Below are 72,089 nucleotides of genomic sequence, written 5' to 3' on the forward strand. Positions count from 1 at the left end.
ATGAAATCTTCCCAGCTGCAAAAGTTCATACAGATCTATTTTTTTCTGAACGCAATAATTTTGCAGAGGTCTATTCAACATATCATTAAAATGAGAGCACCTTATCTAATAACTAGTATCATGTATGCTGTATCAGCTGTACTGACGTTCATTGCTTGCTATCTATGCAAATAGAAATAGACTTCTAGAGATTCTACAAATGAGTGAGAGTTGCAATGAAGTGGAATGGGAAAATGAAACATGACTGTTGCTTTCAAATCTTAAAATCTTCTTTTAAAATGAATTTAAAAAAAGGCTTTAAAGCTACTTGTAAGGTATTCACTCTCACCTAGATTACGAGTTTTGCATTGCGGCTTTTAACGCTGAAAAAATTGCAATTTCAGTGTAAAAGCATTAAAGAGGCATTCTAGCCAAAATTGCAATCCACATGGAGGAATTAAAGTTTTTAAAAGGAGCATTTTTGTAATATACATGTGTTAGCAAAAATGCTTCTAAGAAGATCTGCAGCCGGTTCAAAGGTGTATTTAAGTATGCAACGTGCACCAGCATTTTAAACACTGCGCTTGCTCAGAGAGCCAAAGTGCTTGTATCATCTGGTAATGACTCAATTTGTTAATTATTGACATGATACAAGCCCCACTTGTGCTCTGAGCTGCTGCAATATTTAAAATACTGGTGTACTGAGAATGTCTAGCTATGCTTTACATGCATGTGCAGAGAAAAATGTTCACACTAAAACAGTGATAACTTTTAATAGAAGCATTTTTGCCAACACATGTATATTGCAAATATGTTTTTATTCAAAGATGTAATTCATCTATGTGCATTTAAATTTTGATCGGAATATCCCTTTAACGCTGCTATTGGTAGTCATGTCGCATAGCTGTACCGTAAGCATTTTAGCCTGTAACGCAATGTCAATTCTGCACTCATAGGATGAAAGCTACTGACATCCTATTGGCTGATTTGAACAGCCAATAGGATTTCAGTCGGTCTCATCCTATTGGCTGATTTGAATTTGAAGAATCAAATCAACCAATAGGAATGCAAGGTACGCCATTTTGAAACAGCTACCTTGCATTCAACTTCAGTGTACGGTGGCGACCGTATGAAGAGGACGCTCCACGCAGGATGTCTTCGGCTTCCAGGATGGCTCCGCTCCATGCCGCGGGATGAAGATAGAAGACGCCCCCCGGGATGGTTGAAGACCTCGCCACCTGGATAGAGATGAATGTCCAGACTTCAGAATCTGTGAGTAGATCTTCTGGGATTAGTGTTAGTTTTTTTGTTTTGTTTTTTGCTGTTTTTTTTTTTTTTTTAGATTAGGGATTTGGGCTTTGAAAAAGAGCTAAATTGGGCATACAAATGCCCCTTTAGGGGCAATGAGTAGCTTATTTTTTTTTTTAGAGTTAAGTTTTTTATTTTGGGGTGTTGTTTGGGTGGTGGGTTTTACTGTTGGGGGACTTTGTATTTTTTTTACTGACTGTAAAAGAGCTGATTACTTTAGAGCAATGCCCTACAAAAGGCTAGGGGGTGTTTTTATTTGGGGGGGGGGTATTTTTATAGGGCTATTAGATTAGGTGTAATTGTTTTTATTTTTGATCATTTCGTTTATTTTTTTGTAATCAATTTTTTTCATGATTTTATGTACATAGGTACTCACCATTCCTGAAGTCCGGCAGTGAATGTCTTTTTCCAGGCGGCTCCATCTTCATCCAGAGCGGGTTGCTGCGCTTGCGCTGAAGCCTGCGCCGTATATGTAATCTCGCCCTTGGTGTTTGTTTCCAAATCCTGGATTTCTGTAGTGAGCTTTCATTCACTGAAAATACAATATATATGTTCTAAGTCCTTATTTACAACATTAGAGGGAGTGTTTGCCAAATCAGTGAGTTTTAAATAACACAAGAGCCAGAGAGTATGGTGACTGGCAAACAAGAAACAACAGGAACATGTATTGCGTTTCTGGACAGCACTATTTATATGCTCTATTCATATTCCTCCCTGTACGCCCTGCAGCATGTGTAACTTATAAGCATCCAGGAAAACATGGCTGAGGTGGCAACCCTAGGTGGAATACTGTTGTCCCAGTATGAGGAGGTAAGCAAAAATACAGTGTCACATGAGAGATTATTGAACAAAATTAAGGTACTGGGAAAAGCTGAAAATCTTAGCTCATGAATAAAAACTGGATGAAAGACAGGGAGCAATGTGTTATAGTAAACAGATCATACTCAGATAGTGGGGTGCCCTTAAGGATTGGCACTAGGTTCTGTTCTTTTTAATATTTTTATCAATGACTTGGAGGAAAGATTAAATAGCAGCATGTCATTTTTGCAGATGATAGAAATTTGTGCAGGGTGATTAGGTCAGTGCAGGATGTAATTGCTTTGCAAGGGGATTTTTTTTTTTTTTAGAGGAATAGGATGGTAAATGATACATTACCAATAGTAAATGTAAAGTTCTACATTATGCAAGTAAAAATAAGCAGGCTACCTATTATTTAAATGGGGCTAGACTTAGCAAAACAGATGAGGAAAAGGATTTAGCTGTATGTATAGATAACAAGCTAAAAATGAGTGTGCAATGCAAGGCGCTGCTTCTAAGACTAATAAGATACTTGCATGTATTAAAAGAATCACAGATGCAAGGGAAGAAGACATAATTCTGTTAATATATAAATCATTGTCAAGAACTCACCTTGAGTATGAAGTGAAGTTTTGGGGACCATTGCTAAAAAGGGACATTGCAGAATTATAAAACGTTCAGGGTAGGGCCACAAAACTAATCGGGGAATTGAGGATTTAAACTTAGAAAAGAGGTTTGCTAAATTGGATCTGTTTACTTTTTTTAAAAAAAAGTGATTGAGTGGTGATATAATTACTTTATATAAATATATTCAAGGCCCATATACAAAAATGGTGGAAGCGATGTTTATTCCAAGACAGTTGTTTGTGAAAATAAGTCATAACTTAAGGATAGAGGAAAGGAGATTTAATCTCCAGGATCATAAATGTTTTTTCATTGTAAGAGCAATTAAATTGTAGAACATCTTGTCTAAGGAGGTGGTGACTGACAATATCCTAGATAAATTTAAAAATGGCTTAGATACATTTCTGGCTAACAATTGAATTCAAGGATATGGTTGTTTGTGTTAAATGGGTCAGCGTTCTAATGGTATTAATGTAAGTTCAATTGTCAGCTTCTTTATTATAAATCAGGTAGTATCTGTATAGGTTAAACTCATCTACTATGTTACTATATTACTATGAATAACAAGCAGGAATCAATAGCTGAGAGGAACATCTTACCACAAACCTTTATTGGGATACTGAAAGTTAAACATGGTAACCAATGAGGAGTTAGGGGTAAGAGAGCAATGGAGACTCAGTAGCTGAACTCTCTCTCAATTTAATCAGTACTTGCAAAGCAAAAGAACAAAAAGGTTCTAATAGTAGCTGTCAGTAAATGAATCTAAATACCTGTAATAATTCCACAAAAATAAAGATGTTACTTTTCTGCTCATTGATTAGCAACTAGGTTGCTAGCAATTAAAAATAGGTGTGTTTCCAATTTCTAGCAGTCTAGAGGCAGACTTAACTCTATACTGCTTGAATGTTGGGAAAATATATTATAGTTCTATGCAAACACATTAACATTGTCTTGTTGCTAATGTTGTCCACACATGAACATATTAGAACAGTAAGAATGAATATGACTCTCAAGATTGCTAGCAAGAGAAAAAATACATTGCGCATAAAAAATGAAAAATTATAAGATTGTCTGAATTTTGAATTATAAACCTTACCAAGCGTTGGCAAAGGATATGAGTGCAAGTGTTCATGACAGGTAAGATTAATAAGGCAAGTTTGGATGGTACCTTGACAAAGCAGCTGATAGATCTGTGGCAGGTAGCGTGTATCTGGCATACACGGAAGTGTCAGGCAGCAGCTGAGGTAACGTCACCGCCGATCAGCTGGAAGTGAGAGCGGAGCAGCGTCTACGTGAAGATACTGGATATGCTTAAACAAGATTCTGCTTAGATTCAGAGAGGCTTGACAGAGCAGTATTACCTTCAATACCAAGCAATGAAGGTTATGTGGGTGTGCCTTATAAGGGGGAAGGTGAGTGAAAAGGAGGCTAGGAGGAACGACTGTTAAAGGAACAGAGTATGTTACAGAGGGCCCCCTCAAAATGAACCACACCGGGGTTCAAGGATGAGGACAAAGTGGATTCCTCCGATGAAAGAGGGAAACCAGTCGAGGAGCTGACAAATTAACAGAGGGTTCCCAAGAGTCTTCTTCCGAAGGGTAGCCCTTCCAGTGCACCAGGTACTGTAAACGACCTGAAACTTTCCTAGAGTCCAGGATACTTTCCACTTCAAACTCATTATCAGGAGAGACAGGGAGTTGAATGGGAAGTGAGTTTGAACGTTCCCTCAGTTCTTTATATGGTTTCAACAAGTTGACATGAAAGGTGGGATGAATCTTATAAGAGTCCGGTAGATCCAGGGTAACAGCATTGGAATTAATAACAGCCTTGATCGTAAAAGGTCAAATATAGAACTTGTTTAACTTCCTAGAGGGCGTTGAGAGGCGAAGGTTTCTAGTGGATAACCAGACTAGGTCACCAATCATATAATTAGGAGCTGGTCTCCTTCTGAGGTCGTAATAAGTTTTTTGTCTGTCTTGGGCATGTTTAATATTCCCTGCTAATATGGAAAAAGTTTCTGCAATACTGTTGATTGTATCGTTCACCACTGGACAAAGACTTTCTTGTTGAGGATTGACGTGAAAAACCTGGTGGTATCCATAATTTGCGAAGAATGGAGTGGTTTTAATTGAAGAATGATAAGCATTATTATGTGCAAATTCTGCGAAGGGTAGTAGAGATGCCCAGTTGTCTTGATTTTGAGTTGTGAAACATCTGAGGTATTCTTCTAGCCACTGGTTAGTCCTCTCAGATTGCCCATTCGTTTGAGGATGGTAAGCCGTGCTCAAACGCCTTTCAATGCCTAGGGAGGCACAAAGATCTCTCCATAACCGGGAAGTAAATTGGCTACCTCTGTCAGTGGTTATGGAAAGAGGGAGTCCATGTAATTTTATTACATTGTTGATCAAAAGTCTCCATGGAGGTGGGCAATTTGTACAAATCTCACATGTCTTTACATAATTTCTAATTTCAGAAATCATGTTTGGCCACCAGTAGGATCTTTTAGTGAGTTCTATGGTCCTTTGATCTCCAGGGTGTCCTGTTAATTGTGAGTCATGCATACTTTTAAGAATTTCCAACCTGAGGGAAGGTGGTATATAGAGTTTTTCGAATTTGTAGAAGAGTCCATCAGTTCCTTTGGTTAGCAATGTCTTTGGAACTGATGAATCCTTTAGTTGTTCCGTCTTGACACAAGAGTCATCGTTAAAGGCCAAGCCTAGGTTTTCTTGGAAACAGTTTTCTGGGATTATAGTTCCGTATTGGTTTGGAATATTTGGTTTTTCTGGGAGTCTGGAAAGGATATCAGCTTTGATATTCTTAGAGGCTGGCCTGTAGATTATGTTATAGTGGAATCTCGAGAAAAATAGACTCCATCTAACTTGTCTGGCAGTTAAAGTGTGGTGGGTCTTCAAGTACTGGAGGTTCCTGTGGTCGGTATAAATCTGTATTGGAACTTCAGTACTTTCTAGAAGGTGTCTCCAGTGTTCTAGAGCAGATTTCATTGCCAATAACTCTTTTTCTCCTATATGATAGCTAAGTTCGGAGACAGTTAGAACACGAGAGTAGTAAGCAATAGGATGTAATGGTTCTTGTGGTGTTGGTCGCTGGGAGAGGATTGCACCTATTGCATAATGAGAGGCATCCACCTCCAATACAAATGGAAGTTCTGGGTTTGGATAAATGAGTATAGGAGCTGTTGTAAAACATTTCTTAAGAAATTGGAAGACTAGATTAGTCTCATTAGTCCAGAGAAATGGTTTTTTGCTTTTTGTTAATTCTGTGAGGGGTTTATCAATATTAGCGAAATTCTTTATAAATTTTCGATAAAAATTTGAAAAACCAAGGAATTTCTGTACATCTCTTTTTGTTTTAGGTATGGGCCAATTCAATATGTATAAGACTTTGTCAGTTTTCATGGGCACGCCATTAGGAGTTATGTGATATCCCAAAAATGTGATATCTTGAGTGTGGAAAATAAATTTTTCCAGTTTGACATATAAGTGGTGAGCCTGTAGCCTGGAGAGGATGGCTCTGACTTGTTTTATGTGTTCTTGAATATTAGATGAATAAATAAGAATATCATCCAAATAAATAACCATTGAAGTGTCTAGTAAATCTCTGAATATGTCGTTTATGAACCTTTGAAAGGTTGCGGGGGCATTACATAGCCCAAGCGGCATGACCGTATATTCAAACAATCCATAGCGGGTTCTGAACGCGGTGAGCCATTCATCACCAGGTCTTATGCGTATGAGATTGTATGCTCCCCTCAAGTCCAGTTTAGTAAAGATGGTAGCGCCTTTTAACCTTTCAATAAGCTCTGGGATGAGGGGGAGGGGATACCTATTTTTTATGGTTCTCTTGTTTAACTCCCTGTAATCCACGATGGGGCGTAGGGTTTGATCCTTGTTTCTTACAAAAAATATCCCTGCTCCTGCAGGTGAGGTGGAGGGTCTTATAAACCCTTTTTGAAGGTTCTCATTAATGTATTTTTTAAGATCTACTAGTTCAGCTTCAGATAGTGGGAATATGTGGCCGGAATATCAGACCAGGGTATTAAATCTATCGGACAATCGTAAGGTCTGTGCGGAGGTAGGCTTTCTGCCTCCTTTTTACTAAAAACCTGCTCAAAATCTAAGTATTCTGGGGGTATCTTAGATTCTGTTACTGCTAAGAGTGGAGTATGTGGAAAACAGGTGGTTTTACTATAGGTAGATGTAAAGTTTACCTTGTTTTCTACCCAACAAATAGTTGGTTGATGTACCCTTAACCATTGCAAACCCAAGACAATAGAGAAAATGGGTGAAGGAAGCACATCAAATTTGATGTATTCATGATGTTGATTGTGTGTTGTCATTAACAGTGGTACTGTTTGGTGTGTGATGGGACCGGAGACCAATTGTTGTCCATCAATAAGACGCACCATGACAGGTTTAATTTATTAATCAGTGGAATTTTATTTAATTTTACAAGTGCTAAATCAATATAAGAGGAGTATGCCCCAGAATTGATCACAGCTTCACAGCGGTGGCGGTCCCACTGCAGAGAAATGGGAATTAAACAGTTGGTTACTTGTGAGTTAGATAGTGATATGGTAACCTCAATGTTTTTTATCTTATCCCTCTTTGTTCTTTTAAGTAGTGGACAAGCGGAAACCTCATGTTCATTGAAGGCACAGTACATGCAAAGGTGATTTGCTTTACGTCTGTTTTTTTCTTCGGAGGTCAATGGTCCCCTGATAGTTGCTATATCCATGGGTTCATCTGTGACTTTTACGTGCTGTGATGTTGTTTTCATATCTGAGTATCTGGTATTTGTGTCATGGGAATACTTCTCATGTTTTCTTTCTCTTATTCTATGATGAATTTTGATACTAAGCTGCATTAGAGCATCTAGTTCATCTGGCAGGTCAAGTCTGGCAAATTCATCTTTAATGGCTTCTGATAAGCCTAGCCTAAATTGGCTCCTAAGTGAGACTTGATTCCAACCTGAATCCATTTGCCAGATCTTGAACTCAGATATGTAATCCTCAACAGGTTTTTGTTTTGTTTTAAATTTCTGAGTTTATTTTCTGCTGTGTGTTGTCTGTGGGGGTCTTCATAAAGAGATGACAGGGCAGTCATGAAGTTATCTAATGAATTTAATATAGGATTGTTTTGTTCATATAGTGAATCTGCCCATGCTCTGGGTTCTCCCCTCAAATAGGATATTATAGTTAAAACTTTAATTTTATCTGTGGGGAAGGTTTTTGGTTTTAGGGTGATAAATAAAGTACAAGCATTAATAAACTGCCTAAAATGTTTCCTATCACCGCTAAACTTATCTGGGGGGCATACAGGTGGTTCTGGGTGTGAGTCACTGTGAGGTGGATTGGAACTAATCCCTTCTTTAATTATGTTCCTTAAAGTTTGGTTTTCCACCTGTAGTTCTCTTAAGCCCAGATTCAGCTGATCCACCTTTTGTCCAAGTGTGGCAACATAATTAGAGAGTTCCACAGGATCCATTATACCCCTTAAATTTTTTCAGGCTTGTTATTCTGTAATAATTCCACAAAAATAAAGATGTTACTTTTCTGCTCATTGATTAGCAACTAGGTTGCTAGCAATTAAAAATAGGTGTGTTTCCAATTTCTAGCAGTCTAGAGGCAGACTTAACTCTATACTGCTTGAATGTTGGGAAAATATATTATAGTTCTATGCAAACACATTAACATTGTCTTGTTGCTAATGTTGTCCACACATGAACATATTAGAACAGTAAGAATGAATATGACTCTCAAGATTGCTAGCAAGAGAAAAAATACATTGCGCATAAAAAATGAAAAATTATAAGATTGTCTGAATTTTGAATTATAAACCTTACCAAGCGTTGGCAAAGGATATGAGTGCAAGTGTTCATGACAGGTAAGATTAATAAGGCAAGTTTGGATGGTACCTTGACAAAGCAGCTGATAGATCTGTGGCAGGTAGCGTGTATCTGGCGTACACGGAAGTGTCAGGCAGCAGCTGAGGTGATGTCACCGCCAATCAGCTGGAAGTGAGAGCGGAGCAGCGTCTACGTGAAGATACTGGATATGCTTAAACAAGATTCTGCTTAGATTCAGAGAGGCTTGACAGAGCAGTATTACCTTCAATACCAAGCAATGAAGGTTATGTGGGTGTGCCTTATAAGGGGGAAGGTGAGTGAAAAGGAGTCTAGGAGGAACGGCTGTTAAAGGAACAGAGTATGTTACAATACCAAAGGGAAATATACAATCGTATGCAAAAGTTTAGTCACACATGACAATTTCCATACTTTTCATTTATAAATAATTGGGTGTTTGGATCAGCAATTTCATTTTGATCTATCAAATAACTAAAGGACACAGTAATATTTCAGTAGTGAAATAAGGTTTATTCTATTAACAGAAAATGCGCAATATGCATCCAAACAAAATTAGACAGGTGCATAAATTTGGGCACCCCAACAGAAATATTGCATCAATATTTAGTAGAGCCTCCTTTAGCAGAAATAACAGCCTCTAGACACTTCCTATAGCCTGTAATGAGTGTCTGGATTCTGGATGAAGGTATTTTGGACCATTCCTCCTTACAAAACATCTCCAGTTCAGTTAGGTTTGATGGTTTCCGAGCATGGACAGCCCGCTTCAAATCACCCCACAGATTTTCAATGATATTCAGGTCTCATTACAATGGATGCCTCTGCTCTACAAGCAAGTTTTGGGGTATAGCCGTATTCCACGTCGTTCCTTGCAGTCAGGTATTGGTGGCTTTAAAGCAGTTAGGAACTTGTAAAGAGGTACTTACTGCATTTTTCTAACAATTTGCTGCCTTAGTTTAGAATGCCAGAGTTGGCTACTCTGTTCTTTCTTTTTCAAAGGTCTCTGTGAAGAACTGTGTCTTCTCATACCTTGTAACTGTCTACATGTCAGACAGTGAAGCAGGTAAGTGCTTTTTCTTCCAGTTGGGGAGACCATGCACTTAACAAATTAAGACACTGCTTTTTTAATTGGGAGATAGATAATCCTGTTGTGTGGGTTACACTGGGGCATGAAGCAGACACTGTAGCATGTGTGAGACTAACATTTAAACTCTTTTAAAAAGAAAGGGTAAAATGTTTTTATTAGACTTTATTTTCTGACACATATTTACTTGATAAAACAATACAAGTTTAAACTGAAAGTAAGGCTGCATTTCCTATTTCAGCAGCTTATTCATTTCCCCTTTGCTTTAAAATAAAACAATGCAACATTTTAAACTGCCCGGTTTGAAAAAATTGATATTTCTGGTACTCAGTGTACCAGGAAGCTATTTTAGTGCCTCTCTGTGTCACAGCAGTAATTTGAGCTCGGCAGTTGCAGTCACATGACCGGCTTTACTTCATAACGTTTCTGAGGTAAAAGTTGTTTTTCTCTCTTTCTGGGTGATCCGGTCTTATTTGGTAGCGGTAAGGCACCTCAGTAATTAAGATGGGGGGTTGCCTGAGGGGTATTTTAGAAGTTTATTTATTGTTTTTTCTTAACTTTTATCACGTAATTTTAGCTGGGGATCGATCCTAATTTGGGATATAATTTAAAGTGTATTTTTTCCTTGGATTAATTAATTGAATATTAAAATCTTTGAAACTTATCTGTACAAATTTATTTACTGTTCACAACATGTCTGATATGGAGCAAGAACCTGCTCTCATGAATTCAATGTCCAATGGCGTCACATGCAGTGCCCTGCGGTTCCTCTATAACTCCTAGTGAAGTTTATTTAAAAGCAGAAATTGCTGCCCAGGTATCTTCAGCTGTATATGAGGCATTAGCTGTCATTCCCAGATTACAGGGAAAACGCAAGAGGAAATCTAGAAATTCAGAAAATTAGGTGCCTGTCCTCAGTTCTGCTTCCCAAGTTGCCCTTTCTCATAAGTCTGATGAGGAAGATACATCGGGACTCTCTGAGGGTGAAATCTCAGATTCAGACAGTATAATTCCTTCTTCTGAGACTGAGGTGATATCCTTCAGATTTAGGGGCCTATTTATGAAAGGCCTGTCAGAGATGATCCAACATTGTGGATCATGTCCGACAGACCTCACTGAATTCAGAGAGCAATATGCTCTCCACATTCAGCATTGCACCAGCAGCTCTTGTGAACTGCTGGTGCAATGCTGCCCCCTGCAGATTTGCGGCAAATCGGCCGCTAGCAGGGGGTGTCAATCAACCCGATCGTATTCGATTGGGTTGAATTGCGGTGATCTCTGTCCACCTCCTCAGCGCAGGTGGACAGGTTATGGAGCAGCGGTCTTTAGGCTTACCAGAAGCACGGGGCATCAAGCTCCATACAGAGCTTGATAGATAGGCCCCATGAGCTTGAACACCTTTGTGTATTGTTAAAAGAGGTTTTAGCTACTTTAGATGACTCTGATACCCCTATCGTTGTCACTCCTTAGAAATCTAGTAAACTTAATAGTTTCTTTGATGAACCTTCCACTTCTGAGGTTTTTCCTGTGCCGGACTGTGCTAGGGAGATTATATCACAGGAATGGGAGAATCCAGGGGTGTCTTTTTCCCCGTCTCACATTTTTAAGAAAATGTTTCCTGTCAAGGACTCCATAAAAGACCCTTGATATACTTCACCCAAAGTTGAAGGGGCCATTTCCACTCTGGCTAAGTGTAAGGATCTGATCAGAGGAACAATTAGGATCACAACTGCAGTACAATTAGTTAGAAATGTCTCCCTTAGTTTGCTTGTTGCATCTATGATGACAATAGACTGCTATGGAGGAAGCAGAATAAATGTGTCAATGGTGTCTTTAATCCAAATATATAGTGAAAATGCTGATCCGCTTAATAAGGAATTCTGATACAAAGATAAGAATTATGATATTGCAACAGACTATCTGATCAAGTTTGAAACAGACAAAATGTTTCATATAGTTGACACTGAAGTGGTAAAAAGGGGTGGAGCCAAAGTCTGTAATATTACTAAGCAGAAAAGTTTGAAAAGTGAAGTTTACAATGTCCGGTAATTCCTTAGATGAAAAATAAATGCTTGTAATTACTGTACCTCCTCTTAGAATAATCCGGAGAGAGTTCTAAGGTAAGTAATGCTGAAATCTGGCACTGTTAAATAGTAGCACTCAGCTCTGTGAGGCTGACATGGAGACGCTGAACTACAGACGCTGCAGCTGATAAGTCTGTAACAAATGGAATGAAGGTTAAACTGCAAACCAAACTTAAATCCTTAATAAAGGTAAATCCACAGGATAGAATCTGCAGGCTTGTAGAAAATGAAGTAGTAATTTGAGCATGAAACTTCCTTCCAGGTATTTGGTAATCAGGAAAGCTCGATAGCTTAGATGATTCTTGCTTGCTGAGACAACTAAACAAAATTCTAAGCACCTGAGAGAGGATGTGCTGAAAATTTAAAGGGTAAGTAGAATGTACCAAGATGAATAGAAGGGAAAACCTGGCAAGAATCCTGACATGACCCCCCCCCCCTTCAAGCAAGCTGTCCCACATCTTGAGATCCTGGACAATCCGGATGTCTCAGATTAAACAGAGAGACCAACCTGGGGGCCCGAAGATTAAAAGATTAAAAGATGGTTTCCAAGTATCTTCCTCAGGAGTATATCCCTTCCATCTGACTAAATACTTTAATCGACCTTTACTAATTCTGGAATCCAGTATCAAATGTACTTTATATTCCTCATCCTGCAACAGCTCTGGTGTATTGGATCAGAAGACCTCATAGATTGTGAAGGTTTCAAAAGTGAAACATGGAATGTTGAATGTATCTTTAATGAAAAAAGTAAATTAAGAGTTAATGCATTAGAGTTGACAACCTTTGTTATGGGGAAAGGACCAATAAAGAGACCTCCCAATTTTTTGCAAAGAATTTGTAGCTTCAAGATTTTTGTCGATAACCAAACGAGATCTCCAACATTGTAGGCTGGTGGAATCCATCTATGTAGATCATAGTACTTTTTCTGTGTTGATTGAGCATCTTGGATGTTTTGGCGCAGAGTCTTGAAGATATCAGACAGTGAATTAGATAGTTCATCGACCATAGGTGATGGGGAATTCTTGAAGGTCGAGAAGAAAGTTGCTGGGTGATATCCATATTTGGCATAGAAAGGAGTAATTTTTGTTGAAGAATTAATTGGATTATTGAAAGCAAATTCTGCCATGGGAACCCTAACCCTCTGCTGGTTTGTGGATGAAAAGAGGTGCTGAAATGGTGATCAGTAGATTCTCACAAAGTTTCCTCCTGAAGTGTGAGGTGAACTGGGTGCCTCAATCTCTGGTTAGTATGGAAGGAATACCATGCAGTTTTATTATGTTATTTAGGAACAGATGGGCAGTCTCGGAAGAAGTTGGGAGTTTATGGTAGGGTATGAAGTGCGCCATTTTAGTTAATATATCAATTATAACCAAATAGTATTTTGATTTTCTGATAATGGTAATTCAACAATAAAGTCCATACAGACATGACTCCAAGGTTTGTCTGGAACCGGTAGTGGCATAAGCAAATCATAGTGTGGTCTTTTCTCTGACTTTGTAGTAGCACATACATTACAGGTCTTCACATATTCCTTCACAGATATTTTCATTGCAGGCCACCAAAATTGTTTTGCTAGGATAGCCCAAGTTCAATGTTCACCTGGATGTCCTGAAAGAGGTGTGTCATGGTAGTACTTTAGTATCATTGGTCTTAAATCCAAAAGTACATATAACTTATTTTCGTGATAATACAACCCATCTTCTTTCTTCTGTAAGTACTCTATTGGAATCTCATCAACAGATGCAAGTGAGTCTTTAAGTTCTTGAGAAAAACCGGAAGTGAAACCGATAAAACATTCAGTAGGTATGATGTTAGAGGAAATTGTACAAGATTCAGGTTTCTTATATTTCCTAGAAAGAGCATCCACTTTGCCAATTGCCATTCTTAGAGGACGGTCTATGCATAATCTGAAAGTTAAATCTTTTGAAGTACAAGCTCCATCTTACTTGTCTGAATTAAAGTGTTTTATTATTTTGTAGGTACTGTAAATTTTTATGATCGGTGTAGATTATAATGGGTAATTGTGTGCCTTCCAAGAGATGTCTCCAATGTTCAAGGGAGTGTTTAGTAACTAAAAGTTTCTTTTCTCCTATGGAATAATTTCTTTTCACTGGGTTCATTGTTTTTGAAAAATAAGCAACAGGATGAATTGGTTCTGTTAACGAAATCCATTATGAAAGTATGGCACTAAGAGCATAGTCTGAGGAATCCACCTCCAATATATATTGTAGTTTGGGGTCAGGATACCGGAATATGGGATCTGTTGTGAAACATTGTTTTAATTTCTTAAATGCTAAATTAGCTTCTGGTGTCCAAAGGTAAGGTGTGGTAGAACTGGCCAGGTGAGTAAGAGGTCTTGCAATACTTGAAAATGTTTTGATAAACTTTATATAATAATTGGAGAACCCAAGGAAGCGTTGAAGATCTTTCCTATTTTTGGGTACTGGCCAGTTGGTGGCTGCATTTACCTTGTCATTGTCCATGCTAATACCTTTTGGATTAATATGATAACCCAAAAAAGATATCTCTATGGTATGAAAAACAAATTTTTCTGGTTTTGCAAATAGGTTGTGGACTCTGAGCCTGGATAATACCCAACGAACATGTTTTATTTGGTCTTGCAAATTGTTAAAAAAATTGAGAATGTCATCCAGATATACCACCATACAGAAGTCAAGTAGATCTCTGAACAAATTGTTGATAAAATGTTGAAACGTTGCAGGGGCATTGCATAGCCCAAATGGCATAACCAAATATTCGTACAGTCCATACCTAGTCCTGAACGCAGTGAGCCATTCATCGCCCTCTCTGATACGCACCAAATTATATGCTCCATGTAAATCCAGTTTGGTGTAAATTGTTGCTGAATGCAAACGCTCTATAAGTTCTGGTATGAGAGGTAAGGGATACCTGTTCTTAATGGTCCTTTTGTTTAACTCTCTGTAGTCAATTATAGGACTCAAGGATGAGTCCTTATTCTTAACAAAGAAGAGTACAGCACCTGTTGACGAGGTAGATGGTCTGATAAAACCTTTGCGTATGTTGTCATCCAAATAGGTTTTTAGATGGTCTAATTCAGGTTGACTGAGAGGGTATAAATGTCCATAGGGAATCATGGCTCCTGGCTGTAAGTGAATTCGGCAATCGTATATGCGATCAGGTGGAATAGTTTCTGCCTCTTTTTTACTAAACATATCTACAAAATCTGCATATTCACCTGGCAATTTAGTATTAGTTTCAGGTAGGTGTAGTAATGCATGTTGAGGGAAACAAGTCTGACGACAGTAAGAGGAAGTAAATTAAATATGTAGTGTGGTCCAATCAATAGTAGGTTAGTGTAACTGTAGCCAATTCATTCCTAGAACAATAGGGAAAAGGGGAGATGGTAAAACATCATATACAATGTATTCAATATGCCCCTCAGGTGTTTTGCCTAACAAAGGAATCGTTTCATGAGCAATAGGTCCAGTACTAATAGTGGAACCGTCAAAATATCTAATAGACAGTGGTTTATGCTTCAAAATCAAAGGTATTTTATTTTTTTCAACCAAACTGCTATCACTGGAATTTCCATATGCTCCAGAATCCAATATGACCTCAGTGGTCAAGTTGTTGTGATCCCACTGTAAAGATAAAAACAAAAGACAGTAAGAAGTTGTCATGTCTGAAGTTTTGGAGGAGCATATAGATAAGGACTTACTTTACTTGTTCCTTTGGAGGATGGGACACTCCTTTACGATGTGTGAGGGACTGGCACAGTACATGCATAATTGCTTGTTTCTTCTGCGGTTCCTCTCTTCAGCAGTCAAAGGACCCCTTATAACGCCAATTTCCATGGGTTCCTCAGGGGATCTGGGTGAAGCAGGTGATTGGGTAGTAGTTATGTCACTCTTATAGATTGGTTCGGTATGATATCATTCAGATCTTCTCTCTCTCAGTCTCCTATCGATCTGAATGCTGAGTTTCATTAATGACTCCAAAGAGTTTGGCATTTCTGTTATTGCAAGTTCATCTTTAATTGATTCTGCGAGACCCAATCTAAATTGATTCCTAAGAGCAATAGGATTCCACTGGGAATCTGTGGCACACTGCTTGTCGGTTATGTATTCCTCGGCATGTCTTTTGCCTTATTATAGGCTGCCATAGTAGCTTCTGCTATCATTTACAGATTGGTTTCCTGATAAAGCCCATCCATGCTGCTAAATAAATCATCAAGTGATGCTAGGATTGGGTCATCATTCTCATAAAAAGTGTCTGCCCAGGCTCTTGGCTTTCCTCTAAGAAAAGATTTTATGGTCATTACCTTCACCCTTTGTGTACAATATGTTTTGGGTTTTAAGTTAAACAGTAAATGACAGGCATTTTAAATTGCCTATACTTTTTCCTGTCTCCTGAAAAGGGGTCTGGTAATGATACTTGAGGTTCTGGGGTAGACTCAATTTGGTTGCCCTTTGTTGTAATTGAATCTCTAATAATTTTACGCAGAGACTGATTCTCTATTTCTAAATATCTTAGGCCTTGGCTCATCTGATCAACCTTTTGAGCAAGGTTGTATACAAACTGAGGGAGTTCTGCTGGATCCATTTTTGAGGCTTAGAATTATGTAAGGATCTGATCACAGGAACAATTAGGATCACAACTGCTGCACAATTAGTTAGAAATGTCTCACTTAGTTTGCTTGTTGCACCTATGATGACAATAGACTGCTATGGAGGAAGCAGAATAAATGTGTCAATGGTATGAGAACAAGAGAATAACAATGGCACTAAAAATGGCAATCCCCACTTGTTAATTGGTAATCTGGCGGCACAATAAAGGACCAGTCAACACATTAGAATTGCATAATCAACAAATGCGAGATAACAAGACAATGCAATAGTAACTTAGTCTGAACTTCAAATGAGTAGCAGATTTTTTTATAACAAATTTCAAAGTTATGTATATTTCCACTCCCATTGTACCATGTGATAGCAATCAGCCAATCACAAATGCATATACTTATAGTCTGTGAATTCTTGCACATGCTCAGTAGGATCTGGTGACTCAAAAATTGTAAATATAAAAGACTGCACATTTTTTTTTTAATGGAAGTAAATTGGAAAGTTGTTTAAAATTACATGCTGTATCTGAATCATGAAAATGTAATTTAACCTGAGTGTCCCTTTAACTATCTAATTTGTGTTAGTGCTCTATTATACCATTTATTTCATATGTGGGTTGGTGCTCTGCATTAAATTGACTTTAGACTAGAAGTTGTGGATAAAGATTATCTACAGAGAGAATGCATATAGCACTCTTGTGCCCAGACTCAGAGATATGCGGTGTTCCGTGTGTTAAAACATAACTTAATTCCATTTTTAAAATTAAATTTACAACAAAACATCCATACATTCTAAAATTTCTAAACTCTGTTAATCAAAGGGTTTTGGTTTCAGAAGGTGGTATTGGTCCAATAATAATGGCCTTATTCACAATTAATATTCCCACATCTTCTACTGTTATTGTTGAGATTTGTACTGGTATTAATCAAGCTTATAATGTATATGTATATAACTGGTAGATCGCCTCCACTAGTTATCTTCTTCGTTACTATATGTTCGTATCCAGTCTGCCACTTCTGATCCTAATAATCTATGCCCTTGTAATAAGGTGCATTTATTACAAAGTAAAATTGTATCTTTATCAAGAGTGGTAGGCTTAATCTAGTATCATCTATATGTGTATGCTTAAAATATGTCGTTGGAGGACAAGGGGGATGGGTAGTTTGTGTTACACAATATGTATTGAATAAACACTAAATCACTCTCAATCGTTCTATAGAGTTGCTTTGATCAGTGATGATCGTTGTATATATTGTGTAATGCTTTAACTCGTGTGATTTTCCATAATAATTTACATGGATTAATGTCCCAAAAATGATAATTGTACTGAGTATCAATACTCTTGGCAATTGTACTTGCAAACTAACCGTTGGTTATATATTACTCTTACTGCAAGTTATAATACCGAGCGAGTTAACAAACTTTATATGTTGTTAGTACTCAATTTTTGTGTTTACCGCAAGTGTGCTTACAAACTTATTACCTATTCTCCACGCTGTTGGTTATGGTACTGAGCGGGTTAATACGTTTTCAACACTGCTTAGTGTTGAGTCTTAGTGCTGTTGTCACTTGTACTTACAAGCTAACCATTGGTTAAATATTTCTTACTCTTAGTTGTAATACTGGGTGTATTATCAAGCTTTCAATAGTACTTGATACTTAAGTATAAGTACTGTTGACACATATGTATATAAACTGTCAGCTTGTTGTGTATTTCTCGCTGTTGGTTGTAATGCTCAGCGAGTGAATGAGTTATCAGGGAAAATGTTATTGTTATTATTTTTTAGCTTATGAATATCAGATCTTTATATGCGATAGAGTCTGACTCCCCCAATTTGTAATAATTTGGGATATTTGGCCACTATGTCTGCAATAAGGATATCCTGTATAGCGGATAGTCTGAATCTTAACGCCCCTGTGTGAACCACTGCTATATCTAATTTAAATGGAATAGAAGCTAAAATATTAATTCTAGTGGCTATAATATGTGTTGGTACAAGATTATATAGATATCACTATTATTCAAATATTATAGTTCTGTAATAGCTGCAGCTAACTATCGGGGCTGTTATCCGGCAAGTGTTTCTCTATATATTCCACATATGGCTTGACATCACTGCATTTAGATCTGTCACTACTATTATGTTATAAAGTGATATTCCCTTTGCTCTTAATATGTAGACTCTGTCTCCATTAAACCTAAGTAGCGTGATCACTATGATAAAGCCCTGATAAAGCCCTCACTGGCGAAACGCGTCAGCAGTTAGGACGCTTTTTAGAAAAACTCTGTTGGGTAAATATAAGCTTATAATTAAAGATTTACTTAATATTGATGTAGATGTGTGAATGCATTTGATAACGAGACTCTAAGGTGGGAATAATTCAAGTATGAGTGCAAACATTTGCGAGATGCTACAAACTTACCTGAGCACTATAATAGAACATATGTCATTTGATTAATGATACCATTAAAGTAACGAGTGAAATATCATTGTGAACACACTACTTAGGTTTAATGGAGACAGAGTCTACACATTAAGAGCAAAGGTTATATCACTTTAGATTCAGACTATCCGCTATACAGGATATCCTTATTGCAGACATAGCGGCCAAATATCCCAAAATATTACAAATTGGGGGAGTCAGAATCTATCGCATATAAAGATCTGATATTCATAAGCTAAAGAATAATAACAATAAAATTTTTCCTGATAACTCGTTCACTCACTGAGCATTACAACCAACGGCGAGAAATACACAACAAGCTGACAGTTTATATACATATGTGTCAACAGTACTTATACTTAAGTATCAAGTACTATTGAAAGCTTGATAATACACCCAGTATTACAACTAAGAGTAAGAAATATTTAAAAAATGGTTAGCTTGTAAGTACAAGTGACAACAGCACTAAGACTCAACATTAAGTAGCGTTGAAAACTTATTAACCCGCTCAGTACCATAACCAACAGCGTGGAGAATAGGTAATAAGTTGCTAATTTGTAAGCACACTTGCGGTAAACACAAAAATTGAGTACTAACAACATATAAAGTTTGTTAACTCGCTCATATTATAACTTGCAGTAAGAGTAATATATAACCAACGGCTAATTTGCAAGTACAATTGCCAAGAGTATTGATACTCAGTACAATTATCATTTTTGGGACATTAATCCATGTAAATTATTATGGAAAATCACATGAGTTAAAGCATAACACAATATATACAATGATCATCAATGATCAAAGCAACTCTATAGAACGATTGAGAGTGATTTAGTGTTTATTCAATACATATTGTGTAACACAAACTACCCATCCCCCTTGTCCTCCATAGACATATTTTAAGCATACACATATAGATGATACTAGATTAAGCCTACCACTATTGATAAAGATACAATTTTACTTTGTAATAAATGCACCTTATTACAAGGGCATAGACTATTAGGATCAGAAGTGGCAGACTGGATACAAACATATAGTAACGAAGAAGATAACTAGTGGAGGCGATCTACCAGTTATTATATACATATACATTATAAGCTTGATTAATACCAGTACAAATCTCAACATTAACAGTAGAAGATGTGGGAATATTAATTGTGAATAAGGCCATTATTATTGGACCAATACCACCTTCTGAAACCAAAACCCTTTGACTAACAGAGTTTAGAAATTTTAGAATGTATGGATGTTTTGCTGTAAATTTAATTTAAAAAAACTGAATTTAAAGTTATGTTTTAACACACAGAACACCGCATATCTCTGAGTCTGGGCACAAGAGTGCTATATGCATTCTCTCTGTGGATAATCTTTATCCAGAACTTCTAGTCTAAAATGTTTCAATGGTGTCTTTAATCCAAATATATAGGAGTGAAAATGCTGATCCGCTTAATAAGCAATTCTGATACAAAGATAAGAATTATGATATTGCAACAGACTATCTGATCAAGTTTGAAACAGACAGAATGTTTCAGATAGTTGACACTGAATCGGTAAAAAGGGGCGGAGCCAATGTCCATAATATTACTAAGCCGAAAAGTTTGATAAGTGAAGTTTACAATGCCCGGTAATTTCTAAGATGAAAAATAAATGCTTGTAATTACTGTACCTCCTCTTAGAAAAATCCAGAGAGCGTTCTAAGGTAAGTAAGGCCGAAATCCCACACAGGAAAATAGTAGCACTCAGCTCTGTTAGGCTGACATGGAGACGCTGAAATACAGATGCTGCAGCACTGGATTCAAACAGTTGAAAAGTCTGTAACAAATGGAATGAAGGTTAAACTGCAAACCGAACTTAAATCCTTAATAAAGGTAAATCCACAGGATAGTATCTACAGGCTTGTGGAAAATGAAGTAGTAATTTGAGCATGAAACTTCCTTCCAGGTATTTGGTAATAAGGAAAGCTCGATAGCTTGATAGCTTAGATGATGTTTGCTTGCTGAGACAACTAAACAAAATTCTAAACACCTGAGAGAGGGTGTGCTGAAAATTTAAAGGGGAAGTAGAATGTACCAAGAAGAATAGAAGGGAGAACCTGGCAAGAATCCTGACACTAAGAGAACCACTATTCCTATTGAGGATAGCTGCTCTTTTAAGGATCTGATGGACAAGAAACTAGAGGCTTTTTTGAAAAAGATTTATGTTCACCAAGGTCTCCAATGGCAACCTGCAGTGTGTATTTCCACGGTGACTAGTGCAGCATCTTATTGGTTCAAAGCCTTGCCTGATTCTGTTCAAGTAGAGACTTCCTTGGATGAAATTCAAGATAAGATTTCAGCTCTTAAGTTGTCCAATTCCTTTATTGTGGATGCCATTTTACAGGTTGTTAGACTAGGAGCTAAAACTTGGATGGTTGAAATCCTGGTCTGCAAATGTTTCCTCTAAAGTCAAGCTTCTGGTGAAGGGTGAAAACCTTGTTTGGACTTGGTTTGGCAGAAGTTATCTCTAATATTATGGGTGGAAAAGGGTCTTTTCTACCTCAAGATAAGAAGAATAGGCCTATAGGACATCAGAGTAATTTTCGTTCTTTTCGTAACTTCAGAGGAAAGGCTTTCCCTTCTTCTTCCAAGCAGGAACAATCCAAGTCTTCTTGGAAACCCAATCAGTCTTGGAACAAGAGGAAACAATCAAAGAAACCTGCAGCTGATTCCAAATCAGCATGAAGGGTTTGCCCCCGATCCGGGATTGAATCAGGTGGGGGGCAGACTTTCTCAGTTCTCTCAAGACTGGATACAAGATGTCCAAGATCCCTGGACTGTGGGCATAGTATCCCAAGGTTACAAATTGGAATTCAAGACTTTTCCTCCCAGAGGCAGATTCCATCTCTCAAGATTATCTGCAGACCAGATAAAGAGAGAGGCGTTCTTGAAATGTATACAACATTTTTTCTCCCTGGGAGTAATAATTCCAGTTCCGGTGCAGGAACAGGGTCTCGGGTTCTACTTTAACCTATTTGTGGTTCCCAAAAAAGAGGGAACTTTCCATCCCATTCTAGACTTGAAGTGTCTAAACAAGTTTCTCAAAGTTCCATCCTTCAAGATGGTGACTATATGCTCCATTCTTAATTTAGTACAAGAGGGTCAGTTCATGACAACCATAGACCTAAAGGATGCGTTTCTTCATGTTCCTATTCACAGTGACCATCACAGATTCCTAAGATTTGTCTTTATGGACAAACATTTCCAGTTCGTGGAAACATTTCTGGGGGCGCTTTTGGCAGTGATCCGTTCTTGTGGAATTGCTGTGGCACCCTACCTGGACAACATATTGGTTCAGGCGCCATCTTTTCAACAAGCAAAATCTCACACAGAGATATTGTTGTCTTTTCTTCGTTCACACAGATGGAATGTGAATCTGGAAAAAAGCTCCCTTTCCCCTGCTACAAGAGTAGTGTTCCTAGGGACCATAATAGATTCTCTATTGATAAAGATTTTTCTGACAGAAAATCCGGAGGTGTTTTCCAGCTTTGTCCTCAAATATGGGGTGCCAGAGTCAGATCTGATGGCGTTCAATCAGAATGCCAAGCTTCCAAGGTACAGTTTAAGGGCAAGAGTTCCACAGGCCGTTCTTATAGATGCTCTGGCGGTTCCTTGGGTTTTCAGGTTGGCATACCTGTTTCCTACGTTTGCTCTTCTTCCACGAGTTATTGCTTATATCAAACAGGAGAGGGCATCAGTGATTCTAATAGCCCCTGTGTGGCCTTGCAGGATCTGGTTTGCAGACCTAGTAGAGATGTCATCTCTCCCACCTTGGAGACTACCTCTGAGGAAGGACATCCTGATTTAGGGGGTCTTCTTTCATCCAAATCTTGGTTCTCTGAAGCTGACTGCTTAGAGATTGAATGCTTAATTCTGTCTAAGCATGTTTTTTTCTGAGTCGGTCATTGAGACCATGATTCATTGTTTGTGATATTGTCTCCTGAACTACTGGGGTTCGAGCTACATCAGAGATAAGGATCAGACTGATATGCTTCAGGAAAGTTCTTCTCTGTGAAAGGCACATATTGAGAAAAAAGAGGCTGCTTCTTGGGTGTTAACTAGCCATAGAACAAGCTATTATGCTATTGTTCGTTCTTAGGTTGAGCACTTCTCTCTTTTTAATTATGCAAATTATGACACTTGGGGAAGTCTCCCTAAGTGTAATGCGGGAATCCAGACGTGGACCTGTGGCTCAGTGTGCCTAGAGGGAAATGGTTGCACTTCACTGACGAGGCTCACAATAGGCTGAAACGTACATCTGGGGTTTTGCTGTTTCTCTCGTTCAGACTGTACTGTGAAGTCAGGATCAGACTGATATGCTTCAGGAAGGTTCTTCTCTGTGAATGGCACATATTGAGCAAAAAGAGGCTGCTTCTTGGGTGGTAACTAGCCATGGAACAAGCTATTATGCTATTATTCATTCTCAGGTTGAGCGCTTCTCTCTTTTTATTTATGCAATTTATGACACTTGGGGAAGTCTCCCTAAGTGTGATGCGGGAATCCAGACGTGGACCGGTTGCTCAGTGTGCCTAGAGGGATATGGCTGCACCTCACTGATGAGGCCCACAATAGGCCGAAATGTATGTCTGGGGTTTTGCTGTTTCTCTCATTCAGAGAGGGATTGCCTGCTATTTCAGGGCTGGACTGTACTGTGAAGTCAGGATCAGACTGATATGCTTCAGGAAAGTTCTTCTCTGTGAAAGGCACATATTGAGCAAAAAGAGGCTGCTTCTTATGTGGTAACTAGCCATAGAACAAGCTATTATGCTATTGTTCATTCTCAGGTTGAGTGCTTCTTTCTTTTTATTTATACATCGGAGATCAGTCTGCTGGGTGACTGTTTAATCCCAGCCTGTTACTAGAAAGATTTACCATAAGATATGTCGGAAATATCTTTATTGGTGTGAATCCAAGAGCTACTCTTGAAGTAGAATTAGAATTCCTAGAATTGTATCTTTTCTTCAGGAAGGCCTGGAGAATGGATTTGTCAGTCAGTACCCTGAAGGGTCAGATTTCTGCTTTATCAGTTTTACTACATAAACATTTGGTGGATGTGCCAGATGTGCAATCTTTTTGTCAGGCCTTGATCAGAATTAGGCCTGTCTTTAAGTCTGTTGCTCCTCCTTGGAGCCTTAACCTTGTTCTTAAAGTTTTACAGCTGGCTCCGTTTGAGCTGTTGCATTCCATAGACGTTAAGTTGTTATGTTGGAAGGTTTTGTTTCTTGTTGCTATCTCTTCTGCTCAAAGAGTCTCAGAACTCTCAGCTCTGCAGTGTGATTCCCCTTATCTTATTTTTCATACCGATAAGGCGGTTCTTCTTACTAAGTTAGGCTTCCTTCCTATGGTTGTTTCTAATAGAAATATCAATCAGGAAATTGTATGTAAATCAGGAAATATGTATGTCAATATAAAATCCCTTCGTCACCCGATATCTCGTATCTTTTAGCCATTATAACTTTTTTGTATTTTTATAAAATATTTTTTATTAGACAGTGTTAATATGAGTGCAACAGTACCTTTTAATGTATTTTTGAAGTGTTTTATTAATATTATTTAATTTGCTTCCTTCTCTTGTTATCCTTTGCTGAAAGGTTTATCTAGGCAAGTGCAGGAGCAGCAGATAACAGATAACCTAGGTTCTAGTTGTTGATTGGTGGCTGCATATATATATATATATATATATATCGATTGTGATTCTCTCACCCATGTGTTCATTTAGAAACCATTTTTGCATTGCTTCTCCTTCAACAAATGATACCAAGAGAATGAAATAAAAGAAGTAAATTAGAAAGTTGTTTAAAATTGTATTCTCTATCTGAATCATGAAATATTTTTGGGGGGTTTCATGTCCCTTTAAAATCATATATATTTTGTTGTAACTATAGTGATAACAATTAATTGTCAAGTAAATATGTACATTTTGGTTAAATAACAAAAGCCCAAATGTTAATATCAAGTGCCTAGAGGTTAAAATTGTTATTTTATAGACAATCAGAATTACACCTAAATCACCACACCACTAGTTCATACTACTCAACAACAACAAATATAACCTCTTTGCTGCCAAAAATGTGATCAACATTTATTTCCACTGTCCTTGCTCCTCTGCATTGTATTAACCAAGAAGATTTAGATTGATATCCAAGAATGACTGGTAGTGCAAAATAAATGAATACCGCAGACTGTTAATGTCTATATATAAAAATCCCTATCACCTAGATTACAAGTTTTGTGCTATAGAGGGTGCGAAACGAATGCAACAAAAGTTGCGTTATTTCACCATCCATAGCGCTGCCATTACAAGTTTCTAAAAAGCCTCCTTGTGCGTGCGATATGGTGGCAATAAGCTCCATACCACACAAAATCCAAGGGCTGCTTTGACATGCTCGTTCATGCTTTCCCCATAGACATCAATGGGTAGAGCATGTTAGAAAAAAACCTTACACCTGAAGTGCGGAATGGCGATCGCCGTAATGCAACCCCTTTGATGTCTATGGGGAAAAAAGTTATGTTTAAACCTATCACCCTAACATAAAGCCCTAGTCTAAACACCCCTAGTCTGCCGCCCCGACATCGCCGACACCTAAATAATGTTATTAACCCCTAATCTGCTGTTCCCGACATCGCTGCCACTAATAAAAGTTATTAACCCCTATTCCGCCACTCCCCGACATCGCCACCACTATAATAAAGCTATTAACCCCTATTCCTCCACACCCCAACATCGCCGACACTATATTAAAGCTATTAACCCCTATTCCTCCACACCCCAACATCGCCGACACTATATTAAAGCTATTAACCCCTATTCCACCTCTCCCTGACATCGCCGCCACTAAATAAAGTTATTTACCACTAAACTTCTGGCATCCCACATCACCACCACTAAATAAACCTATTAACCCCTAAACCACCAGTCCCCCACATCACAAAAAACTAAATTAAACTATTAACCCCTAAAACCTAGCAACCCCCTAACTTTAAATTAAAATTACAATATCCCTATCTTAAAATAAATAAAAACTTACCTGTGAAATTAAAAAACCCTAAGTTTAAACTATAAATTAACCTAACAACTAGTATACTAAAATTAAAATAACTACCAATTAAACTAAATTACACATAAAAAAACTAACACTACTAAAAAAATGTAAATCTAAAATTACAAAAATAAAAATACTAAATTACAAAAATAACAAACACTAAATTGCAAAAAATAACAAACGAAATTATGCAAAATAAAAAAAATTACACCTTATCTAATAACCCTATCAAAATAAAAAAGCCCCCCCCAAAATAAAAAAAAAACCTAGCCTACAATAAACTACCAATAGCCCTTAAAAGGGCCTTTTGTAGGGCATTGCCGTAAATAAATCAGCTCTTATACCTGTAAAAAAATACAAAGACCCCCCCAACAGTAAAACCCACCACCCAACCAATCCAACAAAATAAAAAAACCTAACTCTAACAAAAGCCTAAGTTACACTCATATAAACACTATCTTATAAAAATATTCACATAAATATATATATATTTTTTAGAGTTATAAGGGTTAAAAGAAGGTATATCTGTATATATTATATTATATATACACAGTATATATATATATATATATATATATATATATATATACAGTACATATATATGTATATACAGTATGTGTATATATATATATATATATATATATATATATATATATATATATATAAAGAAATAAGAAAGGCACTCTCCGTATGATTTAGTATAATAACTTTACTTAGATGAACGTTTTCGGGGTCACCCCCGTCCTCAGACCTTACAAAACAAGTGATATAGTGAACTATTTAAATGTTTACCTGGTGACGATCCTACCAGAGTCTGTGGCGTCCTCCTAGCGCAACTGCGCATGCGCAAGAGTAAGCACAGAGGCCCTGGAGGTTCAAAAGAGTCAACAAAATAGGTGGCGCAAGTGAATGCTGTTCTGACTAATAATGGTATAAAATGTATATCAGATTCCCTGTGTGTCTGATAATGTTCTCACCTTACATAGGCTGTATTGAAATTTCAAGTGTAAATGGTGTCTCTCCAGGACAATAAAGCTTCTAGATTCAAATTCTATAGTACAAATATATATATATTTATTGAATAAAAGATTCTTATTTATTAAATGAACGATTCTTATATATGAGATCAAAATAATGATGATCTATTCACAAGTGATAATCAGTTGACAATTTAAAACATTTGGTAAAATATAAAATATGATAGTACAATATTAAAAACACCGGTGTTCTTCATAAACACAAAACTATAAAAACTCAAATTGAGATAATATAAGCAAGCAGGTGTACTCAGAAGATAAAACCAAAAAATAAACAGAGGAGACTCATGTACCTCTAAGCGTATGACTAGCAAAAAACATATATAAATGCATATATGAGTATATGAACCATATGTCTGGTATCCGTTAAACTAGCGTATATATATACTTCACAGATGTATAAGGGTTAAGCAAATGTTATACAGTTCCTTATTGCTTAATGTTCTGGCAAAACATGGGGTGGTTATCCTTCCGTCAAAAATATATTTGAGCCAATGTATATTGAAACAAGTATGGCAAAATGTAGCCAGTAATATGTAGCTGCAGTGTTATTTCTTAGATTTCAGCGTCTCTGTTTTTTAATCAGAGGTAGGTTTACATACGGTTTTTAGCTGGGTGTAGCGATTCCTTCCTTAAAAACAGTGCACTGTTGACGTCTTCCCTCTGCTATGCAGAAAAAGCCGGTGGAGTACTAAGTCCCTTAGCCTCCGTTTACCAGCTGTGTTGGTAGTTGTTTCCTTAGATTCGTTGTTTACCCAGTAATGGGCCTTGATGGTATTCTTATGAGCTCCGGTCACAACTTGCTTCTGTCTTTGTGAGTGTATAACCCAGACTCGGTCTTTATTTTCACCGGTCTCCTTGCTGTTATCACAGCTAACAAAGTTCTCCTCTGGAGCTGAGTTGTTTTGGCTCACTTCTTAACCCCTTAATGACCACAATGTACCCTGTATGTCACTGGTCATTAAGGGTTTTTTCAGGACATAATAGCACAAGTCTAGCAAGAAAACGCTATTAATGCACTCCCTCCAGCAGGCTTTGTGGAATAGAGCAGTCTCAATGCTGGTGGCAAGACCGCGCTATAAAACAATCAAGTCCCAAAAAAAGGCCAGCGACATACAGGGTACGTCGCTGGTCCTTAAGGGGTTAATTTCAAGTGATCAGGTTTCTACGCGTTTCGGCGTTCTGCCTTTCTCAAGATACCTGATTGAACCACCTGTTGCCTTTTTATCTGGATCTCCCATGTTCCATCTCTTCAGCTTAACCCTTAATGTTTCTGTTTCTTGTGGATTCGTTTAGAGTTTTACTGTAATCTTAGTTCTTCCACTGTCCTTTGTGAAAGGTTTTCTTAAAATAATTATATTTTTTATTTAAATCCTCAGGTTCATTTTCTCCATATGAGACATCACATAAACAGTAATATTTGGTTCATATATTTCGAGTTCATATTTACAGATATTCTACATTCTTTTTTATATGCCTAGTTCAACTTGATATATGGAAACTTACTATAAAAATATGTTATTATAATATTATAGTAATAATAGTATATATATTCCAGAAAATTAATACAATTAATTTATAAAGTTTGTGTGAATATGTAAATGTTCAATTAGCTAATTTCTGTGATTCTAAATCAGATATGAATTCTATATAGAGTATACTTATACAGTCCTGTATTCTTGTTATACTTGTGTAGTGGGGTATTTCATCATCTCATATATAGGTGTTATTTATACATAAGTTTTGTTTATCCAGGTTGTAGAAAAGATACTGGAAGTGCTTATGATACACAAATCTTTAATAGTTAGAGATATTCGTATCTAGAAACATATATTGTTTTATTAACATCCGTGGTCACCTATAATCAATGACTCTTGTTTTTATATTCCTGCCATATGTTGTCACCTCATTTACTACTATATTCTTTACCTTGATATAAGTTATGTGTGTGTTTGTATCTTACTAATGGAGAGTTGTATTCGTATAGCGTATTACTTTATATACAAGGAAGTATTGATTATATTATAAGTCTATATTATAGAATTAAGGTCTAGTTCACTATTTAATCCCTTAGGGAATAAGGTCCCCATTCTAAAGATAATTTCAGCTTCTTTATGGAGTAACTTTCTCTCCATGTTCCCTCCTCTATTGTCTTCTCTTACTAGTTTAATGCCCCAATATTTTAGTTCTTTTGGATTGCTATTATGATGTTCCTTAAAGTGTACATACAGTCTTGTATTTTCCTTGCCCTGCTCTATGCACCAAATGTGTTCTCTAATTCGCTCTCTGAGACTTCTGCTCGTTTGTCCCAGGTATTGTAATTTGCACGAACACTGTAATATGTATATGACATTGTTGTCTGTGCATCTTATTATGTCATTTATTTTAAAATTCATGTTGTTACTTGTTGAAATTATTTGATTCGTTTTATGGCTAAATTGACAAGACTTACAATCATGACAGGGAAAGAAACCTGTTAGTCGCTCCCCTTTTAGATTCACTATGTTGTTGGTATTTTTACATTTATATTCACTTGGTGAAAGTATGTTCTTAAGGTTTGTTGCTTTTCTATATATTATATCTGGTGTTGGTTTAAGTTGTTTTCCAATAACTGGGTCACTTCTGGCCAAATGCCAGTGTTTCTTAATGATATTTTGTACTTGTTTATATTGTGCTGAATATGTTGTTATAAATGGTATTTTTAACATGTTGAAGTCAGTCTCTTCGGTTTGATTTAGTTTTCTATCTTCTAGTAGTGTTTCTCTCTTTATTTCTCTAACTATGTTTTTTGTATTAATGATTTGTATTTCATTATATCCTTTTTCTACAAACCTGTCCTGTATAGTCAGTGCTTGTCTGTCAAAGTCTGCTATGTCGCTACAGTTACGTCTAATACGTGAAAACTGTCCTTTCGGTATGTTTTTTTTCCACTTTATGTGGTGACTACTGTTACGTTCAATATAGTTGTTAGCATCGATTTTTTTTAAAAATGTAGTGGTGTTGATTTTATTGTCAGTGATAGATATCTCAATGTCTAGAAAGCTGATGTGTTCCTTACTGCATTCATGGCTAAATAAAAGTCCCAAGTTGTTACTGTTAAGATCTTCCATGAATAGTAAAAATAGTTCCTGGTCCCCCTCCCAGATGATAAAGACGTCATCTATAAAACGTTTAAAGAACTCTACTCCTTGGGGTGCGAATCTCGTGCTCTTTAAACGTTTTATAGATGACGTCTTTATCATCTGGGAGGGGGACCAGGAACTATTTTTACTATTCATGGAAGATCTTAACAGTAGTGAACAAATATGATAGATACTTTCCTACTGGAGGAACTACCAAAAATACTCCAATTGGTGGTGTTATTTTAAAAAGGCAGAAAAACACTCAAAAAAGGTGGTTTTACCTCCGTAATGACCACCTATAAACTAAAAATAGTTTAGAGAAATGGGAGCTAAATGTATTTTAGAGTGCGCCTGAGATAGCTAAAAACGATTCTCTCAGTCTAAATTTGCCTGAATTTTGAATAAGTTATGTATATCTAATGTATAATGTATATTTTCGAATGTAAATTATATTTGAAAATGAAGTGTAATTGATTACTATATAATTAATAGTTCAAATTAATCGTATAAATGACAAATATCAGGTTTTATATTAAAATAAATACATTTATTTCGTTCACTAACATTCAATATACTTCAATTATTCGGGGCAATATGCATAATATGTTCATAAAAAATAAAAAATCTCATATAAAATCTGTGTCAATCTCCTAAAAACATTAATTTTACAATAGCATAGATGATGTTGTAGGAAAAACAATTATTTTGCCCGGGGCTTTCAAAAATAAAGTAGAAAAATGAGAGAGGTACCTTAACGGTTACAAAAAAGTGTTTGTTAACTATACCGGTATAGACTTGTAGTGGAATCCTATTTGTGGTATCCTTATGAAGATTCTACGTTCTTCATTAATCCTTTGTTGAAGAGCAACCCACCAGGGGGTATTTCCCAAATCTATTTTGCTGGGTAGAGTGTAAGAAGATCTTGTCAGATGAATCGCCTTTGTTACTGTAACAGTTGTTCTTTAAACCCACCAGGGGGCAACTTCAGGTGTCACAGTAGGCTCACAGTAGAGGTGTTTTACAGACGTGCTTTGCCGGCAAAATGTAGGAAGAAAATGTCTGATAATTCTCCTTTGTTTAAGTGACCGTTGTAACTCATACCCACCAGGGGGCAACTTAAGGTGTCACAATGGGCTCTGTACTTAATCACTGTTATGTTGTTCGTCTCCCCTTGTTGTATGGGGTAGTTGGTGATTCTTTATCCAGATCTTTGCTAAACGGTGATAATCTGGGTATTCACACTGACGTAATCTTTTTCGACAAACATCAGTGCTCCCAAACTGAAATATCAGAGTGGTGCTGTATCACAGTCTTAGTTGTTGCAACAAATTGTTGCTAATTCAAGTTGTGGAGCAAAATGTTGGACGCGTTTCGGCTGTCTCCTGCAGCCTTTTTCATACACAATGCTCCAGTGTGATTTGGCGGTCTTATTTAAACCTCTTGGCCACTATCTCATTGGTTGTTAGATTGTGGTTGGGTGGCAGTGGTTGAATACACTAATTAATCCTATAAAAGCATAGTACTTTATTTGCGAATGGGATTTACTATATTATTACTATATATTGCCCTATTTTTTGTGTATTAAAACTTGTTGTTTGTTTCTAGTATCCTTTGAATAACGTAATCAAAGTTCAGTACTCATTTGCATTTATACCGTATCTCATAGATCAGAGATGTAATTGCTAACTAGTTTTTATGGGTTACTTATATTTAATAATAGTTAGTATTCAATTAATTGTTTGATTAATATGATATATAAACAAATTCAGAGATGATACTATAAAATAATAATAATAAAATTCTGTGATAAACATATATAATATGATAACATGAATAGAGATAGATTATGGGCTAATTTGGCTCGAGACTACATTTAGAAAACACATTTATTAAATCTCATGGTTTGAGGCATATTTGGGTATGTTACTGTATGATACTGTGTGTCTTTTGAAGAAATTAATTTATTGCTACAAGAAGTAGTTGATACTAGACACAGATGTCTGATATATTTTAACCTTATAAAAGTCTATTTTCGTGTGTATTAATATTTTAGAAAAGGTGTAATACTAAAATCAATATTTAATCCTTTAGGGGTTTTAGTTTCTAGTTCGTATATCCATTTATATTCTAGTTTTAGTAATTCGTTTTCCACGTCTCCCCCTCTCCAATCTGGATTCAATTTATCTATAGCAACATATTTGAATTTCTTTAGGTTGCAATTATTGCATTTTAAAAAATGTTGTGGAACAGGGAGGTCTTTATTTCTATCTTCTTCTGCATTCTCTATGGAGAGTATATGTTCCCTTACTCTCTCTCTGACAGGTCTGGTTGATTCTCCTATATATTGTTTCCCACAAGAACAGTACAGTAGATAAATTATATTTTTGTCTGTGCAACGGATTTGGTGTTTTATCTCATATTCTTTTCCTGTCACATTAGATTTAAACTTCTTTCTTTTTTCTGAGTGTCTGCAGGACTTACATGCAAAGCAGGGAAAGAAGCCTTTTATTTCATTGCCTTTAAGATCTCTATCTGGCATCTTTTTCTTTTTTAAATCGGTGGGTGCTAATTTGGTTTTTAAATTGTTGGCCCTTCTATAGATTATCTCTGGTTTTTCGCCTATTTGATCTTTTAATTTGTCGTCTAGTCTTAGTATATTCCAGTGCTTCTTTATTATTTTTTCTACTGCTTTATGATCTTGATTATATTGAGTTATAAATGGTACTTTTGGTTTTTCATTCTTTATTTCTGTTTTTTGTTTGTGAAGTATCTCATTTCTGTCCCTATTTTTTACTAATTCTATTTGTTTATCTATTATTTCACTATTGTAGCCTCTTTCTAAGAATTTCTTTTTTATAATAATAGACTGTTCTGTGTAGTCCTCATCCTTTGTGCAATTCTTTCTAATTCTTAACAGTTGTCCCTTCGGGATGTTATTTTTCCATTGTATGTGGTGACAGCTTTGTGCATGAATATAATTATTACTGTCTACCGCCTTAAAGTGTGTTTTACTATTAATTTGCTGTCCTTCCGTGTAAATTTCTAAGTCGAGAAATGTGATTTTTTCTTTACTAATTTCATAAGTAAATTTTAGATTTTTGTCATTATCATTCATTTTAATATAGAATTCTTCAAATACTGTTTTCTCCCCCTTCCATATTATTAGAATATCATCAATATATCTTTTAAAACATACCAGGTTCGCTCCCAGTGGGGTGTTGCTTAAAAAATCTGTTTCCCAAAGGCCCATAAACAGATTTGCATAGCTGGGAGCGAACCTGGTACCCATGGCTGTTCCGCAGGTTTGATTGTAAAAATTCCCTTCAAAATGAAAATAGTTATGGGTTAGGATATATTTAATGCTCTCTAGAATAAAATCTTTTTGTGTTATTGTCATTTCTTTATCATTACTTAAATATTGGTCTACTGCTTGTATTCCATCTATATGTTTGATGCAGGTATATAATGAAGACACATCGCATGTTATAAGCCACATGTCTTCCGACCATTCTATATCTTTAATTATTTTAATTACGTGTGTGGAATCTTTTAAATAACTTTCTAATTTATTGACATATTTCTGAAGGAATTTGTCTACATATTCTGATAAGTTGGACGTTAAAGAGTGTATTCCGGATACAATGGGGCGACCTGGTGGGTTTTTAGTGTCTTTATGAATTTTTGGTAAGATGTAAAATAATGGTATTTTTGGAAATTTGGGTAATGAATAGTTAAATTCTTTTTCCGTTAATATCTCTTTTGATAGAGCTTCTGTTAATATCATTTTCAGTTCTAGTTTATAGAAACTTGTAGGATTTCTGGTACATTTTTTATATGTGTTTTCATCCTGGATTAATTCTTTACATATCCTTAGATAATGTTCTTTGTCTAGGACAACTATCCCCCCACCCTTGTCCGCTGCCTTTATCACAATGTTGTGTTCTCTTTCCATACTTTCTAATGTTTCTCTTTCTTTTTTAGTAAGGTTCTTTGTTTTAAATTTAGAATTACTTTCAATTTTTAGTTTTTTTAGGTCCTCTGTGACTAGGTTCTCGAAAGTCTCTATACTAGAGCCTTTTTCGTGTTTTGGAAAAAAGGTCGATTTATTTTTTAGGTTTGAATGTATTATCCCGTTAGTATCGTTTATTTTTGGCTCTATCGCTTGTCTTTCTAATGGTGTCTTTGAAAAATATCTTTTCAAAGTTAGGTTTCTTACAAATTTCTGTAAGTCTATATAGGTATTGAATTTATTTAATTTATTGGTTGGGGCAAATGTTAGACCTTTATTTAGGATTCTTTCTTGTTCTTTAGTTAGAACTGTTGTACTTAAATTAAAAATTCCTTTAGGTGTTTCTATTGTGTGTTCTATTTCTTTCTCTTGTCTTTCGGTTTTACATATGCCAGTTCCTCTCTTTCCTCTCTTTCTGAGTCTTTCCTTTTTCTCATATTTCTCTTTTCTCGTTCTGGTATTATTTCTTCTCTTCTCATCTGGCCTAGGTCTAAAAAATCTTTATTGTAGTTGGTTGAACTTTGACGATCCTCATCCAAATTCATTAGGGGGTTAAATCTATTGTGAGTGTTCATATTGTTATTTTCCCTTCTGTTTGATTTGTTTTGGTAATCTATCACTGTGTCATGTTCTCTATGTGTATAATTGGCCTCGTTTCTAAAATATCTCCAATTATCATTTGGTCTCTCATAATGTCTGTTCCAATTGTAATTTGGTTTATGATTATATGGTTCATTTGTTGTGTATTTATTTGGTATGTAATTATGTGAATGATGATTTGTTTCTCTATTGTAGTGTGAGTAATTTTGTGTTTGATATCCCCTATTTTTGTAACTGTCTCTATTCCATCTGTCCCATTGGTTATTATCGTTCCACCCTCTTCTAGAATCCGGTGCACCATTATAATTTTGGTAATGTCTATTATAGTTTTGGTAATGTCTATTATAATCTGTGCCTTTGGTGTCATTCCCATAGAAGTTATACTTATGGTCTTGTTTTTCAGAATTTACTTGTTGTGTTTGGTTGAATTTCTCCTCCCTTTGTTTCTTAACTTCATCTCTGATTTTATCATTATTTTCAATTGTGGTATTTTGAAATTTATTGTATCTCCAATTATGTGTGCTGAAATATTGTTCACCTTCTTTACCTTTAAAATGAGTGTAATCGTCTCTGTCCCTTTCTAATTTCCTTTTCTTTATTTCAATTAATTCTTTTTTAGTAGTTTTAAGCAGATCTTTTATGATTTGTTCCCTTTCAAGAAATTCTTTATCCTTTTTAAAATGTTCTAATTTAGCTTCTAGTTCATTTATTTGGTTTCCTAGTTTAATTAGGGTGTCTCCTCTGAATTCTTTAATTAGTTCCATTAATTTTATTGATGCTTCTTCTAAAATTTCTCTCCATTTTTTAATGAATATTTCATCTTCTATTTTAAATGAACATTGTTTCTTTATTCTCAACCCTCTTGGTACTAACTTCTCTTCAATGTATTTGCTAAGAGAGGCATATTCGATTTTTTGTCTCATTTCACTTAATAATTTGTTCTCTAATTCTTTCATCAAGTCTTTTAGGCTTTCATTTCTAATAATTTGTTGGTTTTTGTTTTCATTTTGGACTATAGTTTCTTCTTCTTCAAATATATTACTTAGACTATCATAAATTGTGGATCTTAGTTTAAATAGATCCGTTTCTTTACTCATTTTGAAAAGTACACCAGCTGGGGTAATGGAGGTAATATAATACTAGTGAACAAATATGATAGATACTTTCCTACTGGAGGAACTACCAAAAATACTCCAATTGGTGGTGTTATTTTAAAAAGGCAGAAAAACACTCAAAAAAGGTGGTTTTACCTCCGTAATGACCACCTATAAACTAAAAATAGTTTAGAGAAATGGGAGCTAAATGTATTTTAGAGTGCGCCTGAGATAGCTAAAAACGATTCTCTCAGTCTAAATTTGCCTGAATTTTGAATAAGTTATGTATATCTAATGTATAATGTATATTTTCGAATGTAAATTATATTTGAAAATGAAGTGTAATTGATTACTATATAATTAATAGTTCAAATTAATCGTATAAATGACAAATATCAGGTTTTATATTAAAATAAATACATTTATTTCGTTCACTAACATTCAATATACTTCAATTATTCGGGGCAATATGCATAATATGTTCATAAAAAATAAAAAATCTCATATAAAATCTGTGTCAATCTCCTAAAAACATTAATTTTACAATAGCATAGATGATGTTGTAGGAAAAACAATTATTTTGCCCGGGGCTTTCAAAAATAAAGTAGAAAAATGAGAGAGGTACCTTAACGGTTACAAAAAAGTGTTTGTTAACTATACCGGTATAGACTTGTAGTGGAATCCTATTTGTGGTATCCTTATGAAGATTCTACGTTCTTCATTAATCCTTTGTTGAAGAGCAACCCACCAGGGGGTATTTCCCAAATCTATTTTGCTGGGTAGAGTGTAAGAAGATCTTGTCAGATGAATCGCCTTTGTTACTGTAACAGTTGTTCTTTAAACCCACCAGGGGGCAACTTCAGGTGTCACAGTAGGCTCACAGTAGAGGTGTTTTACAGACGTGCTTTGCCGGCAAAATGTAGGAAGAAAATGTCTGATAATTCTCCTTTGTTTAAGTGACCGTTGTAACTCATACCCACCAGGGGGCAACTTCAGGTGTCACAATGGGCTCTGTACTTAATCACTGTTATGTTGTTCGTCTCCCCTTGTTGTATGGGGTAGTTGGTGATTCTTTATCCAGATCTTTGCTAAACGGTGATAATCTGGGTATTCACACTGACGTAATCTTTTTCGACAAACATCAGTGCTCCCAAACTGAAATATCAGAGTGGTGCTGTATCACAGTCTTAGTTGTTGCAACAACTAAGACTGTGATACAGCACCACTCTGATATTTCAGTTTGGGAGCACTGATGTTTGTCGAAAAAGATTACGTCAGTGTGAATACCCAGATTATCACCGTTTAGCAAAGATCTGGATAAAGAATCACCAACTACCCCATACAACAAGGGGAGACGAACAACATAACAGTGATTAAGTACAGAGCCCATTGTGACACCTGAAGTTGCCCCCTGGTGGGTATGAGTTACAACGGTCACTTAAACAAAGGAGAATTATCAGACATTTTCTTCCTACATTTTGCCGGCAAAGCACGTCTGTAAAACACCTCTACTGTGAGCCTACTGTGACACCTGAAGTTGCCCCCTGGTGGGTTTAAAGAACAACTGTTACAGTAACAAAGGCGATTCATCTGACAAGATCTTTTTACACTCTACCCAGCAAAATAGATTTGGGAAATACCCCCTGGTGGGTTGCTCTTCAACAAAGGATTAATGAAGAACGTAGAATCTTCATAAGGATACCACAAATAGGATTCCACTACAAGTCTATACCGGTATAGTTAACAAACACTTTTTTGTAACCGTTAAGGTACCTCTCTCATTTTTCTACTTTATTTTTGAAAGCCCCGGGCAAAATAATTGTTTTTCCTACAACATCATCTATGCTATTGTAAAATTAATGTTTTTAGGAGATTGACACAGATTTTATATGAGATTTTTTATTTTTTTATTATGCATATTGCCCCGAATAATTGAAGTATATTGAATGTTAGTGAACGAAATAAATGTATTTATTTTAATATAAAACCTGATATTTGTCATTTATACGATTAATTTGAACTATTAATTATATAGTAATCAATTACACTTCATTTTCAAATATAATTTACATTCGAAAATATACATTATACATTAGCTATACATAACTTATTCAAAATTCAGGCAAATTTAGACTGAGAGAATCGTTTTTAGCTATCTCAGGCGCACTCTAAAATACATTTAGCTCCCATTTCTCTAAACTATTTTTAGTTTATAGGTGGTCATTACGGAGGTAAAACCACCTTTTTTGAGTGTTTTTCTGCCTTTTTAAAATAACACCACCAATTGGAGTATTTTTGGTAGTTCCTCCAGTAGGAAAGTATCTATCATATTTGTTCACTAGTATTATATTACCTCCATTACCCCAGCTGGTGTACTTTTCAAAATGAGTAAAGAAACGGATCTATTTAAACTAAGATCCACAATTGATGATAGTCTGAGTAATATATTTGAAGAAGAAGAAACTATAGTCCAAAATGAAAACAAAAACCAACAAATTATTAGAAATGAAAGCCTAAAAGACTTGATGAAAGAATTAGAGAACAAATTATTAAGTGAAATGAGACAAAAAATCGAATATGCCTCTCTTAGCAAATACATTGAAGAGAAGTTAGTACCAAGAGGGTTGAGAATAAAGAAACAATGTTCATTTAAAATAGAAGATGAAATATTCATTAAAAAATGGAGAGAAATTTTAGAAGAAGCATCAATAAAATTAATGGAACTAATTAAAGAATTCAGAGGAGACACCCTAATTAAACTAGGAAACCAAATAAATGAACTAGAAGCTAAATTAGAACATTTTAAAAAGGATAAAGAATTTCTTGAAAGGGAACAAATCATAAAAGATCTGCTTAAAACTACTAAAAAAGAATTAATTGAAATAAAGAAAAGGAAATTAGAAAGGGACAGAGACGATTACACTCATTTTAAAGGTAAAGAAGGTGAACAATATTTCAGCACACATAATTGGAGATACAATAAATTTCAAAATACCACAATTGAAAATAATGATAAAATCAGAGATGAAGTTAAGAAACAAAGGGAGGAGAAATTCAACCAAACACAACAAGTAAATTCTGAAAAACAAGACCATAAGTATAACTTCTATGGGAATGACACCAAAGGCACAGATTATAATAGACATTACCAAAACTATAATAGACATTACCAAAATTATAATGGTGCACCGGATTCTAGAAGAGGGTGGAACGATAATAACCAATGGGACAGATGGAATAGAGACAGTTACAAAAATAGGGGATATCAAACACAAAATTACTCACACTACAATAGAGAAACAAATCATCATTCACATAATTACATACCAAATAAATACACAACAAATGAACCATATAATCATAAACCAAATTACAATTGGAACAGACATTATGAGAGACCAAATGATAATTGGAGATATTTTAGAAACGAGGCCAATTATACACATAGAGAACATGACACAGTGATAGATTACCAAAACAAATCAAACAGAAGGGAAAATAACAATATGAACACTCACAATAGATTTAACCCCCTAATGAATTTGGATGAGGATCGTCAAAGTTCAACCAACTACAATAAAGATTTTTTAGACCTAGGCCAGATGAGAAGAGAAGAAATAATACCAGAACGAGAAAAGAGAAATATGAGAAAAAGGAAAGACTCAGAAAGAGAGGAAAGAGAGGAACTGGCATATGTAAAACCGAAAGACAAGAGAAAGAAATAGAACACACAATAGAAACACCTAAAGGAATTTTTAATTTAAGTACAACAGTTCTAACTAAAGAACAAGAAAGAATCCTAAATAAAGGTCTAACATTTGCCCCAACCAATAAATTAAATAAATTCAATACCTATATAGACTTACAGAAATTTGTAAGAAACCTAACTTTGAAAAGATATTTTTCAAAGACACCATTAGAAAGACAAGCGATAGAGCCAAAAATAAACGATACTAACGGGATAATACATTCAAACCTAAAAAATAAATCGACCTTTTTTCCAAAACACGAAAAAGGCTCTAGTATAGAGACTTTCGAGAACCTAGTCACAGAGGACCTAAAAAAACTAAAAATTGAAAGTAATTCTAAATTTAAAACAAAGAACCTTACTAAAAAAGAAAGAGAAACATTAGAAAGTATGGAAAGAGAACACAACATTGTGATAAAGGCAGCGGACAAGGGTGGGGGGATAGTTGTCCTAGACAAAGAACATTATCTAAGGATATGTAAAGAATTAATCCAGGATGAAAACACATATAAAAAATGTACCAGAAATCCTACAAGTTTCTATAAACTAGAACTGAAAATGATATTAACAGAAGCTCTATCAAAAGAGATATTAACGGAAAAAGAATTTAACTATTTATTACCCAAATTTCCAAAAATACCATTATTTTACATCTTACCAAAAATTCATAAAGACACTAAAAACCCACCAGGTCGCCCCATTGTATCCGGAATACACTCTTTAACGTCCAACTTATCAGAATATGTAGACAAATTCCTTCAGAAATATGTCAATAAATTAGAAAGTTATTTAAAAGATTCCACACACGTAATTAAAATAATTAAAGATATAGAATGGTCGGAAGACATGTGGCTTATAACATGCGATGTGTCTTCATTATATACCTGCATCAAACATATAGATGGAATACAAGCAGTAGACCAATATTTAAGTAATGATAAAGAAATGACAATAACACAAAAAGATTTTATTCTAGAGAGCATTAAATATATCCTAACCCATAACTATTTTCATTTTGAAGGGAATTTTTACAATCAAACCTGCGGAACAGCCATGGGTACCAGGTTCGCTCCCAGCTATGCAAATCTGTTTATGGGCCTTTGGGAAACAGATTTTTTAAGCAACACCCCACTGGGAGCGAACCTGGTATGTTTTAAAAGATATATTGATGATATTCTAATAATATGGAAGGGGGAGAAAACAGTATTTGAAGAATTCTATATTAAAATGAATGATAATGACAAAAATCTAAAATTTACTTATGAAATTAGTAAAGAAAAAATAACATTTCTCGACTTAGAAATTTACACGGAAGGACAGCAAATTAATAGTAAAACACACTTTAAGGCGGTAGACAGTAATAATTATATTCATGCACAAAGCTGTCACCACATACAATGGAAAAATAACATCCCGAAGGGACAACTGTTAAGAATTAGAAAGAATTGCACAAAGGATGAGGACTACACAGAACAGTCTATTATTATAAAAAAGAAATTCTTAGAAAGAGGCTACAATAGTGAAATAATAGATAAACAAATAGAATTAGTAAAAAATAGGGACAGAAATGAGATACTTCACAAACAAAAAACAGAAATAAAGAATGAAAAACCAAAAGTACCATTTATAACTCAATATAATCAAGATCATAAAGCAGTAGAAAAAATAATAAAGAAGCACTGGAATATACTAAGACTAGACGACAAATTAAAAGATCAAATAGGCGAAAAACCAGAGATAATCTATAGAAGGGCCAACAATTTAAAAACCAAATTAGCACCCACCGATTTAAAAAAGAAAAAGATGCCAGATAGAGATCTTAAAGGCAATGAAATAAAAGGCTTCTTTCCCTGCTTTGCATGTAAGTCCTGCAGACACTCAGAAAAAAGAAAGAAGTTTAAATCTAATGTGACAGGAAAAGAATATGAGATAAAACACCAAATCCGTTGCACAGACAAAAATATAATTTATCTACTGTACTGTTCTTGTGGGAAACAATATATAGGAGAATCAACCAGACCTGTCAGAGAGAGAGTAAGGGAACATATACTCTCCATAGAGAATGCAGAAGAAGATAGAAATAAAGACCTCCCTGTTCCACAACATTTTTTAAAATGCAATAATTGCAACCTAAAGAAATTCAAATATGTTGCTATAGATAAATTGAATCCAGATTGGAGAGGGGGAGACGTGGAAAACGAATTACTAAAACTAGAATATAAATGGATATACGAACTAGAAACTAAAACCCCTAAAGGATTAAATATTGATTTTAGTATTACACCTTTTCTAAAATATTAATACACACGAAAATAGACTTTTATAAGGTTAAAATATATCAGACATCTGTGTCTAGTATCAACTACTTCTTGTAGCAATAAATTAATTTCTTCAAAAGACACACAGTATCATACAGTAACATACCCAAATATGCCTCAAACCATGAGATTTAATAAATGTGTTTTCTAAATGTAGTCTCGAGCCAAATTAGCCCATAATCTATCTCTATTCATGTTATCATATTATATATGTTTATCACAGAATTTTATTATTATTATTTTATAGTATCATCTCTTAATTTGTTTATATATCATATTAATCAAACAATTAATTGAATACTAACTATTATTAAATATAAGTAACCCATAAAAACTAGTTAGCAATTACATCTCTGATCTATGAGATACGGTATAAATGCAAATGAGTACTGAACTTTGATTACGTTATTCAAAGGATACTAGAAACAAACAACAAGTTTTAATACACAAAAAATAGGGCAATATATAGTAATAATATAGTAAATCCCATTCGCAAATAAAGTACTATGCTTTTATAGGATTAATTAGTGTATTCAACCACTGCCACCCAACCACAATCTAACAACCAATGAGATAGTGGCCAAGAGGTTTAAATAAGACCGCCAAATCACACTGGAGCATTGTGTATGAAAAAGGCTGCAGGAGACAGCCGAAACGCGTCCAACATTTTGCTCCACAACTTGAATTAGCAACAATTGTTGCAACAACTAAGACTGTGATACAGCACCACTCTGATATTTCAGTTTGGGAGCACTGATGTTTGTCGAAAAAGATTACGTCAGTGTGAATACCCAGATTATCACCGTTTAGCAAAGATCTGGATAAAGAATCACCAACTACCCCATACAACAAGGGGAGACGAACAACATAACAGTGATTAAGTACAGAGCCCATTGTGACACCTTAAGTTGCCCCCTGGTGGGTATGAGTTACAACGGTCACTTAAACAAAGGAGAATTATCAGACATTTTCTTCCTACATTTTGCCGGCAAAGCACGTCTGTAAAACACCTCTACTGTGAGCCTACTGTGACACCTGAAGTTGCCCCCTGGTGGGTTTAAAGAACAACTGTTACAGTAACAAAGGCGATTCATCTGACAAGATCTTCTTACACTCTACCCAGCAAAATAGATTTGGGAAATACCCCCTGGTGGGTTGCTCTTCAACAAAGGATTAATGAAGAACGTAGAATCTTCATAAGGATAGCACAAATAGGATTCCACTACAAGTCTATACCGGTATAGTTAACAAACACTTTTTTGTAACCGTTAAGGTACCTCTCTCATTTTTCTACTTTATTTTTGAAAGCCCCGGGCAAAATAATTGTTTTTCCTACAACATCATCTATGCTATTGTAAAATTAATGTTTTTAGGAGATTGACACAGATTTTATATGAGATTTTTTATTTTTTATGAACATATTATGCATATTGCCCCGAATAATTGAAGTATATTGAATGTTAGTGAACGAAATAAATGTATTTATTTTAATATAAAACCTGATATTTGTCATTTATACGATTAATTTGAACTATTAATTATATAGTAATCAATTACACTTCATTTTCAAATATAATTTACATTCGAAAATATACATTATACATTAGATATACATAACTTATTCAAAATTCAGGCAAATTTAGACTGAGAGAATCGTTTTTAGCTATCTCAGGCGCACTCTAAAATACATTTAGCTCCCAGATCTTAACAGTAACAACTTGGGACTTTTATTTAGCCATGAATGCAGTAAGGAACACATCAGCTTTCTAGACATTGAGATATCTATCACTGACAATAAAATCAACACCACTACATTTTTAAAAAAAATCGATGCTAACAACTATATTGAACGTAACAGTAGTCACCACATAAAGTGGAAAAAAAACATACCGAAAGGACAGTTTTCACGTATTAGACGTAACTGTAGCGACATAGCAGACTTTGACAGACAAGCACTGACTATACAGGACAGGTTTGTAGAAAAAGGATATAATGAAATACAAATCATTAATACAAAAAACATAGTTAGAGAAATAAAGAGAGAAACACTACTAGAAGATAGAAAACTAAATCAAACCGAAGAGACTGACTTCAACATGTTAAAAATACCATTTATAACAACATATTCAGCACAATATAAACAAGTACAAAATATCATTAAGAAACACTGGCATTTGGCCAGAAGTGACCCAGTTATTGGAAAACAACTTAAACCAACACCAGATATAATATATAGAAAAGCAACAAACCTTAAGAACATACTTTCACCAAGTGAATATAAATGTAAAAATACCAACAACATAGTGAATCTAAAAGGGGAGCGACTAACAGGTTTCTTTCCCTGTCATGATTGTAAGTCTTGTCAATTTAGCCATAAAACGAATCAAATAATTTCAACAAGTAACAACATGAATTTTAAAATAAATGACATAATAAGATGCACAGACAACAATGTCATATACATATTACAGTGTTCGTGCAAATTACAATACCTGGGACAAACGAGCAGAAGTCTCAGAGAGCGAATTAGAGAACACATTTGGTGCATAGAGCAGGGCAAGGAAAATACAAGACTGTATGTACACTTTAAGGAACATCATAATAGCAATCCAAAAGAACTAAAATATTGGGGCATTAAACTAGTAAGAGAAGACAATAGAGGAGGGAACATGGAGAGAAAGTTACTCCATAAAGAAGCTGAAATTATCTTTAGAATGGGGACCTTATTCCCTAAGGGATTAAATAGTGAACTAGACCTTAATTCTATAATATAGACTTATAATATAATCAATACTTCCTTGTATATAAAGTAATACGCTATACGAATACAACTCTCCATTAGTAAGATACAAACACACACATAACTTATATCAAGGTAAAGAATATAGTAGTAAATGAGGTGACAACATATGGCAGGAATATAAAAACAAGAGTCATTGATTATAGGTGACCACGGATGTTAATAAAACAATATATGTTTCTAGATACGAATATCTCTAACTATTAAAGATTTGTGTATCATAAGCACTTCCAGTATCTTTTCTACAACCTGGATAAACAAAACTTATGTATAAATAACACCTATATATGAGATGATGAAATACCCGAATACAGGACTGTATAAGTATACTCTATATAGAATTCATATCTGATTTAGAATCACAGAAATTAGCTAATTGAACATTTACATATTCACACAAACTTTATAAATTAATTGTATTAATTTTCTGGAATATATATACTATTATTACTATAATATTATAATAACATATTTTTATAGTAAGTTTCCATATATCAAGTTGAACTAGGCATATAAAAAAGAATGTAGAATATCTGTAAATATGAACTCGAAATATATGAACCAAATATTACTGTTTATGTGATGTCTCATATGGAGAAAATGAACCTGAGGATTTAAATAAAAAATATAATTATTTTAAGAAAACCTTTCACAAAGGACAGTGGAAGAACTAAGATTACAGTAAAACTCTAAACGAATCCACAAGAAACAGAAACATTAAGGGTTAAGCTGAAGAGATGGAACATGGGAGATCCAGATAAAAAGGCAACAGGTGGTTCAATCAGGTATCTTGAGAAAGGCAGAACGCCGAAACGCGTAGAAACCTGATCACTTGAAATTAAGAAGTGAGCCAAAACAACTCAGCTCCAGAGGAGAACTTTGTTAGCTGTGATAACAGCAAGGAGACCAGTGAAAATAAAGACCGAGTCTGGGTTATACACTCACAAAGACAGAAGCAAGTTGTGACCGGAGCTCATAAGAATACCATCAAGGCCCATTACTGGGTAAACAACGAATCTAAGGAAACAACTACCAACACAGCTGGTAAACGGAGGCTAAGGGACTTAGTACTCCACCGGCTTTTTCTGCATAGCAGAGGGAAGACGTCAACAGTGCACTGTTTTTAAGGAAGGAATCGCTACACCCAGCTAAAAACCGTATGTAAACCTACCTCTGATTAAAAAACAGAGACGCTGAAATCTAAGAAATAACACTGCAGCTACATATTACTGGCTACATTTTGCCATACTTGTTTCAATATACATTGGCTCAAATATATTTTTGACGGAAGGATAACCACCCCATGTTTTGCCAGAACATTAAGCAATAAGGAACTGTATAACATTTGCTTAACCCTTATACATCTGTGAAGTATATATATATACGCTAGTTTAACGGATACCAGACATATGGTTCATATACTCATATATGCATTTATATATGTTTTTTGCTAGTCATACGCTTAGAGGTACATGAGTCTACTCTGTTTATTTTTTGGTTTTATCTTCTGAGTACACCTGCTTGCTTATATTATCTCAATTTGAGTTTTTATAGTTTTTTGTTTATGAAGAACACCGGTGTTTTTAATATTGTACTATCATATTTTATATTTTACCAAATGTTTTAAATTGTCAACTGATTATCACTTGTGAATAGATCATCATTATTTTGATCTCATATATAAGAATCGTTCATTTAATAAATAAGAATCTTTTATTCAATAAATATATATATATTTGTACTATAGAATTTGAATCTAGAAGCTTTATTGTCCTGGAGAGACACCATTTACACTTGAAATTTCAATACAGCCTATGTAAGGTGAGAACATTATCAGACACACAGGGAATCTGATATACATTTTATACCATTATTATTCAGAACAGCATTCACTTGCGCCACCTATTTTGTTGACCTATTGTACACAAAACCGTTGGGATAGTTTTTTAAGGTGAGCATAGTTCTGCCCGACTGAATAGGCAATCACTATCATATACAGGTTCAAAAGAGTCACCAAGTCAAAAATCATGAAAACATGTGAAAATAAAACAACAGTGATGACATAAAATATTAAAAACACAGAGCACAAGATCGCTGAAATGGTAACTGATGGAAAATACTATGTTAATATGATGTAAACATACATGTATTAGTAAATGTATCAGGTAGACCTAAATGTTAAGATGCGGTGTATGGCGATATTGAAAGAGTAGTTATATGGAGAGGAGGTGTCAAGATTTCACATGACACTCTTTATAGGGACAGCAAAAAACTCATAATATGCGGATAAATTGTTAAACACCAATGTGTCCAGCAAATAACTTATACCGCTGTTACGGCGACTGTTGCTAGGTAACCGTATACAATGCTAGTAAAGCCACACTATCATCGTTTATTCATAAGTAAAACAGGTTGTTCTAAAGCGACCGAATTCAGCGCACAAATCCCTCTTGCCACCATTTCGAAAACTAGCCATTCAGTGACCATGCGCACTGCTTTATAGGAACCATACTAGAAGAATCACACTGTTAGCCACCTGTTGTCCAGTCATGTTATACTACATATATACTAGGAAATTAGCTGAGACTCTCTGAAACCAATAGGTAAATATTAATATAATGATCACATATTAATAAGCCTAAACTCTATAACTCTGGCCATACAACATTACCTACAATCCCCTCAGCACTCTAAAAGCCTCAAGTATTCAATCATCATACAGATACCGCATTGTGTAGTACATCATATCTCAAAACAAAAGAGGTACCAATTGATTAGTGTGCAGACACCAAGGCCCCAAAAAGGGAAAATCATTTTTAGACATTCAAAGTAGGAGAAATACACAAGTTCATCCCACTATTGCATATTAACTCGCCATATGCTTATGTCATAAGTCCAAAGCATACCAACAGGTATTAATCACCACACCAACTTATACTAATAAAACCAAACAACTATTAAACAACAATCAGCAGACTTAATAGTCATATTATCTCCAATCCTGGATAATCCCATAAGTTGGTATCCCCACTAAGTCAAAGGTACAAAGCTTTATACCTGAAACAAACAAGAGTACCCATCTCACAGTATAATCTAGTACGTTGTCAAATTCATAAATCAATGTTACCATGTTTTGAAACACCTATGCATATAACTCTACCAGATGTTACATATTTAGATACTTTTAGATTTAGGACATTCAAATTTTCTCCAATATTACATACTTCACAAAAAGCATTGCATGTCAAAATGGACATTAAGCCCCTTGGGGACCAGAGTGTCAAGTGTGAAAATCCATCGACTTTCCCTCTGCAACAGCACCCTACCTCTGTCACCTCCCCTTGCAAGGGGTGGGACATGATCAATGATAATGAAGCGTAGATCAGTATTTTTGTGTCTTGCCTGCAGAAAGTGTCTGGCTACCGGCTGGTCCGATTTACCATTCTCCAATGCTGCCCTTATGGCCGACCTATGGTTGGACATTCTGGTGCAGGCATCATCCTGTGTCTTGCCGACATAGAATTTGCCACATGGACAGTGGATCATGTATATGATGTAGTTTGTAGTGCATGTGACTCTGTGTCTAATTGTAAATTTTCTGTTGGTCCATGGATGTGTGAAAAATTTACTCTGGGTCATCCCACTGCATGTGGTGCATCCACTACATCGAAAGCACCCATTTTTGGTGGTGTCTAACCATGTTTTAGACTTTTAGCTCAGTCTATTATCGGGTCACATCAAATGATCTCTTAAGGAGGCCGCCCTCCTGTAACCAACAATCGGAAAGTCCATAGACTCGCAAGGCAGTCTTTTGTCAGTCGAAATAATATCCCAATGCTCTCGTAGTATGTTTGGTAGAGAGACTTTATCCGGAGTGAAGGTGGTCGTCAATATCAGACGTTCCCTAGGTGGTGCCTCAGGTATCGTTTTCTTTAGAGCCTCTTTCTGTGAAGTAGTATGAGCTTCAACAAAAGCCACGTTCAGGTGTTGTCTATTATAACCCCGTTGCTCAAATTTCATCCTCATCTCCTCAAGTTGTAATGTTTTGTTCTCTTGGTCACTGTTGTTTCGTGTTACCCTCTTGAACTGTGACTTGGGCAAAGCCTTTTTCAAAAATGGTGGGTGACAACTTGTTCCTTGGAGGATCGAATTCCTATCCGTGGGTTTTTGGTATAGTGTGGTCTTCAGTCCATCACCAGATCTGTATATCCTTAAATCCAGGAAATCAACTGTTTGTTTGTTGTGGGTAATCTTGAACTTGAGGTTGTTGTTAGACTGGTTCAGTTCATTGAACCAAGATATTAGATCTTGTTGTTCCCCTCTCCAGATCAAGAATAGATCGTCTATATACCTACGGAAACATAATACCCGTGGATCCTTGAATAGCGTAGTGCCCAGGGTCTCAAACTCCGCCATATACAGATTGGCATAGGATGGGGCCACATTGGACCCCATCGCAGTGCACGAAATCTGTAAATAGAATTTTGTTTCGAACTTGAAATAGTTCATCTTGAGACAATATTCCAATAGTTGTAGTACCACATCGACAGGTGGACCAACGTAAGGAGAATTAAGGAGAGTGGATTTGATCGCCGCCATACCGTCTTCGTGTGGGATGACTGTGTAAAGGCTGGTTACATCCAGGGTAACCAGCACATCATCCTCGGTTAATCCTTCAATATCTTGTAGTAATTTCACCATCTCTATAGAATCCAGAAGGAAAGAACCCATCTGCCTGACAAATGGTTGCAAGATATCATCCACATAAATAGCAAGTGTTTGAAGTATCAATCCCCTTGCCGATACAATTGGATGTCCTGGGGGCCTCACCAGGTCCTTGTGGACCTTGGGTAAGGTATAGATGATTGGAGTTATCGGAAAATCAACCATCAGAAATTCATATGTAGCTTTAGATACAATATTCATTGAATATAGTGTATCAAGATATTTATCAATGGTTTTATCCCAGTTGGATGACAAGAAGACATACCGTACATTAACACAGGATCCCACCTCTGATTTCAAGAAAACCATTGATAAATATCTTGATACACTATATTCAATGAATATTGTATCTAAAGCTACATATTCATTTCTGATGGTTGATTTTCCGATAACTCCAATCATCTATACCTTACCCAAGGTCCACAATGACCTGGTGAGGCCCCCAGGACGTCCAATTGTATCGGCAAGGGGATCGATACTTCAAACACTTGCTATTTATGTGGATGATATCTTGCAACCATTTGTCAGGCAGATGGGTTCTTTCCTTCTGGATTCTATAGAGATGGTGAAATTACTACAAGATATTGAAAGATTAACTGAGGATGATGTGCTGGTTACCCTGGATGTAACCAGCCTTTACACAGTCATCCCACACGAAGACGGTATGGCGGCGATCAAATCCACTCTCCTTAATTCTCCTTACGTTGGTCCACCTGTCGATGTGGTACTACAACTATTGGAATATTGTCTCAAGATGAACTATTTCAAGTTCAAAACAAAATTCTATTTACAGATTTCGGGCACTGCGATGGGGTCCAATGTGGCCCCATCCAATGCCAATATGTATATGGCGGAGTTTGAGACCCTGGGCACTACGCTATTCAAGGATCCACGGGTATTATGTTTCCGTAGGTATATAGACGATCTATTCTTGATCTGGAGAGGGGAACAACAAGATCTAATATCTTGGTTCAATGAACTGAACCAGTCTAACAACAACCTCAAGTTCAAGATTACCCACAACAAACAAACAGTTGATTTCCTGGATTTAAGGATATACAGATCTGGTGATGGACTGAAGACCACACTATACCAAAAACCCACGGATAGGAATTCGATCCTCCAAGGAACAAGTTGTCACCCACCATTTTTGAAAAAGGCTTTGCCCAAGTCACAGTTCAAGAGGGTAACACGAAACAACAGTGACCAAGAGAACAAAACATTACAACTTGAGGAGATGAGGATGAAATTTGAGCAGCGGGTTATAATAGACAACACCTGAACGTGGCTTTTGTTGAAGCTCATACTACTTCACAGAAGGAGGCTCTAAAGAAAACGATACCTGAGGCACCACCTAGGGAACGTCTGATATTGACGACCACCTTCACTCCGGATAAAGTCTCTCTACCGAACATACTACGAGAGCATTGGGATATTATTTCGACTGACAAAAGACTGCCTTGCGAGTCTATGGACTTTCCGATTGTTGGTTACAGGAGGGCGGACTCCTTAAGAGATCATTTGATGTGACCCGATAATAGACTGAGCTACAAGTCTAAAACATGGTTAGACACCACCAAAAATGGGTGCTTTCAATGTAGTGGATGCACCACATGCAGTGGGATGACCCAGAGTAAATTTTTCACACATCCATGGACCAACAGAAAATTTACAATTAGACACAGAGTCACATGCACTACAAACTACATCATATACATGATCCACTGTCCATGTGGCAAGTTCTATGTTGGCAAGACACAGGATGATGCCCGCACCAGAATGTCCAACCATAGGTCGGCCATTAGGGCAGCATTGGAGAATGGTAAATCGGACCAGCCGGTAGCCAGACACTTTCTGCAGGCAAGACACAAAAATACTGATCTACGCTTCATTATCATTGATCATGTCCCACCCCTTGCAAGGGGAGGTGACAGAGGTAGGGTACTGTTGCAGAGGGAAAGTCGATGGATTTTCACACTTGACACTCTGGTCCCCAAGGGGCTTAATGTCCATTTTGACATGCAATGCTTTTTGTGAAGTATATAATATTGGAGAAAATTTGAATGTCCTAAATCTAAAAGTATCTAAATATGTAACATCTGGTAGAGTTGTATGCATAGGTGTTTCAATACATGGTAACATTGATTTATGAATTTGACAACGTACTAGATTATACTGTGAGATGGGTACCCTTGTTTGTTTCAGGTATGAAGCTTTGTACCTTTGACTTAGTGGGGATACCAACTTATGGAATTATCCAGGATTGGAGATGATATGACTATTAAGTCTGCTGATTGTTGTTTAATAGTTGTTTGGTTTTATTAGTATAAGTTGGTTTGGTGATTAATACCTGTTGGTACGCTTTGGACTTATGACATAAGCATATGGCGAGTTAATATGCAATAGTGGGATGAACTTGTGTATTTCTCCTACTTTGAATGTCTAAAAAATGTTTTCCCTTTTTGGGGCCTTGGTGTCTGCACACTAATCATTTGGTACCTCTTTTGTTTTGAGATATGATGTACTACACAATGCGGTATCTGTATGATGATTGAATACTTGAGGCTTTTGGAGTGCTGAGGGGATTGTAGGTAATGTTGTATGGCCAGAGTTATAGAGTTTAGGCTTATTAATATGTGATCATTATATTAATATTTACCTATTGGTTTCAGAGAATCTCAGCTAATTTCCTAGTATATATGTAGTATAAGATGACTGGACAACAGGTGGCTAACAGTGTGATTCTTCTAGTATGGTTCCTATAAAGCAGTGCGTATGGTCACTGAATGGCTAGTTTTTGAAATGGTGGCAAGAGGGATTTGTGCGCTGAATTCGGTCGCTTTAGAACGACCTGTTTTACTTATGAATAAACGATGATAGTGTGGCTTTACTAGCATTGTATACGGTTACCTAGCAACAGTCGCCGTAACAGCGGTATAAGTTATTTGCTGGACACATTGGTGTTTAACACTTTATCCGCATATTATGAGTTTTTTGCTGTCCCTATAAAGAGTGTCATGTGAAATCTTGACACCTCCTCTGCATATAACTACTCTTTCAATATCGCCATACACCGCATCTTAACATTTAGGTCTACCTGATACATTTACTAATACATCTATGTTTACATCATATTAACATAGTATTTTCCATCAGTTACCATTTCAGCGATCTTGTGCTCTGTGTTTTTAATATTTTATGTCATCACTGTTGTTTTATTTTCACGTTTTCACGATTTTTGACTTGGTTACTCTTTTGAACCTCCAGGGCCTCTGTACTTTCTCTTGCGCATGCGCAGTTGTGCTAGGAGGACGCCACAGACTCTGGTAGGATCGTCACCAGGTAAACATTTAAATAGTTCACTATATCACTTGTTTTGTAAGGTCTGAGGACGGGGGTAACCCCGAAAACGTTCATCTAAGTAAAGTTATTATACTAAATTATACGGAGAGTGGCTTTCTTATTTCTTTCTATATCAATGGTTTAAAGTGCACCCCGGAAGCTGGACTGAAGCAAAGAGTGTGGGATCCTGTCTGATATTTGTGTATATATATATATATATATATATATATATATATATATAAATAAATAATCAATCAAAGGACAAAGTGGGAAGCAAATGCTAGGACTAAGAGCTGAACAGGTGAAGTAAATATGTATATACTCTCACCCTACAAAAAAGCCATAGGGCTAGTGGTGCAGACCCTTACAAAAAATATATCAAGAATAGCTAAAGAGAGAAAAGAAACAAACAGCTAGAGTTTTGCGTTATGATCGGCTCGGTGCTAACTTGCAAAATAATGTCACCGCTCACCTCCCTATAATGCTGCTATTACAGGTTTGCAAAAACCGGGCGTTAGCAGGCAATAAGTCAGCGTTGAGCAAAATTGAGCTCCATACCGCACCCAAATACCAGCGCTGCTTTGAGCTGGTTTTACATGCTCGTGCACGATTTCCCCATAGACATCAATGGGGAGAGAAGGCTAAAAAAAAGCCTAACACCTGCAATAAAGGAGCGCAAAGCTCTGTAACGCAGCCCCATTGATTCCTATGGGGAAAGAAAATTTATGTTTACACATAAACCCCGAGTATAAACACCCCTAATCTGCCGCCCCGCTACATCGCCGAAACCTACATTACACTTATTAACCCCTAATCTGCCGCCCCTGACATCGCCGCCACCTACCTACACTTATTAACCCCTAATCTGCCTCCCCCAATGTCGTCACTACCTACCTACACTTATTAACCCCTAATCTGCCACCCACAACATTGCCGCCACTATAATGTTATTAACCCCTAAACCTAACCCTAAGTCTAACCCAAACACCCACTAACTTTAATATAATTAAAATAAATCTAAATAAAAATTACTATCATTAACTAAATAATTCCTATTTAAAACTAAATACTTACCTATAAAATAAACCCTAAGCTAACTGCAATATAACTAATAGTTACATTGTAGCTATCTTAGGTTTTATTTTTTATTTCACAGCTAAGTTTGTATTTATTTTAACTAGGTAGACTAGTTAGTAAATAGTTATTAACTATTTACTAACTACCTGGTTAAAATAAATACAAATTTACCTGTAAAATAAAACCTAACCTGTCTTACACTAACACCTAAACTTACACTACAATTAAATAAATTTCATTAATTAAATACAATTAACTAAATGACACAAAAACAAACAAACACTAAATTACACAAAATAAAAAAGAAATGATAAAATATTTAAACTAATTACACCTAATCTAATAGCCCTATCAAAATAAAAAAGCCCCCCCAAAATAAATAAAAACCCCTAGCCTAAACTAAACTGCCAATAGCCCTTAAAAGGGCCTTTTGCGGGGCATTGCCCCAAAGAAATCAGCTCTTTTACTCAGTGTGTGTGTGTATATATATATATATATATATATATATATATATATATAGATGTGTAACAGGTAAAGCACTCACTGGACTTCAGACTTCAAACGTGATAACAAAATTAATTTGATGTGATGTTTCGGGACTTAACACGTCCCTTCCTCTGACAGTTGAAAACTCCAAACAAACAGACTTATAAAGGCATACAAAACCCACCCCCAGCTGTAACACCAATCACTGAAAACCGTGTGCAAAATACTATGGTCACAACCAATACTTAAATACTTATAAATGTGTGTTCAATATAAATGTATTCACAAATTCATAGTGGAAAAAAATAAGCAGTTGCTGTAGCATTAATAAAAAATAATACAAAGTGTGATACATGTGTAAATTTAGCACAAATATTGCCCCATGTACTCATATAAATTCACAATACAGATCATATTCATCATTGCACCCCTATATCAGAAATGGACTCTCCTCACTCCCTCTCATGTCACTTTGGGATACAAATATCACAGAGGGATACTCCCCTTGTACCAATCAATTCTAAGTTCACAGTTAGTGAATGATGATGCGGAATATGAATGATATTAATGCCGCATATTATAAACAACTACTGAGCTTCTGATTTGTGAACTTAGAATTGATTGGTACAAGGGGAGTATCCCTCTGTGATATTTGTATCCCAAAGTGACGTGAGAGGGAGCGAGGAGAGTCCATTTCTGATATAGGGGTACAATGATGAATACGATCTGTATTGTGAATTTATATGAGTACATGGGGCAATATTTGTGCTAAATTTACACATGTATCACACTTTGTATTATTTTTTATTAATGCTACAGCAACTGCTTATTTTTTTCACTATGAATTTGTGAATACATTTATATTGAACACACATTTATAAAGTATTGGTTGTGACCATAGTATTTTGCACACGGTTTTCAGTGATTGGTGTTACAGCTGGGGGTGGGTTTTGTATGCCTTTATAAGTCTGTTTGGAGTTTTCAACTGTCAGAGAAAGGGACGTGTTAAGTCCCGAAACGTCACATCAAATAAATTTTGTTATCACGTTTGAAGTCTGAAGTCCAGTGAGTTCTTTACCTGTTACACATCTATTGAATTCTTTGAGAGCACCCTGGCAGTTGAACTGTTGGTGGGAGTGCATATGCCTATGAACTTTCTTTATATATATATATATATATATATATATATATATATATATATATATATATATATATATATATACAGTGGGGCAAAAAAGTATTTAGTCAGCCACCAATTGTGCAAGTTCTCCCCCTTAAGAAGATGAGAGAGGCCTGTAACTTTTATCGTAGGTATACCTCAACTATGAGAGACAAAATGTGGAAACAAATCCAGACAATCACATTGTCTGATTTGGAAATAATTTATTTGCAAATTATGGTGGAAAATAAGTATTTGGTCAATATCAAAAGTTCATCTCAATACTTTGTTATATATCCTTTGTTGGCAATGACAGAGGTCAAACGTTTTCTGTAAGTCTTCACAAGGTTGTCACACACTGTTGCTGGTATGTTGGCCCATTCCTGCATGCAGATCTCCTCTAGAGCAGTGATGTTTTGGGGCTGTCGCTGGGCAACACCGAATTTCAACTCCCTCCAAAGGTTTTCTATGGGGATGAGATCTGGAGACTGGCTAGGCCACTCCAGGACCTTGAAATACTTCTTACGAAGCCACTCCTTCGTTGCCCAGGCGGTGTTTGTGATCATTGTCATGCTGAAAGACCCAGCCACGTTTCATCTTCAATGCCCTTGCTGATGGAAGGAGGTTTGCACTCAAAATATCACAATACATGGCCCCATTCATTCTTTCATGTACACGGATCAGTCGTCCTGTTCCCTTTGCAGAGAAACAGCCCCAAAGCATGATGTTGCCACCCCCATGCTTCACAGTAGGTATGGTGTCCTTTGGTTGCAACTCAGCATTCTCTCTCCTCCAAACACGATGAGTTGTGTTTCTACCAAACAGTTCTACTTTGGTTTCATCTGACCATATGACATTCTCCCATTCCACTTCTGGATCATCCAAATGCTCTCTAGCATACTTCAGACGGGCCCGGACATGTACTGGCTTAAGCAGGGGGACACGTCTGGCACTGCAGGATCTGAGTCCCTGGCGGCGTAGTGTGTTACTGATGGTAGCCTTTGTTACGTTGGTCCCAGCTCTCTGCAGGTCATTCACTAGGTCCCCCCGTGTGGTTCTGGGATGTTTGCTCACCGTTCTTGTGATCATTTTGACCCCACGGGGTGAGATCTTGCGTGGAGCCCCAGATTGAGGGAGTTTATCAGTGGTCTCTTATGTCTTCCATTTTCTAATTATTGCTCCCACAGTTGATTTCTTCACACCAAGCTGCTTGCCTATTGCAGATTTAGTCTTCCCAGCCTGGTGCAGGTCTACAATTTTGTTTCTAGTGTCCTTCGACAGCTCTTTGGTCTTCACCATAGTGGAGTTTGGAGTGTGACTGTTTGAGGTTGTGGACAGGTGTCTTTTATACTGATAACAAGTTTAAACAGGTGCCATTAATACAGGTAATGAGTGGAGGACAGAGGAGCCTCTTAAAGAAGAAGATACAGGTATGTGAGAGCCAGAATTCTTGCTTGTTTGTAGGTGACCAAATACTTATTTTCCACCATAATATGCAAATAAATTCTTTCCAAATCAGACAATGTGATTGTCTGGATATGTTTCCACATTTTGTCTCTCATAGTTGAGGTATACCTATGATGAAAATTACAGGCTTCTCTCATCTTCTTAAGTGGGAGAACTTGCACAATTGGTGGCTGACTAAATACTTTTTTGCCCCACTGTATATACAATTGTATGCAAAAATTAGACAGGTGCATACATTTGGGCACCCCAACAGAAATATCACACCAATATGTAGTAGAGCCTCCTTTAGCAGAAATAACAGCCTCTTGACACTTCCTATAGCCTGTAATGTGTGCCTGGATTCTGGATGAAGGTATTTTGGACCATTCCTCCTTGCAAAACATCTCTAGTTCAGTTAGGTTTGATGGTTGCCGAGCATGGACAGCCCACTTCAAATCACCCCACAGATTTTCAATGATATTCAGGTCTGGGGACTGGGATGGCCATTCCAGTACTTAGTCCTCTGCATAAATGCTAGAGTAGATTTTGAGCAGTGTTTAGGGTCGTTGTCTTGTTGAAATATCCAGCACCGGCGTAACTTCAACTTTGTGACTGATTCCATAAACATTATTCTCAAGTATCTGCTGATATTGAGTGGAATCCATGCGACCCTCAACTTTAACAAGATTCCCAGTACCAGCACTGGACACAGCCCCAGAGCATGATGGAACATCCACCAAATTTTACTGTGGGTAGCAAGTGTTTGTCTTGGAAGGCAGTGTTTTTTAACCGCCATGCCTAACGCCCATTGTTATGACCAAATAACTCAATCTTTGTTTCATCAGTCCACAGCAACTTCTTAAAAAATGAAGCTGGCTTCTCCAAATGTGTGTTTGCATACTGTGATGGATCCCCTGCTACCCTGACTGGGTAGCTCCACTGAAACGATCTTCCAACACTTGGAACCAGCCGCTATGTAGCGGAGAGAAAGCGATTTCAGCAATCCCCACCTAAATAACTAGACAACTAGCATTTAGGTGGAACAAAGAAGAACTGAATTTATTGGAAAACACATACTCCTTTTATACACAAAGCTCATCTTGATAAGACACTGGACAATCCCACAATGTTCCCGCCATTCACGCCCCTCCAGACAGGTTGGCATCTCCATAGCAGTCCCAGTCCCACAGAATCCCAGTACCCAGTGGTGGCAGTTTCGGGGTGATCCTGGGTGGCGGCAATTCCAGGATGTAATTTTAAAGCTCTCGGTCCCCAGATGCCATAGTCCAAAAAGCAACATGATTCACTACTAGGGACCAGAGTTACAGTCATGTAAAGATAGGGAGGGTAGGTGGCAGTTTCGGGGTGATCCCAGGGAATCAGAGGCACTGGAGATACATTCCATTGAAGTTATGGGGGTAGGGGTGTCCAAAAACCCCAGTTCCCAAAGGAGCTCCCCTCTGGTAATTCCCCCAACTCTTGTCCTCCCTAGGGGCTACCAATGCTCAAAAGAACAGAGCTCTGGGGCAAAGTGCCGCTGGAGCGACCAGGGGTAAATTTAGCGGTAGTCCTGCTGTTGTGGCCGACCAGGAGTTCCAGGAGCCCGGCCAGCCTGAGAGGGGTTAGGCAGGTGTCCGTTGTGAGGTGGCCGACTGAGAGTTCCAGGAGCCCGACCAGCCTAGGAGGGTTTTTCCGGTCAGAGACCAGCTATTCTCTGACAAAGTAGTCACACAAAAACATGCAAACAAAGACTCCTATAGACTGCAGTTGCTCTGAGAAGTCCAAAACTGATGAGAAACAACATGGGTGAGGTAGTAGGGGGGTAGGGGTTTAACCCTTGCAGCCTGGTGACTGTGACAACTCCCCCCTTCCAGTTTGGCAGACCCGGCTATATTCACACGGGTCTACTTGGGGCTGTCCTAGGAGAACTCTAGTTCACTCTGCTGGGAGAGTCCATCAGCATTCCCATTGCTTTTTCCTGGCCTGTAATGAACATTGAAGTTGAAGGGCTGCAGAGCTAAACTCCACCTTAACAAGCATCCATTATCTCTGGATACTCGGTTCAACCACACCAGAGGGTTGTGGTCTGTGGGGACAGTAAAAGGCCTTCCATATAGGTAAGGTTGCAGTTACTTGAGGGCCCATACCAGGGCCAGGCATTCCTTTTCCACCTCCATATAGCCTACCTCTCTGGGTAACAGCTTCCTACTGATGTAGGCTATGGGGGGGTCTTGTCTTCCTTCATCCACTTGGCTTAGGACTGCTTCCATCCCAAACATGGAGGCATCTGTATAAACACAAACATGTTTGTTGGGGTTAGGAGTGGCCAGGACAGGGGCAGAAACCAAAGCAGCCTTGAGGCTCTGGAAGGCAGACTCATATCCTGGGGACCACAGGACCTTTCGGGGCAGCCTTTTACGGGTCAGGTCGGTCAGGGTTTTTTCCAAGGTACTGTAATTAGGGACGAACCGTCGATAATAGCCAGCAGTTCCTAAGAATGCTAAGACTTGGGTCTTGTTCAAGGGGTGGGCCAGTTTGCCACTGCCTCAACTTTGGCCGGCTCTGGCCGCTATTTCCCACAGCCCACTCGGTGACCCAGGTACTGGACCTCTGAGTGCCCTATAGTGCATTTGTCAGGCTTCAGAGTGAGCCTGGCGGCCCTGAGGCGATCTAGGATGATGCCTAGGTGGGACAAATGGTCCTCCCAGGTGTCGCTAAAGATGGCAATGTCGTCCAGATATGCGCAGGCATAGTCCTGGAGGCCATCCACCATTCATCCCAAATGGCATTATCGTGAACTAGTAGAGGCCAAAAGGGGTGATAAAGGCAGACTTGGGGGCTGACTTGGGGTCTAGAGGGATCTGCCAGTATCCCTTGCAGAGGTCAAGAGTGGTCAGGAAATTACCTTTGGCAATTCTGCCCAGGAGGTCATCAACTCTGGGAATGGGTTAGGCGTTGGTGGTGGTTCTGTCATTGAGCTCACAGTAGTCAATGCAGAACCGGGTAGTGCCATCTTTCTTGGGTACCAGTACCACCGGGGAGGCCCCGGGACTGTTGGACATTTCAACAACACCGAGGTCTAACATTCCCCAGAGCTCCCAGTGCATACTGTCTCTGACTGCTTCAAGACTCTGTAAGCTGCCTGCCTAAGGGTCTGTTCCGGAATCTCTACATGGTGTATGGCCACTGTGGTATACCTAGGGACATTAGAGAACATCTCTTGCCAGCCTCGGGGCAGCCACTAACTTATTATCTAGGGTGATATCAGCTATTCCCTGGGGGGGTTATGCGGAGGGGAAGCTCCGGCATGGGGAGACTCTCTGAGTCCTCCACAGCTGGGGCACATATCGTGGCCACATCTTGGGCTCGCTTGGAGTATTCCTTCAGCATGTTCACATGGAAGGTTCTTTGGATCCTGCCATCTGAGCATTTGGCTACTAGGTAGGTGGTGTCATTAATCTGCTCTACTATCCGGTAAGGGCTTTGCCAGGCAGCCTGTAACTTATCTGTTTTGATAGGATTCAGGGCAAGCACCTTCTGTTCCACTATCAGTGTGGGGGCATGAGCATTTCTGTTGTACCGCTGCTTCTGCTTACTCTGAGCACTCTGGAGGTTCCCCCAAACTTGGTCGGTGAGATCCTTCAGTCTATCCCAGAGGACGTACTCCACAATGAAGTGTTCTTCCTCCCCGGAGCCCCTTTCCCAGTGTCGTCTAACAAGGTCCAAGGGTCCCCGTATTTGCCTACCGTAAACTAATTTAAAAGAGGAAAACCCGGTGGAATCTTGGGGCACCTCTCTGTAGTCAAAGAGGAGGTGCGGCAAGACCCTTTTCCCAATCTTTGTGGGTGGTGGAGAAGTTCCTCAGCATCTGCTTTAAGGCTCCATTAAACCTCTCGCATAACCCATTAGTTTGGGGGTGATATGGCACGCTGCACAGGGTTTTAATCCCGCACAGCTTTCATAGCTGCCTAGTAATTTCCGAATTGAACTGTGTTCCCTGATTGGAGATCACTTCCCGGGAGTAGCCTACCCTGGTGAATATCTGGAGCAGGGCATCTGCCAATGATTCTGCCTGGATATTGGCCAGAGCGATTGCCTCTGGGTGGCATAGTCCACCACAGTGAGAATATATTTCTTTTCAGAGGGACTGGGTCGGACTAATAGACCTCCTATGTCCACAGCAACTCTGCTGAAGGGTTCATGGATAATGGGGAGGGGGTGCAGGGGAGCTTTCTTGTGGTCGCCGGTATTCCCTACCTTCTGGCATAATACACGCGTTCTACAATATTCCTTCATTTCTGCTCTGATACCAGGCCAGTAATAGATCTGATCTAGGCAGTGATAGGTTTGGGACTTCCCTAAGTGCCGAGCTAGGGGAATGTCATGTCCTATTCATAGCAGATTGGACCGGAACTTTTTCCGGTACAACTAGCTGTTGTTTAGGCACCTGACCATTCTGTCTCTTGGAGATCAGGTACAGGAGCCCTCCCAACCACTAGAAGCGCTCCTCACAGAGTGCTTGGGGGTCGGACCCTACTTGGTCTCTGTATGGGGCTAGTGTCGGTCACTCAGGGTGGCTTGGGCAAAGTCGTATGGGGTGAAAAAGTTATGAATAAAAAGTCGTATGGGGACAACCCAGGGAAGTTGGTCAGGGAGAATAATAGGCTGGTCAGGCAGTAGGTCTGGGTTTGGAGGCTGAGGCAAGGGAGTAGTTGGGACGGTTCATTGGAGATGGGTAGAGGCCAGAAAGGAGGTGGGGATGGGGGGATGGGGTTGAGAGGTAGTCAGGGAAACTGGTCTTACCTGTGGTCCCAGTCCTGGAGAAATGCCTTACTGTCAGGTCTGCTGGTGGGTGACAACTGCAGCTACGTCTGGAAGAGTATCTCCCACAAAAGCAGAGAAAAGGTGGCCAAGGTCATTGCCTAAAAGCACCTCGGCCAGCAACTTCCTCATAATGCCCACCTGCACAGCACGGGCACCTGCACCCTAGTTCCAATAGACTTGTGCTATGGGAGCCTGGACAACAGTGCCACCAGCCACTCGGATAGCAATGGTTTTCCCTGAGAGGCTGGAGTTGGGGGCCAGGTGAGACTGGATCAAGGGGAGAGTAGCACCAATGTCCCTTAATCCCTGGGCAGCCTGTCCGTTGACCAGAACTTTCTGGCAATTATGCTGGCAATTGTCTCACCTCCTGCAGAACCCCAATCTCCTCACTGACCCATTCAACAGAGGGGTCAGGGGGGTCCTCATAAGTGTAATGTGTGGCCGCTTGGTATCTTGGGGCTGTGGCTTGTGCCCACTGCTGGGCTAGGGGGTTCCTTGGCTGCCGGTGTGGAGAGGCTGCGGTTGTCTTGTGCGAGCAGTGGTGTCAGAGGTGTCCCACCTGTACTCTTTCAAAACACTTTCGGGAGTCTGTGCGTCCAACCTGGGGAGCAGGGATTGGACGAGGTTGTGGTTGTCGGAGAGGTACTGGGGCCTGACCTGGAGCCAGGGTGGCATGGGTCTGGCGTGGGTCATCCACGTATTGGTTGGCCAGGACGGCCACCTGATCAGCAGTCCTTGGTTTCCTATCTTTAATCCAGTCCATGATATCAGCCAGGATGTTGGAGTAAAACTGCTCCAGGAGAATGAGTTCAAGGAGTGGACTAACCGGTGGGTCCACTCAGTATACAACTGCCCTTTTTGTCTTGTGTAGATCCCTGAACTTCTGTTGATGGGCCTCTGGGGTAAGGATGAGTTCCTTCATCCGGTTGCTGGCCAGCTTTCCAGTCAAGATTGGGACTTGGTCTGTCGCAGCAATCCCATGCAACCGGCACTGGGTCTCAAAGTACTGGAGGTAGCAGTCGACCTCTTCAGTCCCATCATCCTTAAATCCCCGGAAAGAATGCTCATAAGGTAGCTTCCTGGGTCTTGGTTTGGGTTCTTGGGGGGATAATACAGCTTCCCCCAGATCTTTCTGGAGCTCCAGCATGCGAATCTGGCTGGCCTCGTATATAGTCCTAGCGACCGCTTCTGGGGACAGGTTAGGTCCCAGGAGGGATATTCTCCCTCGGATTTTATAATCCAGACTGGAGGTCATAGTTCCCTGGGAGGAGGTGTCTGTGGTGTCATTGTCTTGGCTACCACACGCTTCCATATCGGGGCCCCTAGCCTGGTCATCTGCTATCAGCTCGGCTATGATGACTTCTCTTGTCTTGCTGCCGGTAGCTATTCATCTAATACACAGCAAGGCTTTCAGTGCTTCTCTCCGGAGCCGATCATAGCACTTCATCCACAGCAGTCTTCCGGTGGTGGTTTGAACGTTTCAGGTATATGGAAGCATCCCACTGCTGCCACCAATGTGACGGATCCCCTGCTACCACGACTGGGTAGCTCCACCAAAACAATCTTCCAAAACCTGGAACCAGCTGCTATGTAGCAGAGAAAAGGGATTTGAGCAATCCCCACCCAAATAACTAGACAACTAGCATTTAGGTGGAACAAAGAAGAACTGATTTTATTGGAAAACACACACTTCATTTATACACAAAGCTCATCTTGATAAGACACTGGACAATCCCACAACTTTCCCACCATTCCTGCCCCTCCACCAGGGGTGGTGGTTTTGGGGTGATCCCAGTAAATTGGCAGCACTTCTATGGTGTCATTTGAAATCTCTTGAGCCCCAGATGCCACAGTTACTGGGGACTGGAGATACAGTTGGTTGAAATTATGGGGGTAGGGGTGTCCAAAACCCCCAGTTCCCAAAGTATCTCCCCTATGGTAATTCCCCCAACTCTTGTCCTCCCTAGGGGCTACCAATCCCCAAAAGAGTGGAGCTCTGGGCCAAATGGCCACTGGAGCGATCAGGGGTAAATTTAGTGGGTGTCCTGCTGTTGTGGCCGACCGGAGTTCCAGGAGCCCGGCCAGCCTGAGAGGGGTTAGGCAGGTGTCCGTTGTGAGGTGGCTGACCGGGAGTTCCAGGAGCCTGGCCAGCCTAGGAGGGTTTTTCCAGTCAGAGACCAGCTCTTCTCTGACAAGACTCCTAGAGATTGCAGTTGCTCTGAGGAGTCAAAAACTGCTGAGAAAAAACAGGGGTGAGGTAGTAGGGGGTTAGAGGTTTAACCCTTGCAACCCGGTGCCCGTGACACATACCTCAAGCGATTGTTTGTGGTGTGTGTGCAGAAAAGGCTTCTTCCGCATCACTCTGCACAGTGACATCATCTGCAGCAAGATGATTTTGTAGGTCTTTGGAGGTGGCCTGTGGGCTGTTTTTTTTTTTTTTTTTTTAATAATATTTTATATTGAGGTTTTTGGTTTGAACAATAAACAACATTGATCATATGTCCATATACAGTTGGAACACATGTAAAAAGACTTACAATCCGACTGGTTTATGAATTGTGCATACCCATTTTATCTGATAACCAAATTACCTGGAACCTTAGTAAGGGATATAATGTTATTAGAGTAATATAGTGAGTAGAGGGCTAAAGAAAATAGCTCTTAAAGTAAGAGCCCAGGTAATACTCTTATGGGAACCTTTGTATAGATATATTTAACTTTGACACTCTAAAAAGTCAGCAAGCAATTAAATATTTACAACAGTAAGTATGTGTAAAGACATATTATGAAACCTCGTTTTAAATAGGGTTGCATGATCTCCTGCTCAACGCCATATCATTTGTGTACCAAAAAATAGAAGATAAGTAATATGGTATAAGGGAGGATCTTGATCGATACATATAAACAATCCGAGACCACTTATAAAGATCATTTAGCAGCTGATAAGGTTAATAATATAATGTATCGGAAACTTGCATTTATATAGTATTTGAAGGGAAGCCCCACTATCTCCTATCAGGTAAGGAAACAGTAGAACTCCTAAACTCCAGGGCAGACCGGTCTATGTAACATGTACCTGAGATGCATGGGTATATAATATATGTTGTACTTATTTGAGCTTATGAGTAAAATATATAGATAAGGCTAGTGGTTATACAGAGAGGAGGATGACCTAGTATGTATATGTAGAGTATAGTAGGGTAATGACATTTCTAGGGGCTTATAAAAGGTGATTACTGAAAATGGGAAATAAAATTCTCTCTATAGTAAATCTGCCCCTAAAGGTGGTACTATCTGGGAATAACATAAAGGCATGGAGGAGGTGAGTTGGTGAAATACTATGGAGAAAAGAAAAAAAAAACAGCGGACAAAAGCTGCTCATGTGATAAGGATTAAATACAGCCTGATTCTATGAGATGTGTAAGTGTTGATAGAGGAGTTTAGCGGGTAATGATAGAGGAAGGGCACTATTTATATATATATGTATACACATCATCTGGAAGGGTATGGTATAGTATAAAAGGGTAGCTAATTGTGACTTAAAGAGGAGAAGTATTATGAGTTTATGTGATCTGGCAACTATAAGTATACTATCGGTTTGAATGTCTCTATAAAAATAACCTAGAATATAGGTAGGCACGGCTAAGGGCTCTAGTGTCTCTTTCCCTGACAGTCTGAGTGGCGCAATGAATTAAAACCAAAAGTTAGTGGATGAAAAAAATGGGCTGCAAATTACAGTTGTGGTGTAGTCCAAAGTATTTGGGACAGTGGTAGTCTGTCTCTCAAACTAGTAGATTGTATGTTGCAGGAGTATTAGGAACTGGGAGTCATGGCTGGCCTTGCTAGGTGCATTACTTACATCTATGTAGTGTGACTGAATAAGAGTATGTCTCAATCTGGAATAGTTTTATTAAGACTGGTAAGCTTGTGAATATTTGTTGGCCCTGAACTCAGTTATTCCATCTAGGTATAATTATGGCTTATAATAGTCATATGGAGTCTATAAATAGCCCTATATATGGGGGCTTAGCTAAATAAATATGGGGGCTGTATTTCACATATAAGTTCAAACATGTTAAGTAGATTCACCCAGCAGATAAACAGACAGTAAAAGAGACATTACTAACGTAGCATATAGAATATAATCTAAGGCCAGTTACTTAGATTCGGCTCATGACACAGTTCTATATAATATGGGCTTTACAACAACATTAACATCTAATAAATCTTGTGCTACCAATTACTTGTGAGCAACTTAAAACATTAAACATGTGAACAAACATATGCTAAAACGTAGTGCCATATGTAGTATGGGAGAAGTCCGCCACATTGGGCTCCATGTACTAAAGCATCAATTTTTTCGCCGACAACGTGTTTGCTCGACTCGCTCTAACTCGCAGCTAGCGAGATGTTGCCCGCCCGCCATATGTACTAAAAACTATTAAAAAAAAGGTGCGTCTAATCCGCATAGAGCACTGGCGAATGATTCATACATATGACACCTCGCTATTTGCGAATGTACTATTAATCGCTTACAACCTGTCAGTCATGTTTGTCCCACGTGACTGCAAGGTGTCAGAAACGTCAGCTTTGTCGCGGGAACATATTGCAGCACTATATAAACTCTATTTTAATAAAGTTTTTCAGACTGCATATTTCAAGAACTTGAAGCTTTACTGACTTTTATTGTTATCGATAAATTAAGTATGGCTACTTCTCGATCTGATTCACAGTCCAAATCGAAGAATCCCCACTTCTCACATCAGCAGAACCTGGTTCTTGTCGATATGGTGCTAGACTCGTATGACTATTTATTTGGTTGTCGTTCGAAGCAAACGTCTAGTATCCGTAAGAAAAGTATATGGACCCGGATAAGTGATGCTGTCAGTGCTCAGGGACCTGGGAAAAAGGACGTTGACCAAATAAAAAAAAGGTACAACGACATCAAACGATTTGCAAAAGCCAAATTGGCAAAAGAAAAAAATTCAACTCGTGCTACCGGAGGTGGAACAGCTTATGTCGCTGATCTTAATGATTACTGGTGCAGCGTCTAGGCCCCGAAGTAATCGTCGGGATCACAGATGATTGTGATAGCGACCTAAGAGGTAAAACATTTATCGAATTACTATAATTTAAATTGAATGTTGATCATATTGTAATTATCCATTAGAGTTGGTTTATACAAATATGTATCTTGTAAAGATATTTTGTCCAATCAATTTCTTGGTGCGTCAATTTTGATTAAGTTAAATCAATGCAGATTAATGCTAGATTTTTGTATAGCTTAACCAATAACGTATGTAATGTAATATTCATGATCACAGATGATTGTGATAGCGACCGAAGATGTAAAACAATTATCGAATTACTATTATTTGAATTGAATGATGATCATATTGTAATTATCCATTAGAGTTGGTTTATCCAAATATCTATCTTGTAAAGATATTTTTTCAAATCAATTTTTTGGTGCGTCAATTTTGATTACGTTAAATCAATGCAGATTACTGTTAGATTTTTGTATAGCTTAACCAATAACGTATGTAATGTAATATTCATGATCACAGATGATTGTGATAGCGACCGAAGATGTAAAACATTAATATAATTACTATTTTTTAAATTGACTGATGATCATATTGTAATTTTCCAGTGGAGTCGGTTTATAAAAATATTTAACATTTAATTATATTTTGGAAAATCAATATTTATTGGTGCCAATTTTGATTATGCAGAATATAGTCCTATTACTTCTTTATTTTTGTATCGCTTTATAACTAACAATTCTATTTTAATTTACTTCATTTTCTTGATATCCTTTGATGAAAAGCATATTTAGAACTGCTTACTAGCTAATTGTAAATAGACGCCTTTAATGGAAGTAAATTTCGATCTATTTTAAAATCTTAATTTCTTTATGACTGATGAACAAATCTTTTGTGGTTTAATGTCCCTATTCATCAAATCAAAAGCTGCGCCAAACAATATTGTTATTGCTATGTGAGCTCTGTATTCAACGATCTTTTGAAAATACAGTGCTATATTTTTGTAGACAAATTTTATTTTTAATAATATTTTTTTTAAAATGATAATAAAATGCATATACACCTGCATAGTATAAACCTACAAATTCCCAAAAACAAACGTTACAGTATACATTAGACAAGCATGTATACAGACAAAAAAATATACACTTATACATGCAGATACACACACACTAATATTATACACTTACACATGCAGATACACACTCCCAACATTAGTGTATATATAATATCAAGATACTGTTTTTTCAGCGGATTAATGAGTGTTTAAATGCTATTATTTAAAAAATCTTGAATAGTTAGTTTCACATAAAACAATAGTCCTGTGTTTATGTAATCTTTCATTCTATTCATTATTCTTTCATTTTATTCATTCTATTCATTCTATTCATTCATTCAACTATTTTATGATGTATCAACAAGCTCTTATAAGTATTCTTTGAACTTGTCATTTAATTAGCAAATGAGCAGACGACTCTTTTTCGTTTACAGTTAATTGTTAACAAGGTAATTAAATGACAAGTTCAAATAACACTTATAACAGCTTGTTGATACATAATACAATGAATGAATACAATTAAAGAATAGAATAGAATGAATAATGAATAGAATGAAAGATTACATAAATACAGGACTATTGTTTTATGTTAAACAAAGTACTCAACAATTTTTAAATACTAGAAACAAGCTTTACAAAACAGTTTCAATACAAACAACCTTGAGTGTCTACAAAAAATTTTAATGTCAAATTTGAATTAATGTTTGTTTAATATTAAACATTGGTTAGTCTGTAGATATTTACTTTTTTAATTTTTACATTCAAATTCTTCAACCTGGTTACTATTGTGTGTGCTACACTGTCCCTTTCAATAACCACTATTTAAAATTTTAAATATTAGTTGTTTATTAATCTTCTATGGATCTAAACATGAATAACGATTGATTTTATTTATCTCTTAACAGCTCGACCACAATCCGTGACAGCTAGGGGTGGTGATGACCCTGCTTCAGCCATTCCATCAACCTCCTCTGGGATGTCGATGACAAGTGGTGGTGTCGTTATTGGGCAAACGATAAGAAGCACATCATCTGCTAGCCATACCTTTTTATCAGCTGATACACTTCCAGATATCCGGACCAGCACCCCTGAAACCAGTGTTGGTAGAGGTACAGGTAAACAATATATTTTCATTTTTTCCATTCTCCACTGGTCATACTGGTCAAAGCTAACCGAAATTCTCTTTCTCTCAAAAAATCTAATTACTTGAATTCCATTTTTTTTGTTTTCTTTTAAAAGCGTTGTAGTGTTTGCTCACTTAGGCCATATAGATAACATTGATTTATTGTAATTTTTTTATTTTGGATTTTTCACTAAAGAAATTTTATTTTAATAGATATATATATATATTTTTTTTTTTTATCATAGCTGACCTTGGACATCTTTTTCGGAACATGACGGGAAGTTCTCCACGGTTGTTTGATGGTGAGAATCTGTACTATTAATACATTACTTTGTTTTTTAATTTTCTTCTTATACATAAATATCAACATAGCAACATCTTCATATATATTATAATTTTTGGATATATAAAGATATATATTTATATAAATAAAAATATATATATCGCTATCTATATATATATATATATATACATATATATATATATATATATATATCTATATATATACACATTTATATATATAGATAGATATATTTACAATTTTAGATCATAAAAAGGCATCAATCACTCGTCATTTGAAATTAAAAAGAGCATTTAATAATACAAAAGCTTCATTAAATTTTCTAAAAAAAAAAAAAAAAGAAAGATTATTTAATTTTGTGTTATGAACAGCTGAATTTTATTTACAAATGACATGTGAGTGCTGCCTTTTTTTCCATAGTACATATTCACAGCTGCTACTAAATATTTTCTTAGTATTTTATTTTTTTTGGAAAAAAAATCGTTAAAAAAAATTTTACATTTTTTTTTTAAAATATATATATATATATATAAATATATATATATATTTTTTTTTTAATATATATATTTATATATACATTATATTTTTATATAGATATTAAAATCTTAATATATTCATATATATTTATTTTTTTCTTTTTAATTTTCACAGATCCAGAGGAGTCATCGAGGGAGGTCATCTTAAACCTGGTTGCTGTACAACCAGAAAGACCTGAGGAGGAGGAACTTCTATCCAGGGATCATGGAAGTGAGACCCCAGATTTGTTGGATGATATCATGGATGCACAACCAATGGAGATCCATGAACCTGTCCCTGATGAAGCAGAAGTACAAGAACAAACAATTCAAGGAAATGTACAGCCAGCAGAAACACAATCTAATGAAAGACCTGTGGTACCTGGCAACAATGAAATTCAAGAAGTGGATGATGTCTGTCTCAATGAAATGATCTCTCTTGCTAGACAATATAGGGTGGATCATAGAGAGTTACAGAATGTTTTAATCGCACACCTGGACCGAAGTGCATCATTAGCAGAAAGACAATTGCAGTTAGACAGAGAGAGGTTTGATTGGCAGAGGCGAATGGACGAGGAGCACAACGAACAGATAAACCGTTCATTACGCCTCGCAGAACAAACATTGAATTCTCTCCTGTCCATTATTCGTGAAATAGGCCAGGACAGTAGTGATAGACATCTTTATTAATTGTATTAATAACTTAAGTTTATACTGTTTTTGATGTTGCACTTTTTGATTTGTTTTATATTTTTGTTCAAAATATATTTCTATTTTCGAGTTGCACTAATATTTTTAAAAATAATTTTTGGTGTTTTTTATTAAAATTTTTGAAAAAAGAATGAATTCAATTTTTTTTTCATTGAAATTTTTTTTTATTGCTTACAATATTTTTTTTTTATATGAAATGGTAAAAAAAAACAACAAAAATTTCGATTTTTATAACAAACACTCATCATCCCTTTTTTTTTGGATGTTTCAAAATTTGTAAAAATTTTTTTTCAAAACAATAGAAAGTGCTTTAAAAGATTTATTTAAAAAAAAAACTAAATGCCATATTTCTTGTACAAAAAATCAACTTGCTCCATCAACATTCCCATTGTAGACCTAATTTTTGCCAATTTAATTTTGAAGTTATCATCCAAAAAAGTTTGTGTGCTTTCATCGATTTTTTCTTCAAAAACTTCTATACCTTAAAATAAATAAAAATAAATTAAATTCACATATTAATCACATAACAAAATATAAAAAATATATTGATATCTGTATATACCTTCATTTTCTTTGGGAGGTATGATATCCATATCATTTTCTGTCTGCACAATTTTTTCCTCTAATGTGTAAGCATCGCTTGAACCAGAGGCTAAAGTAAAATAAATAAATACAATTTTTAATTTTTAATTTATTGTTTTTACAATTATTCTATTTTTGACAAAGGTAACTAAATAAAATACCTTTGTCTATCAGATTTTTTTTATGAGGAAACATGTTTTGTCCAATATCATTACTTGTTGTGTATACCATGCCATCCAATTCTATTTCCACTTGTACCGCTTTGTCCAAAGGTTGACCTTTTTATAAATATATAAAAAATTTAAATTAAAATTACATTATTTTTTCTATATTTCACTTCCCAAAAAAACAAAAATTCTAATACCTCTTCCAAGATTAGTATCATCATCTTTTGTGCATGGCTCATCGACCTCAAGATCAAAATAATAATTTGGTTCTTTTTCAAAGGATGGAATTTCTTCATAAGAACATCCAGGGGTATCTAAATGTGCATTAGATTATTAAACATAATTTTTTTTTTAATTATTATTTATTTTATTTACAATTTATAAAACCTTGTTAACGCTGTTCTATAGTTATGCACCTTTTTGAGTGTTGACAGCCATTTTTTTCACTGCTCTGTTATTTTTGGGAGTCATTGGTATGTCCATAAGTGTCAAAGGAAGGGGTGGTGAAGTTATCCCACTATTTGGCGTTTCAATCCTTATTTCTCTTAAATAACGTGGAATTTTTGGAGTTTTTGATTTTGATTTTTTCATATCTGTTTGTAAAAATTGACTTTATTTTTATAGTTGTAATGATTAATAGATGTTAATTTTCATTTCATATATGCAAGTTGAAGATATACTAAAAACAAACATTTTCTGTATTAATAATACTAAAAATATATGATTAAATCGATTATCGAATGCTATTATAATGTAAAATTGGATTTTGAGATTTCTTGATGTCAATATTATTAATTAAATGCTTATTAGACAGCACATTCTAGTTTAATCAACAAGTATATAGCTTACTTAAAGGTGAATAGCTTTAGAAAAAAAATAAGATACTATAAATAACAGTCTATTAAAGCTAAAGGAAC

This window comes from Bombina bombina, chromosome 4 (genome assembly GCF_027579735.1).
Source record: "Bombina bombina isolate aBomBom1 chromosome 4, aBomBom1.pri, whole genome shotgun sequence".
Taxonomy (NCBI): domain Eukaryota; kingdom Metazoa; phylum Chordata; class Amphibia; order Anura; family Bombinatoridae; genus Bombina; species Bombina bombina.